Raw genomic sequence first — 72,089 nt, 5'->3', positions numbered from 1 at the left:
GAGACAAATGAAGAGAAGAATCATGACAATCCTCAAGATGAAGATTTAAATAAAATATGGCGACAACCTAGAGGATTATCTTTGGACAACATAATTGGCGATATCACACAAGGGGTAAACACAAGAAGTAATATTGTAAATTATTGTATGAATGTTGCTTTTGTGTCACAGATTGAACCAAAGAATATTAAAGAAGCCCTTCAAGATGAAAAATGGTGTATCGCAATGCAAGAAGAACTCAACCAGTTTGAAAGAAATCAAGTGTGGGAATTAATTCCCAAAAAAGACACTCATCAAGTAATTGGAACAAAGTGGGTGTTCAGAAACAAACTGGATGAAGAAGGAAACATCACCAAGAATAAAGCTAGGCTTGTGGCAAAAGGATATAGTCAAGAAGAAGGTATAGATTATGATGAGACATACGCTCCAGTTGCCAGGTTAGAGGCAATACGCCTACTTCTTGCTTATGCATCTATAATGAAATTTAAATTATTTCAAATGGATGTTAAAAGTGCTTTTCTAAACGGTTATATCAAAGAAGATGTATTTGTTGAACAACCACCTAGTTTTGAGGATTTTAAAAACCCAAATCACATCTACAAATTAAAGAAAGCACTATATGGTCTAAAACAAGCACCTAGAACTTGGTATGAACGTCTTAGCAATTTTCTTGTAGAAAATGGTTTCAACAGAGGAAAAATTGATTCAACATTATTTATTAAAAGAATTGGAAAACATTTTCTAATTGTTCAAGTATACGTAGATGATATTATTTTTGGTTCATCTAACGCAACTCTCTGCGAGAATTTTGCTAAGTCCATGCAGGGAGAATTTGAGATGTCAATGATGGGAGACCTTACTTTCTTCCTCGGACTTCAAATCAAACAAATGGAGAAAGGAACCTTTATATCTCAAACCAAGTATTGCAGGGAAATCCTTAAAAAGTTTGAGATGGACAATGCTAAAGAAGCATCAACTCCCATGGGAACATCCTGCTACTTAGACAAAGCTAAGACAGGTAAAGAGGTAAGTCAGACCAAATACAAAGGTATGATTGGCTCTCTATTATATCTTACTATGCAAAGTTGTTGTTCATTTCTTTTTCTTCTATGCATAATTTCTTTTTATTAAGGGGGAGCACCTATTTTTTTCTTATGATAAAAAAGGGGGAGAAGATAGTTTAAACTCTTTATTTCTTTATTTCTTTATTTTTTCTATTAATCTCTCCTTTCGTGAGTTGTGGTTGTTTCAGATTATTAAAAAGCTTTAAACTTAGGAGAATTTTTGATCATCATCAAAAAGGGGGAGAATGTTAGCAAAAATCAAAGATGAAGTTTTGATGATGAACAGATTTGCACAAGTCAAGATCCATAAAGACAGATTGAAGATCTCTGTATTTTATAAAGCTTTTATAATAATCAAAGTTGATGTAATAGTGCTCAAATATGTATTAGGGTTGATTCTTGTAATTTATATTTGATTTACTTGCTGTTGAGAATCATCCACAAGTCGTCTTAATCGATTAAACCCAGTTTTAATCGATTAAAACAAGGTTGGCACTGAAAACTCAATTGCCACTGTAATAATCAATTAAAGCTAATAATAATCGATTAGTTAATCGATTATTCCTGAGAATAATCGATTAACACTAGCCGTTGTGGGTTTCAGATTTGAAAAACTAGCCGTTGTACTCATTTTAATCGATTAATACTTGTGTTAATCGATTATATGCGTTAGATGGCCCGTTTTCGAAGAATGGAAGAGTATTAGGCTGAGTCTATAAAATGGCTCACTCTTTATCTCAAAAAGAACTCTTCCCTTGTGCTAAAGATCTCTGAACTCTTTGAGAACTCTGTGAGATTGTTGAAGCTAAGGAAACTCTTGTCTGCAAAGTCCTGAAGTGCTACTGCGGTGACAGAGGAATAGTTTGTTCATCCTTGGTATATCCGAGGAAGTGCCTGGAAGAGAATCATCCTTCGTGAAGCATTCAAAGGAGGTGGTCATCCTTTGTGAAGACTCAAAGGAAGTGTAAGTTCGTCTCTTGTGGTTTCAAGAGAGGTGGTATTTCTAAACTCTTACAAATTGTTTTTCTTTGTGATTAATATTTGTAACTGTTTTGTGTTAGTGAAAAAAGTTTATCTTGTTTGAGATAAGCAACTGGACGTAGGATCCGAGTGATCTGAACCAGGATAAAATCACCTGTGCAATTTTTCTCTTTCCCTTACTCTGTCATTTATATTTAATTATCTGCTCAGTAAGAAAAATTAAGAGAAAAATAATAAAAGGCAAAATAAAAGTATATAACCAATTCACCCCCCCCCCTCTTGGTTTGTTCCACGCTAATAATTCCGTTGCAGCGATTCTAACAGTTTTAGGCTTTGCTTTTGAACGTTTTTTTTTATAGAGCTTGGAACATTTTTCATATAGAATAAAGAGCATACTTTCCTTTTTTTTCTATTTTTTTTTGCAAGCGCTATTGCATTGGTTGAATGAAAAAAAGCACACTTTCTTTTCCTTTTAATTTTGTGCAAGGCTGGAACGTTTTATTTTGGAGTTTATCATTGAATGAAAACGGTGCAGACAACCATGTCTTGAAAGAAGAGCTCCTAAGGTGCAACACGTTGTAGGTTCAGAGCTTTCATTTTTTTTCTTTCTTTGTGGAGGTACCAGCTGCAACGTTACGGTTGATTGAAGGAAGAGGACTTTCCCTTTTCGGTTTTTTTGCAAGGATTGGAATGATGAGGATTGGCTTTTATGTTTTTCATTGAATGCAAAATGTACCGTGATTGAGTGCTTCGAAGCTTTTCTTTTCATTTGAAGAATGAGAAATGAATAAGTGATTAGGTGAGAGTTGGTGAGAAGTCACGTCCAGCTAGGAGTAATGGCTGATTGAGTTTTCCTTGAAGAAGATTGATTCATCCTTTATTGTAGAAGAAGGGCACAACATTACAGCCTTGATGCAGAGCAAAGTTTTCACTTTTATTTCATTTAGAAAGAAAACATTGTCCCATCACGAAAGGAGCTGCCACGTCTAGCACTTTTGGAGAGGAATGTTTTGTTTTATTTTTAATAGGAGGTTGGGAAGGAGGAGCACGTTGATTTAATGAAGAAGTAGCACGACTTACCACATGTAGATACTTTGGCTTGTGAACATTTTGAGCTTTGGGGAATTAATTTAGAAGTTCATCTCATTTTTGCTTTGAGAAATGACGTGCTGGAAGAGGATGAGTGGTGTCACGACCTCAGATGGAAAAATGGTGCAGCACGAATTTTATTTTACAGCAGCTTACTCACTTATTTAAACTAATTGTTCAAGCATTTTCTTTTTGTCATTTCTGTGATGAATTTCTTTTGATGTTTAGCTTACAACATTGTGCATTTAATGTTTTAGCTTTAAGTGTTGCATTTCTATACTTTGAATTGTGTTTGGATATTTATCCGTTGCATTGTTCACTTTAATGTTTTCATGCACTTTAATGTTTTCATGCACTTTAATGCTTTCAATTATGTTGGATTGTGTTTAATTTCCATTTTAATTTAATCATTTGCATTCACAAAACCTTTCACAAAACCTTCCCCACTACGTGTTTGACCTATTACCTGAACCACATTTGGTCATTGAGAGACGACCTAGGAGTCACTTCCTAATCTATACTACAATCTTAATGCACATCAAATTTGTATGGGGTGCGACACCCATCAAGGTTCCTTACAATTCAGGTTCTTGTTGAATTCTCACAAGGGTAATATTTCTCAGGGATGAGGGTATGAGTACCTGGTCGTCTTAAGCTCTTGATCTTCAGACTTAATTTTCTAGGAACGCTAGGAATTGCACGAACTAGGAATTAAGGCAGGCTTATTCCGCCGAGGGATCGGGTTCTACGTAATTTACTGAGTGACGTTAACATTAATGCATAAAGAGGAATTCTTATATACATGAGAGGGAACTTGGTGAAATCTAACCCCAACAACATATTCAACTCATATTAAACAACATCCGTCCATCTTTGTGTTATTCTACTATTTATCAATTTGCATTCATATTTAATTCTGTCTTTGCATTTGAAACCAACAATCTCGTTTTATTTAAGTCTTAATTAATTGAGTTATCACACAATTGTTTAGTGCCGAGAGTCTTCAGGGATACGATACTTGCTCTTACCATTTTATATTACTTGTGCGATTCGGTACACTTGCCGATCCATCAACAAGTTTTGGGTTTCGTTTCTAGAGATCAAAAATATTGTCAACAAGTTTTTGGCGCCGTTGTTGGGGACTCATGGTTTAAACTATTCTATTTGTGTGATTCTTAATTAATTTTGGATTTATTCTATTTTACCTTATTTTATTTTATTTTATTTTATTCTAATTTATTTTATTTTCGTCTCTTTTATTTTTATTTTTATTTTTTGTGCTAACAATATTTTCTAGGGTTTTGTTTGGTTTATGCAGGATGCAGTAAGAACAAGGAGCAACAAAAGTTCTGAACCTCTTCTTGAAGGACTTGAGACTGTTGGAAAAATCGGTACCGTTATAGAATTTTGCACAGCGGAATAACTTATAAAGCGGAAAGCGTGTTTAGTCAAACTCTTAATAAGATGGTCAGTTTTAGAAATTTAATTTACTTAGAGACAAATTTCCAAACAGTTGATGTGTATAAAACAGTAAAGAGTATAGAGAGCAAGAAAATTCAACACAGAATTTTTATCCTGGTTCGATTCAAAAGAATCTACGTCCAGTTGTTAATCACTATAAAAAGTGATTAACGTTTTCACTAAAAATAGTTTCACAAGTTTACAATAGAGTGAAAGAAACAGAAAACAGATAAAACCTTCCTTCGAACGAACGAACCGGAAGAACAGAAACTTTGCCAACTTGAAGAGAACCGCTCCGACCTTTGACCCACAAAGCGCGAGCTTCTCCTTTTCACAAGACCAGGCAATGTAATGAACAAACTTTTGGAACTTCCTCAGATCACACTGTATTCTCAAAAGCTTTTTGTTCAACTCTTTTTTTCTAATTTCTCCAAAACAAAATATATAGCCAAGTACACTGAATGCCAAAGGTCAACTCCCAACTGCCATGAATAATCGATTATTGTAAGTGATAATCGATTATTCAAGTCCGTTATAGGTTTTCGAAAATGTGATAATCGATTTATTTAAGTATGACTTGTGATAATCGATTATTGCTTCATCATAATCGATTATTGTAGTTAAAAATGTAAGTTTACAAGTTTTACAAGAATTTCCTACTACATTTAATTTCTACAAATTTGGTTTTAACTAATTCTAATATCTTCTGCAACTAAAACTTCTTGTAGCATCATCAAAACAAATTTCTTCAAGATTTACCAATACTCCTTATTGGTAACAATCTCCCCCTTTTTGATGATGATCAAAAAATTTAATTTTAAAAGCAAGTTTGGCTTACCTGCAAAACATACAAGCTAACAAACAACAACAAGGTTAGCAATATCTGTAATAATTTATACTTCTCCCCTTGTATTATTCTTCTCCCCCTTTTTGATCAGAAGCAAAAAAATCAGATGTTAAAGGCTCCCCCTAAATATGATCTCCCCCTCAATTAATCAAAGGATGCATATAATCAAGAGATCATTTTATTTATGAAAATAAAGATTACATTGTAAGAAGACACATAACAAACAGAATTATAACATAGATGAAATGGCAAGTAAACAACAAAACAGTCTAACAGAGAACCTATATCTAAAACTCAGGACTAGGAGATCTCGCGGGAGGTTGAATGTTGAGATGATTCTCGATGTTAGATAGGCGAACATCAAGATCAAGAAATTGATCAACCATGTGCTCATCAACAGATCGTTGCCAATCATAAATCGCCTCAAAGTGAGTCTTTTGTGCAAGACTCATATCCTCCAATTGTTTAGATAACCTTGCAAAATGTTCTTCCATAGAAATTGAGGAAGAGGAGGGTATGTTGGATGGTCCAGCATCAGACGGAGCAGCGGCACGTACTGGGTCAGCCATATGAGTGTCCATGTCATCATCTTCATCTACATCAGGAGGATCATCATCTTTGTGAATAAGGACGCTGCCTCTAGTAATGAATCCCATCTGACGAAAGGTAGTATCGCCAATTTCCGAGCCAACAACTTGAGTGGCTTGGACAAGTTCTCCGTCAACATTGACACCTTTGTACTCCAAGATTCGAGAAATAAGAAGAGCATAAGGAAGGTGATAAGAATGGGATTTCTTAGCTTTTACCATAGTATCAGCAATGAGAGCAGGCCAATCGATGTGTATGTGATTTAGGATCCCATACAGAAGAAGTAGATCCTGTTCAGAGCATTGAGCATGATTGGTTGCTCTAGGACATAAGATCCAGACAAGTAAGTAGTGAATCATCCTTTCTTCAACCTTGAAACCTCCAACAAGCAATTGCCTTCGATTAGTCTGTTGTTCAGGGTGACGTAGGAAGGACTGAAAAGTCAATAATCGATCGAAATCTTGGAGTCCGAGATGAACTTTGACAGCATCATCCCAGATGGGTAGTTGATAACAGTTGAAAAACTGTTATTTTCATGCTTAAAATTGATACTAAAAGCAACCTTTAGACTTAGAAACTAGCTTGAAATCATACTTTTATCCATATTTTCAGAAATAAGAGAGCTGGACAGGTTTATGCTTGATTTCAGTGTTTTTGTGCAGATTTTAAGGTGAATTTAGTGAAAGAAGTGAAGAATGAGAGAGAGGGAATCAGAAAAGGAATCAAAGAGTGCAAAAAGAGAAGCCGCAACTGCCGCTCAGCGGCAGTTTACCGCTGAGCGGCACTCAGAAGCTCACGGGAGGACCGCTGAGGGGCAAAATGGCCGCTGAGGGGAAGAACCGAGCTGACGCACTTACCGCTGAGCGGTAGTTTACCGCTGAGCGGCACTTTAATGGGCTTGGACCTAAAATTTTGTAATTTACGAATGATATATAAGCCTTAGGGTTTCCTAGGGTTAGGCATCTTTGGCAGAAACGAGGCAAACACTCTCTCTTCCACCCCTTTGAAGGAGGATCTTGGATGCTCGGGCTACCTCTTCACCTTTATTGGGTTTATTCTTTCATACTTTCATTGTAATTCATCTAGGTTAACCATGAATATGGTGAACTAAACTTTGTATGTTTGTTGGGGAATCAATGTAATCTCTTGAAGCTCTCATATATGGAATTTATGCTTGCATCTTAATCTAAGATTTATGCTTTCTTTCATCATTAGTTAGGGTTTTTCCTCTTTGCTTAATGCTTGCATAGTTTAACTCATTCAATGCATGATTATTGGTTTTGTCGATACGGGCACGTACGGGGAAGTCTAGATCCGGGGAATTTCTCCCAATATTATATTGGTTGTCGTTAAGCTCCTGCACTTATGAACTAATCATTAGGAATGCTAGGAATTGTATGAACTCGTGATTAGGGAGAAGCCATCTAGAATGGTACTTTAGAGAGTGGCATTAACAATGATGATTTGAATGTTGAATTCCTAAAATGTATGAGAGTGGATGAGATGAAATTGACCCCCAACAACATATTTATTCATATATTTCATTGAAAGTGTTTATCTTTTGTCTTTGCCATTGATCAAACTTCATGCATACATATTTAAATTTCGTCTTTTGCATATAAAATCCAAATATTTTGTCTTTAAGTCTTAGCTAATCAACAAATCACATAACTAAACTAGGCCGTGAGTCCTTTGGGAAGAACGATACTTGGTCTTACCAAGTTTATTACTTGAACGATTCGGTCATACTTGCCGATTGTGAAACAAGTTTGTGACATCATATTTTGGTGCTTACAAATTTGTCCATCAAGTTTTTGGCGTCGTTGCCGGGGACTCGTGGTTTAACTGGTTAATTTGTGTGATTATTGATTATCTTTGACTTTAAATTTGAATTTCTGTTTTTATTTTTTCTATTTTTATTTTATTTTATTTTATTTTATTTTTCTGTTTTTATTTTATTTTATTTTTCTGTTTTTATTTTATTTTATTTTATTTTCTGTTTCCTATCTTCTTATCTTTTCAATTATATCCTTTGATTTTTTTTCTCTATCTTTTTGTGCTAACAAATATTTTCTAGAGTTTTGTGCCTAATGTTTGCAGGATGCAATTTGGTCAAGAATTTAACTATATGGGCACTCAATTCTACTAAGGTAATTTCAACCACTGGTGGGATCTCACTCAGGCATGGATAATGATCAATTTTGGCAAGCTGTCAAACAATTTAAGAATCGACCACCACAACAATGGCAGCAAAAACCCTCTCTATCGGGAAAAAGGAGAACGTTGGAGGAAGCAGTTCAACAGTACATACAGATATCTGATTGTCATCACAAAACCACTCAAGCTGCCGAAGAATTTGATAGGCCGCCACCACAACAATGGCAGCAACAACCCTCTCTATCAGTAAATTTGGAAGACACCCTTCAACGATTTTTGAAAAATTCCGACTCTACTCAGAAAAGCATTGAAGAATCATGTAAAAGGATGGAGATGCACCTTCGTTACATTAGTCAGAGATTGAATGATGAGGTTAATACTGAAGTTAACCTTAAGGAGGAAGGGCAAACCAATGTCACTGAAAGTGACAAGATTCTTGATGAGAAAAAAATAGAGGGAGATGAGGAAAAGATAGAGAGAAAAGTGAAAGAAGAGTTGAGTGAGAAAAATAAAGATGAAGAAAAAGAGAAAGAAGTGGTTGAGAGAGAAGAGAGAAAGAAGATTTGTGTGAAAATAAAGAAGTTGAAAAGAAAAAGAAAAGGGAAGAAAAAAATGAAAGAAAGGAAGAAGAGAAAATTTGGGGAGAGGAAGCATAAGAAAAAGAAGATGAGAGGAAAGAAGAAGGAATCATATGAAAAATCCCATCCTCATCTAAAGAAGAATCATAGGAAGGAAAAGAAATTTAAGTGCTTTATGGAAATCTTCAAGAAATTGGAGATTAAAGTTCCTATGATTGAGACATTGCAACAGGTTCCTGGTTTGATCAAATTTCTGAAGAAGTTCAGTAGGAAGAAGAAAAAGAAGAAGGAACTTGAGCTTTACTGGGTCAAGCTAATGACGTTAAAAGAGCGCTTGCTGGGAGGCAACCCAGTGATTGACAAACTTTTGATTTTGATTTTAGTTTTATAATTTTTAACCTGTGGACATTATCTTGTAAATATTTTGTTGGATCCAGCATCTACTGAAGGATGCTAGGTGGTTAAGTATCTACTGAAGGATACTAGGTTTGTAACACCTACTGATGGGTGTTAGTGAGAAAATTTTGCACCTACTGATGGGTGTTGGTGGATTTTGGGTCAGGCTCGTGACGTTAAACAAGCGCTACCTGGGAGGCAACCCAGTTGATTGATTGTTTCTGTTTGTTTATTTTAGTTAGGATTTGCATAAGCATTTTTAACATTGAATTGCAGGGAACCCATGAGGGGCATGTAGGGAAGACACGTAGGTTAAGAAAAGAAGGAGAGGAGCACATCACGAAAGTGCCGCTGAGCGGTACTCTCGCAGATTAGGCTTTAGTTCCCCTTAGCGGGACCCGAGCCCATTAGGGTATTTTTAAACCCTAAGCTGCGCAAAGTCTTATACTTTCTGGCTTTTCTCTGCACAAACACTTCCACACATCTTCTCTTAGGTTTTCCACATCTTTTCACTCTTACCTCTTAAAAAAAAAATCTCTTCCATTCACTTTTTCACTAGTGTGCCATCAAAGTTTGGGGTTGGAAGAGAGCATTCTAGCTTGGAGGCATTCTCATTGCATCTAGCATCTCCACCCAAGTAAGTAAAATGCATTTTGTTCATTCTAGGGTTCTTGAATTTGAATGTGATTGTCAAAGCATGAATATTTAGGGGTTTTGATTTTTATGCATGATTTGATGATATATTTTGATGTCTGAACCGATTAAACTGCATGATCATGAACTGGAAAACTGAAAATTGCATTTGGGTGGAGTTAGGACAGCTTTAAAATAGGTTTTTCAAAAATCTGCAGAGTTACCGCTGAGGGGTAATCTGCCGCTGAGCGGCACTCTGCCAGATTTGGTTTTTCTGAAATTTTGCGTGTTGGAATGTGGCACTGGTGGCGCTGAGGGGAAATTCTGGCCCTCAGCGGTGGTTTATCATCGAAAGGAGTTGTGTTCTATGTTTTACTAATGATTAACATCATGTTCTGTGGTTTTGTTTGTGTTTTGAATGTAGGAATGGCATCTTCATCAGGAAAAAGATTGAAAACCATGGCAACCAAGAGAAAGGAAAAGGAACCAGAGCAACCCCATTCTGGCAGGTTCCTCTCTAGGAAACATGAGAAGCACTTTAGGGTGGTTCAGGACAGGAGACTTCTGATGGAGAGAAAGGTTGGAATGATACCTAACTTTGCTCCTCAATTTGGAGAGCAAGTGTTAGGGAATGATTGGGGAAAGCTAGCCACTTATCCTGCCCCTGCCAACATAGTTGTGGTGAAGGAATTCTACGCCAATGCAAAGAAGATTGGTGATTATCCAGCTGAGAATTATTTGGGCTATGTCAGAGGCCATGCTATTAGGTATGATCCTGATTCTATCAACAACTTCCTGGATACTGTGTGGGCTGGTGAGCAATGTCAGTTTGCTCTTTGCATGGAGGAAGGTGCTGATTTTGAGGATGTGGAGAGAGTGTTGTGTATACCTGGAGGACACTTCCAAAGGAATAGATCTGGCTCAGTGGTTAACATTAGGAGGACAGATTTGAATCCTCTTGCAAAATATTGGATGGCATTTTCTCATGCCAACATTCAGCCATGTTCACATGTGTCAGATATTACTCTCAGCAGGGCACTATTCATCTACTGTGCTATCAGAAATTTGAATGTTAATATTGGGCAGGTAATAGCTGATGAAATTAGTGTATGTGCTAACACCTCAAACAACAAAGCACCACTAGGACATCCTTCTTTGATTACTCACCTTTGCAAGCTAGCTGGGGTGGATACTTCTGTTCCACCATTTGAGAGGCCAAGAAAAGCTATTGATGAGGCCTATTATAGACAGTACTGTGGAGGTGAGGATGTAGCTCAGCCAGTTCCACCACGCCGTGCTCGTAGAGAGAGAGGGCCAGCACAGAGCCAGACATCTGCTGATACACATGAAGCAGAACCATTTCAGATGAGGGACATGTATATGTCTCTTATAGGTGCTCAGTTGCAGTCCATTCACAGAGGGCAGGTGGCCACTGCTGAGATGATAGTGGGGATGTATGATACACCTCTAGCCCACAGGTGGACTATGGATGAATTCCACAATGTAGTAGCTTGGCCAGAAGAACCAGTACATGGAGGAGGAGCTGGAGCAGCTGAAGCTTCAGCTAGAGATATGGAAGAAGATGAAGCTGAGGAGGAGGATGCATTTGATGATGATGAAGATGAGGAGGAAGAGGAAGATACAGAGGACAGCTCAGACTGATGAGGAGCTGAGATAGCATTTACTGATGAATGCTATCATATGATTATGCTTTTGTGGTTTAAGTTTTCTGAACTTATTTGTTTTTGTTTTTAGATTAGGGTTTGATGTACTTTATTGAAAACCTGGTTTGTTATGATGGTTTGCTATTAACTGTGATTGTGTGATAAGTACTGCTTGATGATGCTTATTGATTGATTGATGTTGAGATAGATGTGCACATTAAAATGCTTATACAGGTGGTTCACAAGCTTTGTGAACAAATGCATGATATTATGATTGTGATTGTGAGATTAAGCAGGATGTGTATGTCAAATGTGAATGAGCTTATATGTGAGGTTTTGAGCTCCAGAGTTTTTGGTATGATTGAATGTTATCACTTTGAAAGCATGAATGATTTTGCCCAGGTTTTCTATGATTGAATCAATTGCTTGTTTTGCATCATGTGATCAAGGCCATTTGTTGGAACCCTTTGTATTGGCCAAATTCAAAAAGTTAGCCTACTAAAAGAGAACACGTTGTGTTCTATCCTTTGAACCCTTAGCCTTGAACATACACTGAAAACCTTTGATTGAAAATCTTTACCTTGAGTTAAGTAGAAGATCTTGTATGGTATTGTTAAATGTTCAAGTTTGGGGTTGTTGGGAAAACATGAAAAGAAAAGCATTGAGCTAAGAGCTAAAAAGTAAGAATATGAAAGAAAAAAGAAAAAGAAGTAAAGCTCAATGCAAATGCAAAAGCAAAAAGGCAAGTTGGGAATGAATAAGATGATTGTGTTGTTATGATTCTCTTAACTCAAGGATTTTGTGATCCAGAAAAACCAATTTTCTTGTTAGCCCAGCCACATTATAAGCCATTGAAAAGTCCTTGTGATGATGCATGCTTGTGAATGTTTTTGATTGTGGTAAAATGAAAGGCAAAATTGATTCATGTGACATTGTGATAGTAGAGTGAATGAGTGATTACCTCTTATACACTTGTGTTGAGTGAAACACTTTACCTAGTGAGGAAATATTCCATAAGCACATGAACATCCATGCTTAATTGATTGATCATTCATGAAAAATAGCATTTGTTGGAATTTAAATGACTTTGTGAACACTAAAGCATGTGCACATCTTGATTGAACTCTTGGTCATAAGTTTGAGTGAAGTTGTTATTTATCTTGAAAAAGAGGACTTTTGAATGAGTGAACCATCATATGAATTGGTTGGAGATTGAGTTACATTTTGTTTGCTTGAGGACAAGCAAAGTTCTAAGTTTGGGGTTGTGATAACAGTTGAAAAACTGTTATTTTCATGCTTAAAATTAATACTAAAAGCAACCTTTAGACTTAGAAACTAGCTTGAAATCATACTTTTATCCATATTTTCAGAAATAAGAGAGCTGGACAGGTTTATGCTTGATTTCAGTGTTTTTGTGCAGGTTTTAAGGTGAATTTAGTGAAAGAAGTGAAGAAGGAGAGAGATAGAATCAGAAAAGGAATCGAAGAGTGCAAAAAGAAGAAGTCGAAGTCACCGCTCAGCGGCATTTTACCGCTGAGCGGCACTCAAGAGGTTGCGGGAGGTCCGCTGAGGGGCAAAATGGCCGCTGAGGGGAGAAAACGAGACGCGCAATCACCGCTGAGCGGTATTTTACCGCTGAGCGGCACTTTAATGGGCTTGGGCTTGACTTTTTGTAATTTACGAATGGTATTTAAGCTTTAGGGTTTCCTAGGGTTAGGTATCTTTGGCAGAAACGAGGCAAACACTCTCTCTTCCACCCCTTTGAAGGAGGATCTTGGATGCTCAGGCTACCTCTTCACCTTTATTGGGTTTATTCTTTCATACTTTCATTGTAATTCATCTAGGTTCATCATGAATATGGTGAACTAAACCTTGTATGTTTGTTGGGGAATCAATGTAATCTCTTGAAGCTCTCATATATGGAATTTATGCTTGCATCTTAATCTAAGATTTATGCTTTCTTTCATCATTAGTTAGGGTTTTTCCTCTTTGCTTAATGCTTGCATAGTTTAACTCATTCAATGCATGATCATTGGTTTTGTCGATACGGGCACGTACGGGGAAGTCTAGATCCGGGGAATTTCTCCCAATATTATATTGGTTGTCGTTAAGCTCCTGCACTTATGAACTAATCATTAGGAATGCTAGGAATTGTATGAATTCGTGATTAGGGAGAAGCCATCTAGAATGGTACTTTAGAGAGTGGCATTAACAATGATGATTTGAATGTTGAATTCCTAAAATGTATGAGAGTGGATGAGATGAAATTGACCCCCAACAACATATTTTTTCATATATTTCATTGAAAGTGTTTATCTTTTGTCTTTGCCATTGATCAAACTTCATGCATACATATTTAAATTTCGTCTTTTGCATATAAAATCCAAATATTTCGTCTTTAAGTCTTAGCTAATCAACAAATCACATAACTAAACTAGGCCGTGAGTCCTTTGGGAAGAACGATACTTGGTCTTACCAAGTTTATTACTTGAACGATTCGGTCATACTTGCCGATTGTGAAACAAGTTTGTGACATCATATTTTGGTGCTTACAAATTTGTCCATCAGTAGTTGGGCAATGTTAGTCCACACATCATCATCTAAAATTATGCGGACACCCTTGACTTTAGTGGAAATAATCCCATCTCGATATCTCATGTTGAAATAGAACACTCTGATGAGATCGGGATAAATGCAACCTTTTTGCTCCACCAGATTTGAGAGTCCTTGATCATTAAAAAGCTCTGGAAATTGAAATCCATAGAAACGGAAAAAATCAAGGCGAATATACTTTACCGCCATGATCCTTCTCTCTTGCCAGGAAGTAACATAGTCCGCATGTTTCTCTTGATCTGAAATCCATCCATCAATAGTTGCCGGACGTGGTTGAGAGGAAGAGGATGCTCCAACAGTTCTGCGGCGATGTCTCCTTGAATCTGCCATGGAGAAAGGTTGAGGGAGTGATGTTTGAGAGATTGAGTAAAATTGGAGAGATTTGAAGCTCAAGATTTTGATTTCAGCAGTTTCTGGGAGCAAAGAGATGGCCAATAATCGATTAGAGGGGCCTATTTATAAGAAGAAGGGAAAACCTAGCCGTTTATAGCCGTTTGGAGCCGTTATGGGAGGCTCCAACGGCTTTATTTTCGAAACTGTTTGCGTGATAATCGATTATCGTAAGTGACAATCGATTATCTGCTCATTGGTCACTTTCCAGAAATTGTGCGATAATCGATTATGTATGAAGATAATCGATTATTTGCTCATGATTTTCCAGGGATGAGTTTGAAGATTCATAATCGAGTATGGGGTAAGATAATCGATTATCTTAGTGTAGAGGATGTATCCCAGGTTTGTAATAATCGTTATGACCTGATGATAAGCGATTATTAACGCTGATATTTCGAAAATTTGCAAAGAACCATAAATGTGGAGTCTAAGACATGTCTAATACCCCTAACTCTCTTCTAAGCTCATAGAATCTATCTTTAGGCAGGGCTTTAGTAAAGATATCAGCTAATTGATGTATCGTGTCAATGTATTCAATTTGGCAATCTCCCTTTTGAATGTGATCTCTCAAGAAGTGATGTCTAATTTCAATGTGCTTAGTTCTTGAGTGCATTATGGGGTTCTTAGTTAGGTTGATAGCACTAGTATTATCACATTTCAAAGGAATGTGATCAAGGAAGATATCAAAATCCTCCAGTTGCTGTTTCATCCATAAGATTTGGGCACAACAATTGCCAGCAGCAATGTATTCAGCTTCAGTAGTAGATAAAGCTACACAAGCCTGTTTCTTTGAATGCCAAGACACTAAAGAACAACCCAGAAAATGACAAGTGCCACTAGTACTTTTCCTATCAATTTTACAGCCACCATAGTCTGCATCAGAATAACCTATTAAACTAAGTGAAGCATCAGATGGATACCAGAGTTCAAAAGAAGTGGTTCCTTTAAGGTATTTCAAAATCCTTTTGACAGCAATTAGATGAGATTCTTTAGGATTAGCTTGGTACCTAGCACACACACATACACTTTGCATAATGTCTGGTCTACTAGCAGTGAGATACAGTAAGGATCCTATCATTCCTCTAAACATGGTTTCATTTACCCCTTCACCAGATTCATCCTTATCTAAATAGCAAGACGTTGCCATAGGTGTGTTGGCTTCTCTACAAGTATCCATACCAAACTTCTTAAGTACTTCTCTACAATATTTAGTTTGAGAGACAAAAGTCCCCCCATCTATTTGCTTTATTTGCAGCCCTAAGAAGAAGGTAAGCTCACCCATCATAGACATCTCAAATTCACCTTGCATTATTTGTGCAAATCCTTCACATAATGAATTATTTGTAGACCCAAAAATAATATCATCTACGTATACTTGAACAATCAAGATATGTTTTCCTACTTTCTTAATAAATAGGGTGGAATCAACCTTTCCTCTAGAGAAATCATTTTCAATCAAGAAGGTACTAAGTCTTTCATACCAAGACCTAGGTGCCTGTTTAAGACCATACAAGGCCTTTTTTAACTTATAAACATGATTGGGATATTTAAAATCCTCAAAACCAGGAGGTTGACTAACATATACCTCTTCTTTAATAAAACCATTCAAAAATGCGCTTTTCACATCCATTTGGTACAATTTAAACTTCATCAAAGAGGCATAAGCAAGTAATAATCTAATTGCTTCTAACCTGGCTACTGGAGCGTAAGTTTCATCATAGTCGATACCTTCCTCTTGACAGTAGCCCTTTGCAACTAACCTGGCTTTGTTCTTTGTGATGTTTCCATCTTCATCAAGCTTGTTTCTAAACACCCACTTTGTTCCAATGATTTGAAAATCATCCTGTCTAGGAATGAGTTCCCAAACATCATTCCTTTCAAATTGATTAAGTTCTTCTTGCATAGCAACACACCATTTATCATCTTGAAGAGCTTCCTTTATGTTCTTAGGTTCTACCTGAGACACAAAAGCTACTGTTAAGCAGAAATTATTAAGATTGTGTCTAGGAGTTACCCCTTTTAATATATCTCCGATGATGTTGTCCAGAGAAAGTCCTCTTGGTTGTTGATAGCTTTTAGGATCAACTACTTGATGTTCATTTTGAGTTTCTGGTGGATAGTTTTCATTTAGATACATCTCTTCAAGAGCTTCCCTCAAATAATCCTCATCACCTGCAATTGGTTTATTTGACTCAAGAGGGTTCACCTCAAGGTCCACAATTTCATCAAAGACAACATGCATTGATTCTTCAATTGTCAAGGTTCTTCTATTAAACACCCTATATGCTTTGCTAGTTAAAGAATATCCTAAGAAGATTGCCTCATCAGATTTAGCATCAAATTTGCCTAGATTATCTTTACCATTATTCAAAACAAAACATTTACATCCAAAGATTTTCAAATGAGATACATTTGGTTTTCTACCGTTAAACAGTTCATAGGGAGTTAGCTTAAGAATAGGCCTAATTAGCATTCGGTTCAACACGTAACAAGCAGTACTAACTGCATCAGCCCAAAAGTATTTTGGCACATTTGATTCATTTAAAAGAGTCCTAGCTAGTTCTTCTAATGACTTATTTTTCCTTTCAACAACACCATTTTGTTGGGGAGTTCTTGGAGCAGAAAAATTATGAGCAATTCCATGTTTTTCACAAAACTTTTCAAAAGATTCATTTTCAAACTCACCACCGTGATCACTTCTCAAGGTTTTGATTTTCAATTCCTTTTCATTTTGAACACGTTTTGCAAACGATTTGAATGCTTTAAAAGCTTCATTTTTAAGGGTTAAGAAGAATGTCCAAGTAAATCTAGTGTAATCATCAACAATCACAAGAGCATAGTAGTTTCCACCAAAACTTTTAATTCTAGATGGACCAAACAAGTCCATATGCAGAAGTTCTAAAGGTTTTGATGTTGAAATCATGGTTTTAGATGAGAATGAGGATTTGGTTTGCTTTCCCTTTTGACATGCAGAGCAAAGTTTATTTTTCTCAAATTTTAAATTTGGCAAACCAATCACAAGATTTTTTGAAATCAATTTATTCAAATGTTGCATATGTATATGTGCAGCTCTTTTATGCCATAGCCAAGGGTTTTCCTCTTTAGCAACTAAACATGTTATATTATGACTAGATGCATTTTCAATATCAATCAAGTAAATGTTATTATGCCTAACACCTTGCAAAGCAATTTCAGTAGAATCTTTAAAATATACGGTGCATCTATCACGTTCAAAAGTTACCTTGAGACCCTTGTCACATAATTGACTTATGCTTAGGAGATTATGTTTGAGACCTTCAACACATAATACGTCCTTTATAGTCAATGTGTTTCCTCCTCCAATGTCTCCATTTCCAATGATTCTACCTTTGTTGTTATCTCCATAAGTCACAAAGCCTTGCTTCTTCTTCTCAAAAGAAATAAACTTTTTCTTGTCACTGGTCATGTGTCTTGAACAACCACTGTCAAGATACCACAGTGACTTTTTTGACTTAATAAGTTCCTACAAAACAAATTTGAGCAAGACTTTAGGTCCCCAATCTTATTATGGGTCCTTGGGGTTAGTTTATGCCAACATACATCATTTTACAGTTTTAACCCATGCATATTTACCATTTGGAACACCAAAATGTTTGATGCTGCATTTGTTTGAGGTGTGACCAAGTTTCATGCAGTAAAAACAACAAGCCTTATACACTTTACTTTTCACAAAAGTCCCTTTTTCTACCCAAACTCTACGGGTTCTTATCACTTTAGATTTTTTGTGTAGATGTGTGTTTCCACTTCTTGCATTGCTTTTCTCAAAGTTTGTTTTGGCATATGATTTAGACTTAGTTGCCTTTGCAAGTAAGTGCTCAAGAATGTCAATATCAAATAGATGACTTTTACATGATAGACATTCAATAGGATGTACAATAGTATCAGATTCAGATAATTTAGTTTCCAAATTACTAACTTTGTTTCTTAAAACAACTTCGTCATCTAGAACTTTTTCATATCTCAATTTCAATTCATTATGCTCTTTCTTTAGCTTTTTATGAGCAACATTAAGTTTTTCAGATTCATTTAACAAATCAAGAAATGCCTTTTGTAAGTCAAACTCATTACTTGACTCTAAGCTAGAATCACTTACTTGGCTTCCTGCATCTTCTAGGTCTGCCATTAAGCACAAATTTGCTTCTTCATCTGATTCGCTTGAGCTTGAAGAACTAGAAGCATTCTCTTCCCAAGCTATGTAAGCTTTCTTCTTCTTTGGAAACTTTCTTTCTTTCTTTTCTTCACTTTTCTTATTTTTAGGACAGTCAGTCTTCACATGACCTCTTTCTCCACATCCATAACATTTAATGCTTGAAGAAGATCCATGATTTTCTTTCCTTTCTTCACGGTATTTGTCTTTTCCCTTTGCTTTCATAAATTTTGCAAACTTCTTAATCATAAGACTCATGTTTTCTTCATCGTTATCGGATTCATCATCCTCAATTCTCTTATAACTTTTTCCTTTTGAGATTTCAGATTTGAAGGCAAGTGTCTTTCTTTTGCCTTGATCCTCTTCTGTAGTTAATCTTTTCAGCTCAAGCTCATGCTCACGAAGCTTTCCAAAGAGAATCGCCGTTGACATCTGAGTAAGGTTTTGAGACTCCGAGATGGCAGTCACTTTTGGTTGCCAAGACCTGTCCAATGATTTCAAAATTTTTACATTTAATTCATCAGTATCAAAAGTCTTACCCAACCCTGTCAAGTGGTTCACTATGTGAATGAATCGCTTTTGGACATCAGAAATTGTTTCTCCAGGTTGCATTCTGAACATCTCATACTCCTGAATGAGAGTGTTCTTCCTTGCACGTTTCACGTCCTCTGTTCCTTCATGTGTGACTCTGAGAACCTCCCACATTTCTTGTGCTGTCTTACAAACTGAAATTCTATAAAACTCATCAAGTACAACAGCAGATGAAATGATGTTGCGAGCCTTAATATCAAATTGAGCTCTTCTATTTTCCTCTGGAGTCCAGTTGAAGTATGGTTTTTCTACTTCTACACCATCAATAGTTCTTTTTGGAATATAGGGACCATTTAGTACAGCTTCCCAGATGCCTCTGTCAACAGACCCCATAAAAATTTCCATTCTGACTTTCCAGAATGCATAGTTATCACCAGTAAAGAGTGGTGGTCTGTTGATGGAAGCACCCTCGGCATATACTTGAGTTTGATGACCGGCCATTTTCGAAAAAAAAATTTGAAAAAATATCAAAGCAAGCTCTGATACCAATTGTTGGAAAAATCGGTACCGTTATAGAATTTTGCACAGCGGAATAACTTATAAAGCGGAAAGCGTATTTAGTCAAACTCTTAATAAGATGGTCAGTTTTAGAAATTTAATTTACTTAGAGACAAATTTCCAAACAGTTGATGTGTATAAAACAGTAAAGAGTATAGAGAGCAAGAAAATTCAACACAGAATTTTTATCCTGGTTCGATTCAAAAGAATCTACGTCCAGTTGTTAATCACTATAAAAAGTGATTAACGTTTTCACTAAAAATAGTTTCACAAGTTTACAATAGAGTGAAAGAAACAGAAAACAGATAAAACCTTCCTTCGAACGAACGAACCGGAAGAATAGAAACTTTGCCAACTTGAAGAGAACCGTTCCGACCTTTGACCCACAAAGCGCGAGCTTCTCCTTTTCACAAGACCAGGCAATGCAATGAACAAACTTTTGGAACTTCCTCAGATCACACTGTATTCTCAAAAGCTTTTTGTTCAACTCTTTTTTTCTAATTTCTCCAAAACAAAATATATAGCCAAGTACACTGAATGCCAAAGGTCAACTCCCAACTGCCATGAATAATCGATTATTGTAAGTGATAATCGATTATTCAAGTCCGTTATAGGTTTTCGAAAATGTGATAATCGATTTATTTAAGTATGACTTGTGATAATCGATTATTGCTTCATCATAATCGATTATTGTAGTTAAAAATGTAAGTTTACAAGTTTTACAAGAATTTCCTACTACATTTAATTTCTACAAATTTGCTTTTAACTAATTCTAATATCTTCTGCAACTAAAACTTCTTGTAGCATCATCAAAACAAATTTCTTCAAGATTTACCAATACTCCTTATTGGTAACAGAGACTAGTAGGAGGCCATTGAGAAAGAGACTTTCTAGAATACCTTCTCTAGAAATAATTTCACAGGTCCTACAATCTGATCAGGAAAGCATGGATAACAATGATGGCAGACGTACTTTGGCAGATTATGCAACTGTTGTTGGCCCTTACCATTTTAATAGCATTGCAAAGCCAATGGTCAATGCCACAAGCATGGAGATGAAGCCTGCGTTGATCCATCTAGTAAAAAGAAACCAATTCAATGGACTATCCAATGAAAGTCCATATGAGCGTCTGAACACTTTTAATGAGATCTGCAACACTGTGAAGCTGAATGGAGTGCCAGATGATGCTACAAGACTGAGTTTGTTTCCTTTTTCACTGGGAGGAAACGCTAAACTGTGGCTAAACTCTTTTCCTGAAAACAACTTTACTAGGTGGGAAGATGTGGTTGCCAAGTTTTTGAATAAATACTTCCCACAGTCAAAGATCAACAAAGGGAAGCAGGAAATCTCTTCTTTCAACCAAGGCATGGAGGAATCATTAGGACAAGCATGGGATAGATACAAAAGTTTTCTGAGAAAGACACCTACTCATTGTTTTTATGAAGCAACAATAGTCATTCTTTTCCTTGGAGGTCTTTGTTCACAAACCAAATTGATGTTGGATGCCTTAGCTGGAGGCAATATCAAGTGCAAGACTCTAGAGGAAGCTTATGAGTTAATTGACAACATGGATACCAAAGATAATGAGATGGACAATGAAAGAAAAACTTCCTCACAACCTAAGGGAGTTTTAAAGCTACAGTCTTATGATGCCTTGCTTGCTCAAAATAAAATTATAACTCAACAGTTGGATATTTTGACAAAAAAACTTTCTCAACCATCAAAGGAGTGCTAGAATGTTTCACAGGTTCAATAGCAACTTTGTGAGCTATGTGGTGGTGATCATATTAATGGTCAGTGTGCAGTGCTTGAGAATCTCAATGAGAATGTAAACTACATGGGCAACTAGTTTCGTCCCAACAACTACAATCAAGGGTGGAAATCCCACCCAAGCACGGGATAAAGCCAATTTGGGCAAACTAGTGGACAATTCAATAGACCACCACAGTAGCAACAACAACAGTGGCAACAACAATCTCCTCTATCTGACAGAACTACAAAGCTTGAGGAGACTCTCTAATATTTCATACAAGCAACTCTATCCACTCAGAAAAGCATTGAAGCTGCTATAAGAAACTTAGAGATGCAGATTGGTCAATTGGCCAAGAAGATGGAGGAGGCGCCTAATAGAAATTTTAGGGATAATACTGAAGTTAACCCCAAAGAAGAATGTAAGGCCATTGTGAGTATGAAAGATGAGAGAGAGAAAGAAAAAGAAAGTTTGAGTGAAAAAGAACAAGAAGAGAGTGAGATAAAAGAAAAAGAAGAGAAAAAAAATTGAGAGAAAAGAAAAAGAAAATTTGATTGAGAAAGAAAAAGAAAGAGAGGAGAATGAGAGAGAGAAAAAAGAAGAGGTTGAGAGAAAAAAGAAAAAGTAGAGAAAAATCTCAATCACCCTGAAGAGTGCTCCGAAAAAAAAAAGAAAAACAATTAGGGTGCATTGAAGAAATTTCCTGAAAATTAGGAATAAAAATTCCTGTGACTGAAGCACTGCAGCAGATTCCTGAATATGCTAAATTTTTGAAGGAACTCCTCAAAAGAAAGAGATATTTAAATGAGGAAACAATGGAGGTACAGGAAGAATGCAGTGTGATTTTACAAAAGACACTCCCTCCTAAGGTTGAAGATCCAGGATATTTCACTATTCCTTGTACTATTGGGAATCATAAAATAGGGAAAGCCCTAATTGATTTAGGGTCCAGTATTAATTTGATGCCCTTATCTGTTCTTGAAATGATTGGTGGTCTTGAAGTCAAACCTGCAAAAATGACTTTGTTTCTGGCTGATGGATCCACCAAAAAGCCCTATGGTGCAGTGGAAGATGTGATGATTCAAATTGACAATCTCAAATTCCTGGTAGATTTTGTGATAATGGAGATGGGGGAAGATTTGGAGATCCCTATTATTCTTGGAAGGCCGTTTATGAAAACGGCCAAAGTAATCATTAATGTGGATGATGGAACTATAGCACTTAAATACCAAGAAGAGGAGGTGATTTTCAATGTGTTCAATGCTGAGCAGCCAATCGAGGTGAAGAAGACTATTCTCAGGACTTCAAGGGGAGGTACACCAAAGACCAATGCTAAAGCTGCCAAGCCAGGTAAGAAAGGTAAAAAGTGTTTTTTGTCACAGGTTAAGAAGAAAAAGACAACAAAGGAGCAGGTGTTCATCTAGACTCAATGGAGGAACATGAAGGACTGAGACCAGGGATACTAGTGAGATTCAACAAAAAGCTTTGGGTTGCGAAAGAACTGATGGACTAATAGAGATTGAATCTCCAATTTCAAGGAGAACTAAAAAGGTGAACATGAAGCTGCTGAATATCAATTGGTGTGGAGAAGGAAAAGATGACACCAAAATCAAAGATGTGACATAAGCTTTATTGGGTCAAGCTAGTGACATTAAAGAAGTGCTTGTTGGGAGGCAACCTAGTGTTCCTACAAACTTTTTATTTTTTTTTTTATTTTTTCTGTTTTTGTTTGTGTGTGATTCTAGTGTGCCTAATCTGTAATAGCTGAATGTTTGAGGGGTGAGGAGAGATTAATTGATTGATCTGAGAATTATTGTGAGGACTAGGGAAAAGAAACTGAAAAATTTTAGGTTGAATTTGAGAACCCAGGGCTGGGCAAAACCCAAATCAGTTTAAATTAAGAGGGAGGATAGTACCGCCCGACGCTCGGGAGCCCCACTTAGGCCGCCCGGGCAACGGCTCTGCAGATGTTTTTTTTAGCCCGAAGCTTGAGCGGGCTTGGCCCGTTGTCACTCTTTTTAACCCCAAGGGTTTTGCCCAAGCCTCCATTCTCTGATTTCCCTTAAACCTAGCCTCTCAAAACACCTCTCCCAAGTGCTCTCTGCACTTTCCCCCTTTCTATTTCACCAAAACCCTAAGATTTCACCATTTTGCACCATCCAAGAATCCAAGTTTGGGGTTTTGAAGTGGTGGCAGTTAGGAGCACACTTTTCCTTCCATTGTTTGAGCATTTTATTTGATTCTTTGCTTCCATTCAAGTAAGTCATAAGCCTTAAGCTTTCAATTGATGAATTTTTGATGAAGATGCATGTTCTTGAAAAGGGTTTGATGAATAATGATGAAATTGAGTGATTTTGTTTTACCATTGTCTGGACCGATTAAAGTGTGCTAATTTTGGTTGGGATTGAGTAGAAACTGTTTTGGAAAGTGAAAATTGAAGGAAACCCACGCCTGGTAGCAACGCTCGCCGCCCGGGCGGCGAACGTCTGTAACAGCACGATTTTTTTTTGTTTTTTGGCTGTGGTCCTATGCAGATGGCACTATTGGTTCCGTAATTGTCTTGGGAACAGTGGTACTGGGTTGATATATTTTTGGAACTAATGTTTGATGTTTTCTGGCTTTGTTTTTGAATCTCTGTGCGTAGGAATGACATCCTCATTTGGCAGGAAAATGAAGACTACAGGAGACAAAAGAAAGGAAAAGAGCAGTACTACTCCCTCCAGTTCAGGACGACTGCCCATGAGAGATACTTCCCTTCAGTGGACGCCAAGAAGCTGCTCATGGAACGTAGGGTGGGACTGATCCCTAATTTGTCTCCCCAATTTGGAAGGGAGGTCAACAATAGAGGCTGGGGGAACCTGGCTACCTACCCTGCTCTTGCTAGCAGCCCTATTGTGAAAGAGTTCTATGTGTGCTTGGAGGGAACTTTGAGAGGAGCAGATCTGATGTACCCATCCACATTAAGAGGGCATCATTGGTACCATTGGAAAAATATTGGATGACCTTCTCCAGGTCAACATCCAGCCTTGCTTCCATATGTCTGATATCACCACTTAGAGGGTTATTCTCTTGTATTGTATTTTGAGTGGCAGGAAGGTCAACTTAGTGGCAGTTATTGTTGAGGAGATCAAGAGTTGTGCACGTACTGTGAGTAGCATGACCCCTCTGGGACACCCCTCTCTGATCACACATTTGTGTGAGATTATGGGTGTTGATGTGTCAACGCTGCCGCTAGAGCGTCCAAGGAAGGAGTTGGATGAGGCCTATTTCACCTACTACTGCAATACAGAGGAGCAGGGTCCAGCTATGCCACCACACCAGGCTCCCAGGGTGCACAGAAGGGCACCACCACCAACATAGGGACTTGCTCATGAAGCCGCCTCATTTTAGATGCGGGACATGTACATGTCCCTAATGGAGGCCAGGATGGAAGCTCTCTATAGAAGCCAAATGGCGGCTGTCGAGATGATTAGCGGATTATATGATCCACCTGAGATTCGACACTGCATGTCTATGGACGAGTTCAGGGCTCGTATGGCATGGCCAGAGGGCTCGGCTCATGCAGATGGTGGAGATGCAGCTGATGAGGATGAAGACTCTAATGACTAGATAGTATTTAGCGTCTACTGATGGACGCTTCTTTGTTTAGACAAGATTTCTCTTCCTTTCCCTTGCTTTTATTTTATTATTTTTATTTTGTTTATTGTTAAACTCTTTTTATATTCCTGTTTTTATTGTTTTTCTGTAGTATAGGAATGATGTACTTTGCTCTATTTTATTGCAGTGGTTTAGTTCTTCTAATGTTGTGTTTTGATGAGTGTTACTTTTTTATGCTTATATTTTGGATTGAGGTTGACATAATGCATGATGTGAAAATACACAGGTGGGTGCTTCTAACATATGAAACAGGTGCTTGAGGTAAAACTTGATTGAGATACTGAGCAGGATGTTTTTCTGAATTCTGGAACTTGAGAGTTTACCTGTGTGAGTTTTGGGCTTCAGAGTTGTTGTAAATAATTGCTATTACTTTGGAAGCATAAAAGATTTTGCTCAAATTTTCTGTGATTGAACTACTTGCTTGCAGGTTTCATATGATCAAGGCCATCTCTTGATTTCCCTTATTCTTTTAGCCTTTTCCACTAAAAAGAAAACCAATTGATCTACCTTTTGAACCTTGAGCCTTATGCATGTTTTGAAAACCCTGTTTTAAATTCTTTACCTTGAGTTGAGTTGAGAATATTTGTGAGGTATTGATAAAGGTTCAAGTTTGGGGTTGCTAGTAAAATAAGCAGTGAGCACAAAGGAAAATAAAAAGAGAAATCAAAAGAAAAGAAAAAAATAAAAAGAAAGAAAAGAAAGCTCACTACAAGGGAAAGAAGTTGGGAAAGATCTTCTTGAAAAGAGAACCTGTGTGTAATTGTTAATTTCATAAATATGTCTCTTAACTAAAAAATTTTGCATTCCTGAAAAACCATGTTCTTCTTAGCCCAGCCAAATTACAAGCCAAGAAAAGCCCTTGTGATGAAAACCTGCTTGTGAGTATGTTTGATTATGGTTAAATGAAAGGATAAATTAATTTGTGTGACATTGTGATAGCAGAGTGAAAGAAACACCAACACCTCACTATACACCTATGAGTTGAGTGATACACTTTTGAGTGCTTGAGTGATACACTTTTGAGTGCTTGAGTGAAACACTTTATTTGGTGAGGAGTAGTTCTCTGAATTTCTGATTGCATCTCTGCTTGGTTGATTTATCATTCATAAGGATAACATTTGTTGAATTGTTTGAGCATCACTTTTAGTTATTTGAGAGAAAGCATCTGTGCATCTTGACTGATATTCTTATGATGAGCTGATTGAAGTAATGATTTGTCTTGGGAAAAAGATTGTGAAAAATTGTTGAACCAATGTGATAATTGTTAAGAGCTGAGTTACATTCTGTTTTCCTTGAGGAAAAGCAAAGTTCTAAGTTTGGGGTTGTGATAACGCTTTAAAATACCGTCATCTGTGATGTAATTTTGATATTAAATGCACCTTTTTTGACTTAGAAACTTGCTTGGACTCATGCTTTTTCATTAAGTTGTGTGAATAAAAAGTTGAGGTTGAATTTGATGATTTTATGACTAATTCCCTTTGTTTTCATAGAAAATGAGTTAATACAGGAAGCAAAGATGAAGTGCTAAGGAGATAGAGCTCAGGAAGGCCTAGAAAAGCACCAAAAGGGGGAACCGCACGAAGCTTGGGCGCCCTGCAGGAAACTTTAGCGCAAAAAAATTGACGTCTGCCGCCCGGGCGCCCTCTTAGGCCACCCGAGCGTTGGCCTCTGAAGCCCGGGTGTCTAATTGAAGACTCAAGCCCTAATGAAATCTACGTCCACCGCCCGGGCTCCCTAAATGGGGTGCCCGAGCGTCGTGCATCGCAGATCCGACCCAATTTTTGCTCTGTTTCGACTCTTTTGGACCGGGCCCTGTTTCTACTCTTTTCAAACTTTATTTAAAGGACCCAGGCGGTCTAGGTTTTGTAACTCTAGCTGAAGCAACACAACAACACACTCTTGTACCCTCTGAAGGCAGATCTAGAGGTGAGAGCTTCCTCGTCTACTTTTAAGGTTTTACTATCTCATGCTTTTCCATTGTTCCTCTAGTTTCTCCATGTCTATGAGGAACTAAACTCTATTTGTTGTTGGGGAATGATGTAACCTTGTGAACTCTCATGTATTTGAATTGATTCTTAATTTATATGCTTTATTCATTAATTGTTAGGGAATTCATTTGTTTCAATGCTTGCTCTATTTAACTCATTTAGCAGCATGATTTATGAATTGCATGAGTGCCTGGAGGTTCCTTACAATTCAGGTTCTTGTTGAATTATCCCAAGGGTAATATTTCTCAGGGATGAGGGTATGAGTACTTGGTCGTCTTAAGCTCTTGATCTTCAGACTTAATTTTCTAGGAACGCTAGGAATTGCACGAACTAGGAATTAAAGCAGGCTTATTGCGCCGAGGGATCGGGCTCTAAGTAATTTACTGAATGACGTTAACATTAATGCATAAACAGGAATTCTTATATACATGAGAGGGAACTTGGTGAAATCTAACCCCAACAACATATTCATCTCATATTAAACAACATCCGTCCATCTTTGTGTTATTCTACTATTTATCAATTTGCATTCATATTGAATTCTATGTCTTTGCATTTGAAACCAACAATCTCGTTTTATTTAAGTCTTAATTAATTGAGTTATCACACAATTGTTTAGTGTCGAGAGTCTTCAAGGATACGATACTTGGTCTTACCATTTTATATTACTTGTGTGATTCGGTACACTTACCGATCCATCAACAAGTTTTTGGTTTCATTTCTGGAGATAAAAAATATTGTCAACACAACACCTCACTATACACCTTTGAGTTGAGTGATACACTTTTGAGTGTTTGAGTGAAACACTTTCTTTAGTGAGGAGTAGTTATTTGAATTTCTGATTACATCTTTGCTTGGTTGATTAATTATTCTTAAGGATAGCATCTGTTGAATTATATGAGCATCACATTGATTTTGATTGGATTAAGGCATCTGCACATCTTGATTGACATCCTTATGCTAAGTTGATAAAAGTGATTTCTTGTCCTAGAAGAAAAAGGTTTTGAAAAATGTTTAATCACTGTAGTAATTGTTTTGAAAAGCTGAGTTACATTTTGTTTTGCTTGAGGACAAGCAAAGTTCTAAGTTTGGGGTTGTGATAACAGTTAAAAATACTGTTATTTGTGATGTAATTTTGATACTAAATGCACCCTTTTCTGCTTAGAAACTTGCTTGAAATCATGATTTTCAGTTAAGTTGTGTGAATAAGAGAGTTGAGGTTGAACTTAATGATTTTATGACTAAATTCCCTTGTTTTAGTAGGTTAATGAAGTGATTTGGAAGAGGAGTCAAAGTATGAAGGAGTCAGAATGCAGAAAAGTCAATCATGTTTTTAAATTAATTAAAGTAAGTTATTAATTAACTTGTTGACATTCTTCCCAATAACCAAAGTAGATTCTCAAATAAAATCAAGAACTTTTTAGATTATTCATAATAAATTTAATAAAAGTATATTCTCGATTAAATTCTAGTATGTCTAATCATGTTTATTATTTTTCTTCCTTATCAAATAGAAAGCTAATTAATTAAACTACATTATTGATTAATTCTTCTTAAAGTTTTTATCTTTAATCAAAGTATATTCTCAATTATTGACAAAAGCTCATTTAATCACATGAAAACTCTTAACTTTAATCAAAGTATATTCTCAATTAAAATTAAAAATTATTAGACTCATATATTCACCATGCATATATATTAAGATTGATTTTGGATTCTAGTTGATCATTTCCAAAAGTGATGGATCATAAGACATTACATCATCTAATTGGATATGATTTGGTGAATGGTAAGACGAGTGAAAGTAGAGAAATATGGGGTGTAAGAATAGGTTTTATGTCACCCATATAAAAAAAGAGTGTATAAGTAGAGACTAAAAGTACATTTAGGTCCTCCATAATTTACTAATTTTGGCCTTATTTTATAACTTGAAAAAAATTAATTTCACACCATCAAAATTTAACTCAGTTACATCAACAAACATTATAATATTCAAAAATAATTTATACAAATAAAAATATTTTGGTTTAATCTCATCAGAAGTCCCTATTTTTTTCTGAAATCTTAAATAGGTCCCTTTTCTTTTTGGTGTATCAATTGGGTCCCTATTATTGTAAATTTGATTCAATTAGGGATCTGCCGTCAAATTCACTAAACGGCCGTTTAATATTTGGTGACGTAGCATCCTCAGTTGAATGAATAATGACATGTGGCATTAAAATTGAATTATTTTAAAAAAAAATTATGGAAAGAGGTGATATCAGATTGTAGGAAGGGCAAAGCTGGAAAAATAAAAAATTTTAAAGGCTGCCTTTTTAATTGATATGCAACTGAAACGAAAAAAAAAATTGGGGATTCTTTATGATTAGGGTTCTTAGATGGTGGGGTTCTTCTTCTATCTATAAAGCAAAGGGAGAAGAAATTACAGATTGTTCATCGTTCCAGAACCGTAATCTTCAAACCTCTCATCGAAATGCGTTTTTTTTCTTCTGGGTTTTCAATTTTCTTCTCTGGGTTTTAGGAATTATGCGTTTATGCTTGAAGGGTTGGCAATCGAAGGGCGAATCGATTTCCACGTTATCCGCCATGAGGGAGCGCCAAAACTGAACCCTGAACCTTCACTCCCCAGGTTTGATTTTTGTTCACTTTAATAATTCCGCAACAAAACGAGAAATTGAACGGTGAGGAGAACGCAGAGACAATACGCGCCGGTAAAAACCCTAATGGAATTTTCAGAAAGCCCCAAATTTTTAGAAAGCCAAGCCCGAAGAACTGAAACGGATCGTTCGGGAAGGCCACGTTGAGGTCTCCAAATTTTCCATCATGCTAATTTGTTGAAAGGCCCTTTGTTGTCTCAGTGATTGGTCAATGATTTTAAGCCTCGGTGTTTCGCCCCTTGTTGTTCCTGGTGCAACGGGGTCTTTCTCTCCCATAGCTTTTCTGGTGGTTTGAATTTGTTCCATGATTCCATCTTTCAAGCACCTAAAATGGCGACAACTCACACTTTATTGTGATGACGACGATGACATATTTTATATAGATATGAACACCGTGTAAGAAGGTTTTGATGAAGACGGTGATTGTGATTTTCTGGAGAAAATTTCATGACTCATTTCAGATATAAATATCGAAGGTTATGTTGAAGACACCACTGGAGGAGTTTCTGGGCAACACGAAAATGGTTCATGTACATCTTTTGAAACATCCATAATTTATGGATGCTGATAGATTTTTACATGTTGCAACTTCACCTGATTCTACTATTGGTCAAGGTTCTCGTGGTTTCAGTGATTTCATTGATTACCATTGACTACCATGGATTTTCAACTTATCATCTACCCCATTTTCAGAGATGGATAAAGACAGACAACCCTTAAAATTTTTAATCTTTCCAGCTTTGCCCTTCCTACAATCTGATATCACCTCTTTCCATAATTTTTTTTTAAAAATAATTCAATTTTAATGCCACATGTCATTATTCATTCAAGTGAGGATGCTACGTCACCAAATATTAAACGGCCGTTTAGTGAATTTGACGGCAGATCCCTAATTGAATCAAATTTACAATAATAGGAACCCAATTGATACGCCAAAAAGAAAAGGGACCTATTTAAGATTTCAGAAAAAAATAGGGACTTCTGATGAGATTAAACCAAATATTTTTTAAAACATTTCTATTTCACAAGTTCAATTATTACAGATACTATTTAAATCAATCTTTTAAACATAAAAATTTAATTAAAATTTAAAATTTAATTTTAAATAGGATATAAATCATCACCACTCACCATCCAATATAACTCCATCTCATATCTCACACTTAAATAATGCAAATTTCACAATTTAAGTTTCAGATTCAACTTAACCAAAATTATTAAATACATTAGTAGCAGTTATCATATAATTATTATTCAATTTATTTTATTAACTAAATATTTATTTTATGAGATATTAAATTACTTAAGTATTCAATAATGTTTTTCTAAAATGTTTTGAAAATTCAAGAAAAATATTTTTTTTCAAATTACAAATCTTAGTAAAAGAATTAAAAATTGATAATCCAATTGAGCAGCTAAACTAATCCAACTAAGAATAGGTTAAATTGAATGTAATTTAATAAAAAATTGCAAAAAAAACTCCACTCGATTTAACTATATACTCCGTGTAGATGTTATATGTATTGATTTACACACACACTATAAATTATGAAAAAATAATTTATAGACACCTACAATATTGATTAAGACTTAAAATACACCTATTAAAAGACAAACCATAGATTCATAAAATATATAATATGATAAAAAAATATAAAAAAAATAAATGCATTATATATATATATATATATATATATATATATATAATAAAAGAATACGTATATCATTATGTCTCATTTTTCTTCTCTCTTTTCTTGATACTTCCATAAAAAAACAAAACTTTCTCTCTGATTCTCTTTTTTTCATTTTTTTAACGTTCCTCATCCAAACTAATAGTTTTTTTTCCTAAAAAAAAAAATAAAATCCTCAACCAAACTTAACCGTAACAATTGTATAACTAATCGAGTCTAATTCAAGGAAGATATCTCATATATTTATCATAATGGGACTAAAATGGTGCTTGGTTAAACATGATTACTTATTGAAGTGATCTTATATTAGCACCACTTATCATAATTTATAATTTTTTTAAAGTTTACATTAGATTAATAATTTCAATGCTAAATTATTCTATATTAATAAAAAAAAACAGACAAACAGTATATAAATAATGTATTTTAGAGAAGTGTCCTACTAAACATAAACAAATAATTGCACTTATCACAGGACAATGAAAAAGATTTTTCATACTGAATTTTCACGTTATCATATTATATGAAAAACTCATGATTATCTCTCTCTTTATAAGTATACACAAATTTTAATATCATTTCACCTATTTAGTTTTTAAGAAAAAGAAGGATAAACCCAAGATTTCCACTACATCAGAAAATTGAACAAGAATCCATGTCATAGAACATTCCATTTGATGCACCTGTCATACAACACTCTAATCCGCTTGAAAAATCTATATGAAGAGTTTTGTTACCAAAAATATAAAAAAATTGCAGTAGATTAAAGAAGCCACGGAAAAACGAAATTTTAATTTTAAACAGAAAATGGCTGGACTCAGGACTAGAGTGTAGATCGCAATGTTCTATCACGTTTCATCTGCGGCTGAGAGTGTTTAAAGTAGCAACACAGCCCAGTCTAAAACCTCGAACTTCTATTGAAAAGTCTCAATTTTGAGCTCACTTGGAAGTGATGGAGTCGAACGTGGATCTGAGTTTTCTCCTACACGCTCTCATGCCATCTTGGAACTCCGTTAGTCCTTAATACTCAACCCCAATCTCTTCGATTTCACCGATTATACGAAAATAATGATCAATTTACAATCTTTTGCCCCTTTTATAAACTGGGTCAGGTTCCTTTGCTTACGGGGTTCTTCACTTACTTGGCCATTGCTGGATCCATTCTCCCTGGAAAAATTGTTCCTGGGGTTGCTCTACCTGATGCAACTCGTCTTCACTATCGCTGCAATGGTCAGTTATAATATGTGCATGTTAACGACAATGTGGTTGTTTTTTATATATAAATGTGAAAAAGTGTGTTTGGGTTTTTAACTATGTTTACATTTTCTCAGGTCTGCTCTCGCTTCTTCTGTTGGTTGCGCTTCTTGGGATCGGTGCCAATATGGGTTTTGTGTCTCCCACTGTATGTGTTTCCTGAATTTTTCTGTTTTGTCTAGTTTTATTGGAGTGAACTCATGAAATGGAAGATGGATTAGATTGTTCACCTTTTTTCTTGAAGATTGAGGTTAAGATGTTTAATGTGCTTTTGTGGTAATTCTTGCAGGCCATATCAGACAGAGGACTTGAGTTGCTGTCCACAACGTTTCTCTTTAGTTTTCTTGTATGTAAGCTTATAATTGATATTTGCAGTGTCAAATTTTGGCATCTGATCATTTGTTGGACTAAACTTACATGCTCTATAAGTGTTTTTGGTATTAATCAGAATTGAAATTTCGTATCAGTAATGTATGTTGATTTTTAATGTGAACTTTTATTACTTGTATTATCGGGTTGAAACTCTAATTTTGATTAGATTACACCCAAAAGCACCTGTAAAACTGAACTTGCTTGTAGTTTTGTGTCATTCATTACTTGTCATCTTTGTCTATTTAAATACTTTAAGTGACATGTATTCCTGCATTAATGTCTCTTCTCGAGATTAGCAATTTGTTCACAACTTACGCCTGATTTGAATGTTACGTTTTGATGCTAAACTAGTATAGGTTGAACATTAATTTGTTTGTTTTTCGTATTTAAGGTTTTCTACTTTTCTTCAATAGGTTACGTGCACCGATCTTGTTGTGGAGGTCATTGCTTCACCAATAATGGGTCTCATTTGTAAATACCAATTTGGTATAAATAAATTAGTTTTCAATTCCATCCTACAGATATACTAAATGAAAATATGAACATATCCCATTTTATAATCAATCAACAATATAGTCTTATCCTATTGGGTGGAGTTGGCCACTTACTCCATTATTAGTAAAAACGGTTAGAGTGTGGTCTTTTCAAATGGTTTGTCTGAAATTTTCTTTGACATTCCTTCACCTGTTTAATTGAACTATTCCATTTGATCCATTTTTAAACTTAATTGATGAAAAGAAATTATATGCCCAATATTTGGACATAATACCTTCTTCCTCCAGTTAGTGTTCAATCTCTTCTACCTACATTTTGGTTATCCCCTTACAATTTTGACATATGATGGTTTATTTCAATCATCATTTATGATGTTCTTACTATTCAGCATGGCATGATAATTTTATATCCTTTTGGTTGTCAGTTTTGTTGATCTTTTGCGAATAAATGGCAGGTGACTCTGGTATTGTATTTTTCTGGTTGCGAGTCACAAAGTAAAGGTTCATCTCTAAAACCTCATATCAGTGGGAACCTGATACATGATTGGTATGTTCTAAATTGAGATTACTTTAACTAATGGCTATTTTAATTGAGAAGTGGGGCCATCATTTTGATGTTGGAAGCATCATATATTACTTTTCATCTCCTTAAACAACAGGGAGTTGGCAGAAGAAATATGTACATGCTGTAGGTTACTCTATGACCCGTATTCTCTTCTATTGTATTTCCCTGACTCTCGGCACTGCTGCAAAATTTGTGGCTTCAAGAGATTATATTAAGTGGTAGAAAACATACTTAATTTAAGGCTTATTTAATATGTAAGTAGCTGTGTGTTCGCATTTAGAGGCAAAATGCTGTCTGTTTGCATTTTCTATGTTCTATATTTCTGTGTATGGTAATTACTGGCATGCAATTAGTAGCATGGTCAACTTTGCTCCCCAGAAGGAATTACTTTTCTATGGTTAATCTTGATGATATTTGCTTCCTTTTTTTTTTTAAATAGGTGGTTTGGAATACAACTAAATCCTCAATTCATGGGTATTGACGTCAAGTATGTGATTTTCCCAAATTTCTTGCTTGATCTCATTTCACTTGACTGTTTTCAATTTAGGCCATGTTAAAAATATATTTTTATTCCCCATCTCTGCCATTGAAAGATGTATTTTCTTTTTCTCATTTAACTTGACTGGTTCAAATGTGATTTATGATCTTACTATGAATGATACATCTTGCCCCAACCTACCAATGAAATTTGTATCTCATCTGGAATTCCATCATGATTATTCTGAATACCTAACGGTGGCTTTTATATGATCTGTAGATTGTTCTATTCTTTTCCTTGTGAAACTTGACTCAGTTTTCCCTGCAATGTTTATTAACAACCTACATGTCTCATGTTTTGACATCCTATTTTTTAATACTGGCCAAATAGACTAGGTCTTAAAAAAAGTAGAAAGCATAAATGTGTTTTAAAGAATAAAAATTGGAATTGTTATACTGGGCACTATACTAGTAATCATATAATAGAGCAATCATGGTTAAGAGATGTTTGTACTGTGTTGTAATTTTAACTTACAAAATTGATTACTAGTATAGAATGACAAATAGTTTTCAAATCGATCTTAAGACATGAATAATAATTCTTTATGTTACTTGCGCCCTCCTGCACCCTACTCTCATGGCCAGATTTTAATTTTTTTATCTTTCAATGTTTGCTCTATATTTCATCATTTGGCTAAATTTATGATAGTATCACTGTCTTTATTTTCTTAGGTTGCATATTTTTTAGATTTTTTTTTTCACTTTATTTGTACAACTTAAGATTAAAAACAGAGAAATATATTTTGGAGGGCTTGAGAGATCTCTCTCATAATCTTCTATTTATAATAAAAATGTTAAAAATCAGAGTTTACGAATAAACGAAATAAACGAAAATATGAAGTGTGAAAAGTGGAATGGTGAAAATTCACTATTATGATAAATCAGAAAACTCATAAGGTTCCAGGACCCTCTGCCACGAGCCAAGCTCCTGAGAAGAATCGTAATAATTCTTCTCCTCCCACTCCACCGAAAACAAAACGTGTCCCCCCTCACATCCTACACCTCAGAATATATAACAACCCATACTCTTTTTCTCTCTCTTCTAACTAACACATTTCACTCACAAAGCCACGTCATCCTTTTCTCTCCTCTTATAAACTCTGCCCCACCAATTTTTATTATTTCCTCCTCCTTGGATCAAGGGTTCATTGATTTCCCTAACACCTGGGTACGTATCAAAAAACCTGATACAAAAGTACATGAAAGATTAAGGGACTGCATTAGGTACATAATCAGGTACAACTATACGTAGAGCTAATAAATTGACTGGTACACTACACCCTACTTAGTCTTAATAATGATACATAGATGTAATTTTTCTAACAGTACATAGATTTCTCATGCATGTCAAATGATTTTTGCAAACAAGATTACATTATCAGCATATTTAACGAGGTGTGAATGATGACTGAAATCAATCTGGCATTTTGTGATGGATTTAATGGATTATCAAATTGCAGATTTTTCTTTGTTAGAGCTGGAATGATGGGGTGGCTACTTATCAATTTATCTATTCTTATGAAGAGCATTCAAGATGGTACTTTGAGCCAGTCAATGATTCTCTACCAGCTATTCTGTGCAGTAATCTCAAAAACTTGAATGTCTCTTTTAAAATTAAAATGTATTATATTGTGTGCTTGACATGTGAATTTCTGCATTTATGTTCCAGCTATACATCCTGGACTATTTTGTACATGAAGAATACATGACATCCACGTGAGTTACATATGTTACACTAGAAGACTTGCGTTCTATAAATTTCATCATGCATTACTTGTCATGCTATGTTTTAAGATGATGATACTCATTCACTTTGTTGTAAATTAAAATTCTTAAATCAATGAGAAACTTTCATACGATGAATTTTTAATAAAATCTACCTTTGCATCGATCCATAATTTCTTATAAAATTTCACATTAGTTTGAAATTGTTTTCTTATGCAATTTAAATGTGTTAAAACTAACTTATAATATATTTTTCAAATGAACAAGAACATCAATAAGTTGGCCATCGAAAGCAGGCTTGAAAATGGTAGGTTTTCGTGCTCTTTTCTTTTTTTAATATTTTTGGAAGGGGTGTGGTGACATTGGAAGTGCAAGCACCTGGATGGAGAAGTATACATGGCCTAGTGGATGGTCAAACTCAAACCATCACCATCACACCTCTAAGCCCTAAATACATTTACAATATTTTTAGAGGAGAGGGAAGGGGGTGGGGCGTCTGTGACACTAATGCTAATTTATTTAGCTGTAAAATGTCTCAGTACTTTTGCTATGATCAAGTTTGTAGCCACAATGCATGAATCACTTTATCTGTCTGCATCAAGGGAAGAAATAATAATCTTGCTACTATGGGTACTAGTACTACTACCCATTGTAGAATTTCTGAGATAATAAATTGACATAACTGAATTATATGCCATAGCTGCATTAGGTGGATGAGTAGATGTATTATCTGCTGTTCGTATTGGATAAAGCCCAGTTTTGGGTGAAACATGATTTTTAAAATTCCCTTCAAAGCATTTGATTGTAAAAGCCATAATTTTTCATCTAAAAATTGACAAAGATTTAACCGAACAACATTTCTCCTGAATTTTCCAGTGAACTATGATCATTCCCCTTTCTAACCTTATCATTGTTTTGTCTTTTGCAGCTGGGACATAATTGCAGAGAGATTGGGCTTCATGTTGGTGTTTGGAGATTTAGTGTGGATACCTTTCACTTTCAGCATACAGGTATTTGTCATACTTGTGGGTTTGGATGAGAAATAGAAAAATTTGAACTTCCAGTTTGTTTGTGTAAGCAGAGGAGATGTTACCTTTTTAAATCAGAGTCATACCTACAGTTGTAAACTGAACTTTTCTATATATGAACTTAGTTTCACCTCCCAAAGGTGTTTGAGGAGCTCTTTTGTTGACATTGAATACTCCATTCTGTTTGTCATCTTGATTGTGGATTAACTTGAAAGTCATTTTGGTAGATGGTCAATTACTACTTAGGTGAATTAGGTTTGTATTAGGCTAAATCTAAAGGACAGAAAATTCTTACTAATGTTATTCTTGTCCTTTATTACCAGTTGAGGATCCTATAAGGACTGAAACCCAACGGTTGGAGGATCTGCAACATACACAAGTATGATCCATAAAACACAAACAAGAACAATATTTAAAATAGAAAAAACCTAATTGATCAAATTTTCCAATCAAATGGACTTCTGATCTTTTGCTTGGGCATGGATGGAGGTTCCATAGTGTCCGTGTTTGACAATTGTGTTGGTCTTTTCATCTATTATCTGATTTTTTTTTCTTTGTTTATTGTATTTATGTGTGATATAACTCATTTTCTACTCTGGCCACTTTCTCAAGTTCTAACCTTTTGTGAATAAATCTTTTGGTATAAATTATATAGGACGAAGCTTGCCAATTCATGTAATCATTTTTTGTGGACACGTAAAAGAATTTAGTGAGAGGGAGTCCACGATTATTACTTGATTTGATTTCCAGAGCACACTTTTGTCTTGTCAATTTGAACTATGACATATGTTCTATTTGGGTGAATTGTGACAGTCGATGTACAAGTAATTTATTATGTACAAGTAGTAATGAATCATGATCACATCATCTATTTAGAACTTGGTATAGTAGTTTTATTAGCTGTGGTACACTCTGTATTTTAAATTGTTTCCTTAATAGGAATATTTGCTTAGGTAATTGTGAGGATTTTGGTACGTTGATTTGATCTTAGTCTTCTGACTTATTATGATTCTGAATACTAGGTCAATTATTCAAAATATGGTATCCATGATATGCCACCTGGATATTTGCACATGTATGTAAAGTGCAGTGCTTTCAAATGCTTTAAATCATGTTTCTTTTCTTTCCTCTATTTCTGTACAAAAGTAAGCACGAGAGCATCAATCATATACAGTTAATTCTGTTAGGATATTTATCCTATTTTATCATCATTATATTGTGTTAAGGGTTACCTATTTATCATGATTATATTGTGTCTAGGATTACCTTATTTATCATGATTATATTGTGTCTAGGATTACTCTATTTATCATGATTATATTGTGTCTAGGGTTACCCTATTTATCATGTCCTTTTGTATCAATTTATTCTTATAAATAGAAGATTGTGAGAGAGATCAATTAAGTCCTCTAGAATTATTTTACAGTTTAATTTTCAAGTTGGTATCAGAGCGGGTCGATCCCGCTCTGGTTTCTGTCTCGTAATATCTGTCCGACGCCACAGTCCGTCGTCGTCCGCCACTGTCCGCCGCTGCCCGTCACCGGCCACCGTCCGCCGCCGGCCACCGGCCACCGTTCGCCGCCGGCCACCGTCGCCGTCGCCGTTGCCGGCCACCGTCCGCCGTCGTCGGCCACCGTCGTCCATCGCTGTCACAGTTCCGTTTGTCTAAACCCTTAGGGAGCAACCTCCTGGGTTTGTTGCTCAGGGGGAGTCTGGAATGGTATGCAAATTGCATCGATCTCTATATGGCCTCAAGCAATCCCCACGTGCTTGGTTTGAAAAGTTTAGCTCCATTGTTCAAAAATTTGGGCAAAAACGCAGTGAAGCAGACCATTCAGTTTTTTACTGTCATTCTTCTCTCAGGAAATGTGTTTACTTAATAGTATATGTTGATGATATTGTCATTACAGGAAATGATGTTGTTGGAATATCTCAACTAAAAGAGTACTTGTGTAGACATTTTCAAACCAAGGATCTTGGAAGTCTGAAATACTTCTTAGGCATTGAAGTAGCGCAATCAAAAGATGGAGTTGTAATCTCCCAGAGGAAGTATGCTCTTGATATATTACAAGAAATAGGCATGATTGATTGTAGACTGGTAGACAGTCCCATGGACCCAAACCAAAAATTAAGGACAGAAGAAGGTGAATTATTCTCCGATCCAGAGAGGTATAGGAGGCTGGTTGGAAAACTGATTTATCTCACTATTACAAGGCCAGATTTATCCTTTGCAGTTGGAGTGGTTAGTCAGTTCATGCAGGCTCCATGTGTTGACCATTGGAATGCTCTCATTCGCATTCTAAGGTATGTAAAGAAGGCTCCCGGGCAAGGATTGTTATATGAAGATAAAGGAAGCATTCAGGTCTCTGGGTATTGTGATGCAGATTGGGCAGGTTCACCTATTGATAGACGGTCTACTACAGGATATTGTGTTTTTCTAGGAGGAAATATTATTTCATGGAAAAGTAAGAAACAAAATGTAGTAGCTAGATCAACTACGGAAGCCGAGTATAGGGCAATGGCATCACTAACATGTGAACTTATATGGGTGAAACAATTCCTTCAAGAGGTTAAATTTTGTGACATCCATACTATGAAGATGATAGGTTTCTGATAAAGAAACCTTATCTTTCACCCAACTAACACACGCAAACAGAGAAAAAGTTCTACATAACCTCTGATTTTATTGATCTCCAAGAAAGAATACAAGAATGAAGCAATAAGGGAGCCTAATCTCCCCCCAACAAGACTAAACAGTCTGTTCATACACTTGAATCGCCAAAAGTCCCTCTCCTCTCCCCATCTCAACAATTTATACAAAGGTATATTCCCGCTCTTCCTAACTGTTAACATAGTTAGGCAACTAACTCCCTCTAACTGTTAACTAACAGTTGACTAACCTCTCCTCCTCCTTACATACACTCTCAACTTCCTATCATTACCCTCCCCTCCATTTTCAACCTTGTCCTCAAGGTTGAACTCCGAAAATTGGTCCTTGATTGTTGCTAAATCTTCCCACCTAGTACGGTCTCCAGTGTTGGATGGCTAACACCAAAGCCATTAACTCCTTCTCGTAGATCGATTTACTTAAGGTGTTCTCCGACAAGGCCTTACTGTAGAAGGCGATGGGTCTCCTGTTTTGGGTCAGCACGGCACCTACTCCTCCTCATGAGGCATCACACTCAATATGGAACTCCTGGTTGAAATCGGGTAACTCCAACACGGGTCCCGACGTGATAGCTGCCTTTAATTCATCCATAGCTTGCTTCGCCTGCTCATTCCACGTGAATCTTCCCTTTTTGAGTAACTCTGTCAATGGTTTTGCTATTTTTCCATAGCCCGCTACGAACCTCCGATAGTAACCAGTGAGCCCCAGGAACCCTCTCAACGCTTTTAATTTTTTGGGTTCTTCCCATTCAACCACCGCTCTAATTTTATCACTGTCCATTTCCACCCCTTGTTCGGAAATTTGATGGCCCAAGTAACGTATCTTCCTTCTTCCAAAGTCACACTTTTTCCGGTTGGCCGCCCACCCATTTCGTTCCAGCAGCTGCATCACCATACCCAGCTGCTTTAAATGATCCACCCAGTTTGGACTATAGACGAGAATATCGTCGAAAAACACCAGCACCCATTTCCTAAGATACGGTTGTAACAGCTGGTTCACTGTACTCTGAAAAGTGGCCGGTGCATTCGTAAGTCCGAACAGCATCACGAGAAACTCGAAGTGTCCCAGGTGGGTGCGAAAGGCTGTCTTGGCTACGTCCTCTTCCTCCATCCTGATCTGGTGGTACCCCGATTTCAAATCGATCTTTGAGAAGTACCTGGCCCCTCTTAATTCGTCCAGCAGCTCCTCTACCGGAATAGGGAATTTGTTCGATACAGTGGCCTTGTTTAGGGCTCTGTAATCTACACAAAAGCGCCAACTTCCATCCTTCTTCTTCACGAGGATGACCGGGCTGGAAAACGGACTCGTGTTGTGGCGTATGATCCCGGCCTTCAACATATCATCCACCTGTTTTTCAATCTCACCTTTCAGAATGTGGGGATAGCGGTATGGCCTCACATTTATAGGGTCTACACCCACTTTCAACTTTATTCGGTGCTGTATGTGACGTGTTGGAGGCAGCCCGTGCACATCTTGGAATAAGCGATAGTGGGTTTGCAGCAGCTTTTCCAGTTCAACCTGCTACTGGCCTGTCACATCTGTTCCCCACTCACCGTCTTCAGCTGTCTCTATTGCACTTAGACCCCACACTAATGCTCCTGACTCAGCGTTATCTCCCAGCTTCCACAAAGATCTCGCTTTCACCAGTTGGCGCGATAGGGCTGGATCACCCTTGATCGTGATCTTTTTATCCCCCACATTATATTCCATTGTCATGCTACCCCAATTCGTCCGAACTTCGCCCAATTTAGCCAACCATGCAACCCCCAGAATAACGTCGACGCCCCCCAACTCAAAAACATGGAACTCTTCCTCCAAATCCACCTCCTCCAGTCGGATAATCACCCCTTCACATCGTCCTTGGGTAATCCGTCGACACCCGTCGCCCAAACTCACTGGGTATGGTACAGTATCGATCACCGGCAAGCCCAGCTGCTATGTGGTCCTCTTACTTATATAGTTGTGGCTTGCTCCGCTGTCTATGAGCACCACCACCTTCCGTTCACCAATTTTCCCCGTCAACTTCAAGGTTCCCGGGTTGGTCCAGCCTTCTGCCGAACATGCGGACAACTCCATCACTTTCTGCTCCTGGTCGCCGTTTACCTCGCCCTCTTCCCCTTCGTCTTCGTCCTCTGCCAGCAATAACACCCGTAGGCTCCTCTCGGCGCATCGATGGCTTGGTGCAAATGGGCCGCCACATCGGAAGCAACACCCCTCCTCCTTTCTCTTAAGAAACTCGGGGTAGGGTAAATTTCGAACCATTCGGCCTCGACCTTCACCCCCAATCGCAGTGCTCCCCCTCGCTACAGTGTTAGCCGCCGCTCCCTCTCTTCTCGCGGGTCCTCCACCCTCTGTTCTTCCAAACGGGTTCGTCGGTTGTTTAGTCGATTCCGATCGCGTCACGATACCCATTGATCGCGCACCGAGTGGGTTCATCTTGAATCCACTAGCCTGGCTTCCCTGTGCTTTCATCATCGCATCTTCTACGTCGCGTGCAATCCTCATCGCCTCCATCAACTCCGATGGGTTCTGGATCCGCACCTGACCCTTCACGTCCTCACGTAAACCGGCTAAGAAGTAGCCCATCACCTGTTCCTCTGGAATCCCCGTTGTCTGCCCCATCAAGACTTCAAACTGACGCACGAATTCCTCGACTGTTCCTTCCTGACGCAGAGTAGCCAGTCGCTCGAATACGGTCCCCCTGAATCCACCACCGAAGCGATTAATCATGGCTTCTTTCAACCCGTTCCATGTTCGGTTTCTCGCTTTCTCTTTCCAGAAAGTGAATCAGTACGCCGCGCTGCCCTCCATGCTTACGTAGGCGACCTCCACCTTTTCTTCATCGTTCGTCACCCTTTGTATATCGAAAAACCTTTCTGCCCGATTGAGCCAACTGAGTGGCTCGTCTACGTCAAAGGTGGGTAACTCAACCCTCTTCCTCCAAGGCTTTTGTGCTTCACTTCTTTCGCCGCTTCCACCGCCTCCGGTCTCCTCATTCCCTCTGTGTCGGTTATCATTCACGGAGCTATCCTCCAAACTGCTCTCCGCGTGATTTCCCTGTGTTTCCAGAATTTTCATAATTTGTTGTAAATCGCGACGTACCGCCGTCGACTCCGCCTTCATTCCCTCCACCGTTATCTCAATCGCTTCTAATCTTGTCTCCGTCGTCGTCTCCATCTCTTCACCGCAGCGTCCACAAAATTTGGATCTGGCAAGTCGGACCAAATTGATAGGTTTTTGATAAAGAAACCTTATCTTTCACCCAACTAACACACGCAAACAGAGCAAAAGTTCTACATAACCTCTGATTTTATTGATCTCCAAGAAAGAATACAAGAATGAAGCAATAAGGGAGCCTAATCTCCCCCCAGCAAGACTAAACAGTCTGTTCATACACTTGAATCGCCAAAAGTCCCTCTCCTCTCCCCATCTCAACAATTTATACAAAGGTATATTCCCGCTCTTCCTAACTGTTAACACAGTTAGGCAACTAACTCCCTCTAACTGTTAACTAACCGTTGACTAACCTCTCCTCCTCCTTACATACACTCTCAACTTCCTATCAGAAGATGTATTGCGATAATCAAGCTGCTCTTCACATTGCATCAAATCCAGTGTTTCACGAGAGGACTAAACATATAGAAATTGATTGTCATTTTGTTCGTGAAAAGTTTTTGACTAAAGAAATATGTACTGAGTTTATTGGGTCAAACGATCAACTCGCAGATGTATTGACCAAGTCATTAAGGGGTCCTCGGATTGAGTTTATTTGTTCCAAGCTTGGTACATACAATTTGTATGCTCCAGTTTGAGGGGGAGTGTTAGGATATTTATCCTATTTTATCATCATTATATTGTGTTAAGAGTTACCCTATTTATCATGATTATATTGTGTCTAGGATTACCCTATTTATCATGATTATATTGTGTCTAGGGTTACCCTATTTATCATGTACTTTTGTATCAATTTATTCTTATAAATAGAAGATTGTGAGAGGGATCAATTAAGTCCTCTAAAATTATTTTACAGTTTAATTCTCAAGTAATTCAGTAACCAAATACTAGGTGTATTACTCATCGGTGACAAAATCAGGTGAACAAGATAACCTACTGAACTAAAAGAAAATTAGTTGGAAAATAATGCCAAAAGGCCTAGAAAATGGGCCTATGGAGAATTTGAATTTGTATTCCTATTAGAATAATGCTTTTTTTTCAGCAGCCCCTGACTTATATTTTCTTTAATGTGTGCATAATTACCATTACAATTGATAAATATGAAATGTGTGTTATTTATGTCTTCCTTTTAGTTTGCTTTGGTTTCTGTCTGACATTTTAGATTTCTATAAATGAGGAGACTTTCCAAATCATTTTCCAAGAGACTCTCTCTCTCTTGTTCATGCATGTTTTTCATATTTAAATAAGACAAATTTCTCATGCTGAATCCATATTGATTATTTTCTTTTGTGCGTGTGAGCTATGGTCAAGACTTGATAGTGACCAACAAAGGTATGTACGTGCTTTAGATGCACGCTTCAAACATAGTTCACTTGTGTTGGAAATGAAACTTGCTACTGATTTAGTTAGCTCCATATTTAACTTGTGTCCATCTCTTCTGCATTAAAATATTGCATGTATTGACAATCTGCAATTGCTATTAGGGGTGGTGGCTATTGAAGAACAATGTGGAGTTAACAACGGCTGCCATGGTAGCTAATTGCTTTGTCTTCTTGATCGGGTAACTTGTAATATGTAAAAGTGAATTCTGTAATGCATACACTCCTGAAGTGACATAAAAGAAAATTTTATGAAGACTGAAACTGATCTAATAAACTCGCACATTTTTATCAGTAAACCTTATAAACTGTAATTTGTGTAATATAACTGTGCAGATATATGGTATTTCGAGGGGCAAACAAGCAAAAACATGTGTTCAAAAAGAATCCAAAGGCTCCTATTTGGGGTAAGCCTCCAAAAGTTGTTGGAGGCAAGCTACTAGCGTCTGGTTATTGGTAAGATTTCATTTATGTTGAAATTACAGGGTTTTAGATATAGGGGAAAGGAGAATATAAAGTAACACTCTGAAACTGATATTCAGTATGATGTTTTACAATGTGATACAATAGATAAACACTGGCCTCGTTCATTCAAACACCAGTAACGAGACTCTTAATTCTAATGAAATAAGGAAACATATCATGAAATATAAAGAAACATGGAAATTTAAGAAACAGGAAAACTGATCCTAAATTTTGTTCGATATCTCTTTTTCTTGTTCTCTAACTAATTCTGATGTTAAGAGGCAAAAAGAAAAGATGATTGTCTTGTCATATGTTTATGGGATTCATATGCATGTCTGGCTTATTTTTTGAACCCTTCATCTAGCTCAAAATTTGTGACACTTATTGCAAGAATTTATATTTGGTGCTGTCTGTGATCATTTGTCATCCTAGAGCTGGCTATTGCAAAGTTCATATCCTTATTCTTTTTCTTATTGAAGTCATCAATCTTTCTTATATTTATTCTTATTATTATGTTGAAGGGGTGTTGCTAGGCACTGTAATTACCTAGGAGATTTGCTACTTGCTCTCTCTTTTAGCTTACCTTGTGGGATAAGGTGATCTCCTTAACTAGTTGCTTTATTATGTTGACGTAAATCATGGATATTTGTTATTTTTCTAAAAGAAGTTAATGTCAAACAGTTGTATTTAACTCATTTTTGCAGTTCCCCAATTCCATACTTCTATCCAGTTTATCTTCTTATTCTGTTGATCTGGAGAGAGAGAAGGGATGAAACTCGCTGTGCAGATAAGTATAAAGAGATATGGACAGAGTATCGTAAACTTGTTCCATGGAGAATATTGCCTTATGTTTATTAGGAATATAATAATGGCTTCATCTTGCCAATGCTACTAAGCATTTTGATGTAAATTGGTTCTTGGGGTTCCTAATCTTGGATCTTTTTCCTGTTTGTGTATGGATTATCATGCTCATGGCTTTCTTTTTGATGGCCATCTCTTTTGATATTTCTCTTTTTGTTTTGAAATGAGAATGGCATGGTGCAAGATCCTTGGCTTATCTTACCATTACCATTAATGTTTGGAATGACATTCCTATTGGAATCAAGTTGAAGTCTCATTCCAAAGTAGTTGTTTTCTTAAAAAAAAAAATTAAAGAACTGTTGGATTCATGATAAGAAACAAGATGTATTGACTAGGAGGAAAGACCTTGATTAAACTGGTCTGATATTGTTCATGAAAAGACAATTTGCTTAAAAAAGAAACAAAATCCTTGTTTTTGCAGGTTCTACAGAGGGACGCACCAGAAGTGCTGAAATTCAACTACCAGCTCTCAATGCTCCAAATCCCTTTTCAATTTTCCGATTACAATGAACATTGAAAATGGTAATTATAAAACTAAGACCACAACTAAGAGCATGAAGTTAACATGTGAATACACAAAAAAATTCATAACATTTTCGTTGTTACTCTCGTCCTGAACAAAAGTTGAATATGCTTTTGTAAATTTCACGTAAGTTCACAAAAGTTGAACATTTTCGTTGTTACCCTCGTCCCTCAAATGTTTTCTTCACATGACTAATGTATGCTCCATATGTATTAAATTTCATTTGGAGGGACCAATTTATTTAAATAACATTGTCTTCTTTCCTTGACCTGCAAGGAATAACAAAAGCCTTTAGAATTTTAAAGTTAGCAATGATACCTTGTTCAAAAAGATTTACAACACTGAATATTATATTCTAAATATGTCGATAATGTATTCGAAGCACCTCGGCTTGTTTTTGCTATTCCAAATCCCTAGTACTTGTGTTACAATGAATAACATCATGGCCGGTTAGGTTCTTGGTGTTAAGAAATTTAAATATTATCTTAGAATAAATAATCACAATAGAGATATATATGAATTTTCACATTAAGGAAACAATTTTATAGAATGAAAATATATTGGAAGCCATCAATAGCAATCAAGAGAAAACATTTCCTTACACGAAACAAATCCTGTTTCTATAATAAAACATTCAACAACCACAAAAATACACATCCACCTCCTTAAAAGAAATAAAAGAACAAACTAACAAAGGAAATCATCAACTATGAAAAAAAAAAACTACCCCTAACAGCTATGAAACTCCTCTTAACTCGCCCAACCACCACTTACTAACTGTCATGTTTATTTTTTCTGACATAAACCTTCAAAGTAAGGTTGAGCACGGTTAACTAAAAAAACTTAAACTATAGTTTATCTGTACTTTTTTAAACTTAAAAAACTTAAACTAATTTTACTAAAAACTAATTTTACTAAAAACTAATTATACAGTTCAGTTTAAAAATACTAAACTATTTTTATTTTGAGTACAGTTAATTGTGGTTAACTGTGGTTTCAGTTTTCCCAATTCCTTTCTCAATCACAATTTCTCAATCAAAATTAGGTTTTTCTATTTCCTTTCTCCATCAAAATTTTCTCGGACCTCTCGTTACGTCCCATTCGTCAAAGGCTGTCGTTGAAGACTCGTTGTCGTTGAAGGTTTGCTATCGTCGAATGTTCGCTGTCGTCAAAGGTTCGCTGTCGTTGAAGACTCTCTGTCTTCAAAGACTCGCCATCGTCGAAGCCTCATCGTTGTCGAAGGCTTTGCCGCACTCTGCCGTCACCGAACTGTTGAAGGCTCTACCACCATCGTCGAAGGTTCTGAGAACACTTCTCGTTGGAAAGAGAAGCAAATCTGCAACCTAAAGGTACAAATGTTTTTCCCTTTTCCTAGTCGTATTGTTCGATGTGATTTTCAGCATTTTTTTACCTTGGCATATTTGTGTCTTATTTAGCTTTTGACAGATGGAATCCATGCTCTCCTAGTATTTTTTTTTCTTGTGTTGATTCTTACAATCTGATTATTGATATTGACTTCTAAAGTCCTTTCGTGTTGAAATGATTTGCGAAATAACTGCATTTTACAAAGAATGCAGGGTTCTTCACAAACATCTTCTTACTTGTATTTAACTTGATTGCTAGGTGTTGTTTAGGGCTAGAATTGACTGAAGAAAAGTTTCCGAGCATATGATTGTGTTAGCTTTTTATAGAAGGAATATATCTTTGGATTTCCTAAAGTAAAGACCATAATTCAGTGGCTTATATCTTTGGGTTCTTGACCTAGTAATGTTCTAGTATGGCTGCTCTTATTTCAGCAATCTTGAATGGTGGAGGAGCACTGGGATCAAAATCTTTGGGGTGCCATTTGCAGCATAGGCTAAAGGCTCTGTGTCTTTAACCATTTATGCTAGGTTTAGTGGTTCTTGGATTCAGGGATGTGTGGTGGCTGAGTGGGGTAGTGGCTTTATGCTCTGTAGTCCAGAAAAACCAAGAGGCATAAATCTTGGAAAAATTTACTTACGGGGTAGTGCATTTCTATAACCGCAGGTTGTAATAGTTGTAATAATAATATAATAACACCCAAACTTTGTACTTTTACTTCATTTGCTTCTCCACTATTTACGTTGCTTTGCCTATAACAACTCACAAACCATGTTCTAGGTTTCAAAACACAGTTACAATTACAGTTTACTATTCTACCTTTTTTTTTTAACAGTTTTTCTCTATTTAATTGTTTCTAATATAAGAGAACATTAAAGAACTTCTATATGAAGATGAGAAAAAAGGTTGCATTTTAGTAAATATTTTAATTAGCTTCAAAATATAGTATTTTTATACTTTAATATATTAAGAGCCTAAATAAAATTATTCTAAATAGTTGAAATTGGATTTAGTTCATACATTAAAAAAATTATAAATTAAATTTCCAGGTTCATAGGAAGTGAAAGTAGTGTTTAATGGGTGTTTTATGATTTGAATGTGATGTTTTGTGGCTATTTTAAGTAGGTGCAATTATGGAAAAGAGTTGATATAGTTCAACTATTTTAAATGATATAAAGGCTATGTCATGGATAATGAATCTTTTGATTATGTTCTAATGCTAAATTCTCAATTATATGAATATGATATTATTGTGTATTTAAGTTTCCATATATCTGATATGACTATGTTTGTATGGGCTGGAGTGGATTTGATTGTGCTCCTTGTTAAAGATTATGGCAGACCATTATTAATGATTTCAGTTTCCATATATCTTGATTTGAGTTTATTAAAGTAAATGAAATAATAGTTGTTTTTTATCATTCTGGCAGCTTCCAAATCTTAAGTATCATCCATTAGTGACACATTTAGGCGAATATAAGTTGAGATTCAGTGTTAACATTTCCAAAAGTTTTATGCTTTTAGTGAGTGTTGTCTTTGTTAATATTTCACATGAATGAATTATTTCGTTAAAATTGTAGCAAAGCACCTACATGTAGGAGTGTACCACACAATTAAGTGGGGTTTCCATCACAATGAACTAGAGTTTCCCATTGGAATTGGAATTACTTCTGCCATCCCATTTCTAGACACCTTCTTGGAAATTTCTGAATTTGTTTTCAGAGTTTATCACAACACTTTCATCAATGTAGTGACGTGATTTCTGAATTTGTTTTCAGACCCTATATCATCATCATTTAGATAAATTTGCCTTTTGTTTGATTGAACTCTTAATTAATGTAGTGACGTGAATGTTAGAAACGGTAGAAACCCTCACACCAAATACTTCTGAAATGGATCATTTACCTCCTTGTATCGATTCATCGTCAACTGAGAATAGTAAGGGTCGATCAGATGTGTGGGGACATTTTACTAAACAAAAACCTTATTCTGAGAAGAAGGCCAAATGCAATTATTGTGGTGATTTGATTAAATATTTGGCTGGAACAAGCGAGATAAGGAATCATTTGGCGATATGTAAAGAAAATCCTAATAGAGAAGCATTCAAAAGGCAAAAGTTGTTATCATCAACTACAGAAGTTAGTGTTAGCCCTTCACCAACTATTTCTAAATTTGACCAAAATGCATCTCGAATGAATTTGGTGAAGACGTTTGTGAAGTCCGAGCTTCCTTTTCGATTTGTGGAAAATGAGGACTTTCGTGACTTTGTATGGTCCTTGCAACCAGGATTTGAAATCCCATCCCACACTACATTGAGGCGTGAAATGTGGGAACTCTATGAAGAGGAAAAAGCAAAGTTGAAAATGTTTCTATCAAAGCAGTGCGAGAGGGTTTGTTTAACTACAGACACATGAACTTCAATCCAAAACCTAAATTACATGAGTTTAACAACTCATTTTATTGATAATGATTGGAAACTTCAAAAGAAAATTTTGAATTTTTATCAAACAACGGCACATTCAGGGGAGCTCATTGCTAAACATGTTGAGGCTTGTTTGAATAATTGGGAGTTGAAGCGAGTTCTTAGTATCACCGTAGATAATGCTACAACAAATGATGTTGGGGTCCAATACCTCAAAAGAAGGATGTTATCATGGAATTGTCTTGTCTTAAAGGGAGAATATCTTCATATGCGTTGTTGTGCTCATATATTAAGTTTGATTGTGAATGATGGCTTAAAAGAGATCAAAGATTCAATTTCAAAAATCCGGAGTGCAGTTAAATATGTGAATTCTTCTCCCGTTAGATTTGAAACGAGGTGCTGAACAAGAGGGAATTTCTTACAAAGGTATTGTTTGTCTTGATGTTGAAACGAGGTGGAATTCAACTTACTTAATGTTAGAGGCAAGCTTGAAGTACAAAGATGCCTTTGTCTTGCTAGATATGCAAGATAAGAAATTTAGTGTTGAAATGGCCAAAAGTAATGGTGGTATGCCATTAGAAGAGGATTGGGAATATGCGAGGTCTATTCTACCATTTTTAAAGATGTTTTATGACTCTACTGTACGCATTTTTGGTTCTTCTTATGTCACGAGTCATATGTATATGAAGGAGGTGTTTGGAATTGGTAAAAGGATTCGACAATATTCTAAGAGTAGTGATGTGAGCATAAAATTGATGGCAATGAGGATGAAGGGCAAGTATGAAAAATATTGGGGAAATCCTAATGGAATTAATATCTTATTATTGATTGTTGTTGTGCTTGACCCTAGGAGTAAGTTGGATTTTGTTAATTACTTCATTAACTACTTCTTTGAATCTAGTATGGCCAGTGAATTGAAATCAAAATTATTGTCATCTTTAAAAACACTTTATGAACAATATCAAGGTATTGAGTAGGGTTCTCAAAGTAGCCAACAAGAATCTCAACTAGATGATGATGATGATGATCCTCATGGCATGAGTTTCTACCTAAGAGCTACAGGACGTAGATTTGATTATATATCAGAGCTTAATAAACACTTGAGAGAGGATCCTGAACCTTATATGAAGTCAGTTGAGCTTGATATTTTACATTGGTGGAAAGTCAACTCGACTAGATTTCCTATCCTTGCGAACATGGCTCAAAAGGTGTTAGCCATTCCTATCTCTACCGTAGCATTAGAGTGTGCATTCAGTACAGGAAGAAGAGTGGTTAGTCCTTATCGTAGTTGCCTAAGCCTAAAATAGTGGAAGTGCTTGTTTGAACACAAGATTGGTTAAAAGGAACACCTTTCTCTATACTTTTTGATGAGGATCCTAAAGAACTTGATAAATTTGAGCAAGGTGAGATTATATGACAAATTTATATATTTTTTAATTTATATTTTAAGTGTTCAAAAATTATGAAATATTTTATTTTATTTTTGTAGAGATAACCTCTCAAGATGAAGTGGGACCTTCAAGTGTTGCTATTAATTTGGATGATTGAAGATTTGCCACAATTTGTTAGTTATATAAAGTACATGTGCGTAAGACTATAACCTTAATTCTTTGTTTTTCATGTTGTTTTGTTTTGGAAACGGTACACAAATGCTCAATATTGTTTTTTAAAACTACTACCTTTAATGTTAATTTCAATGTTGTGCTACAAGATGATTCATACATTGAAAGCTACATAAGCACCATCGAAGTTGATTTTGTGAGTACAATATAGCACCTTTTTAACTTGTCATTTCAGATTGTTGCTCAATTGATCATCATTTTACTTTGTGCAGAAAATTTGCACTGTTGAGTAGGATGGGAAGACAATTAAACTAAAGATTGTATGTATGTCTGATTGGCTTGATATTATTTTTCAGAATAGAATTCCCTCAAAACAACTTTTCCTCTTGTTTCCTGCTTTTTCTAAAGATTGGGATTACCAAATATGCATAACAGGTTTATTACCAAATATGCCTCCACTTTGTTCCTTTATGTTTGACCTCTTTACCAAGCTTATACTTCATTAATTTGGATGTTCTATAATTGTGTATAGTATATATACCATGTTTCTCCTTTTATGAAACCAAGTGGTTGGTATCTTCTGTCTTTAGTGTATTTTAGTTTGGTCAGTGTTTGGTGGTTCATCACATGACAAGTTCTATAATTATTAGTCAGCGTGTGACTGATAATAGGAAAAAGTTGAAATGGGAAAACTTGGTTGGATGTTTGACAAGTTGTGTCTTCCTTCTTGTTCAAACACCTGCTTCTGTGTTAATTCCATGGAATTTGAAGATGATGAGTTTGAGAGCAAGCCTTTGATTGACAGTGACAGTGATCTTAAACTAAGACTCAAGGATGTAGTTGATGGAAAGGAGACATTGGCTTTCATTCTAATTTATAGTTAGTAGATTAGTTTTAAATTTCAGCTTTGCATAGTGAATATTTGCATAGTAATTGTTTGTATTGTTTTTAAGCTTTCTAAATTAATTTGTTATTAAACAGTGGTAAAATCAAATTTTAGAACTAGTGCAGTTTTATTAATGCAATTTTACTAGTTAGGGTCGTAGTTATTAGTGTTGTATAGTTAGTGTAGTTCTTGGTTAAAATTATTATAATTCAGTTCAAAATTAGTATACTTAGTAGTTTAGTTCATTTTATATTGTAGTTTAGTACAATTTAGTATAGTTCAGTTCAGTACAGTTTGATAAAACAAAAAACAGTTCAGTTCATTTTTTCTAAACTATTTTTTAGTGCAGTTCAGTTTAGACAAACTAGTTTTTTGTTCAATACAGTTTTTAGTAGTGCAGTGCAGTTCAGTTTGATTTGCCTACCCCTACTTCCAAGACCTATCAATATTGTCAAGGGTCTGAACAACCTTGTCCGCAAGGTTAAAATTAGGAAATTGATCTCTAATCAGTGCTTCGTCTTCCCAAGTTACGTTGTCAAGACCCCCTTCCTTCCATTCAGTAGCATTGGAACATTGAGGCCTTACAAAGAGTGTAATCTACGATCTAAAACCTTAAGAGGGACACAACTTGGTTCCTTGTACTGCAGCTCCCTTGACAATTCCTTCTATACTGACAAATGGTGATTCCCCATCGTTGGCTTAAGTTGGGAAACATGAAAAACTGGATTTATCCTTGTTGATTCTGGCAACTTGGCCAACCTACCTTAGGACTAGAAAAGGCCCATAATACCTGGGTGCAAGTTTAGAATGTAATATGGTCAGCATAGACATCTGTTTATGAGGTCTAATCTTCAAAACCACTCAATCTCCCACCTAAATTATGGATGGGCCGCTTTCTCTTATTAACAAATTTCACCATCTGATCTTGGGCTCGTCCAAGGTGAAGAAGGAATGGTAAGATGTACTCATCAATAATTGAGTACTGTGAAGATGAAATAGTTCCTTCCCAAATAAACTCATAAAAATAGCATCTCGGTCACTTACAATGGAAGAAGGAATGCCATGTGTCACCACCTCTCTTACAAACACTGCAACCAATGACATGTCTAAATAAGGATGTTTTAAGGAAATCTAATGACCATACTTATTCAATTTGTCTACCACCACCAAAACTGCATCATACCCATTTGATTTGGGTAATCCCACAATGCAATCCATATTGATGTCATCCCAAATGGCCTACGGAATAGGCAAGGGTTGTTGAAAACCCTAAGGTGAAGAAGCCAATTATTTTTGTTGTTGACACATCAAACAAGAAGCAACAAATTTTGTTATATATTTCTTCATACCTATCTAATATAGAGTTTGGGCCAATTTCCTATAGGTTTTGAAAACTCCAGAATGTCCCCTAGTTTGTGTAACATGAAACTTTGCAATGAACGTATGAATCCAAGTTGATTTGGTTGAAAGAACCATCATTCCCTTGTAGTGCAGTCGGCCATGCTCCATTGTGAAATTGGGGTGAGAGTCAGAGTTTACCTCTAAATCACTAATGATCTTTTGAAGTACAAGATCCTGTTGTACTTCCCCCATTATCCCTTGAAAATCTTGTTAGAAAGGCCTAGAAATGCCCTTCAATTTTAATTCAATAGTTGTTAGTTCTTCCAATTTATGTGACAATGCATCAACAACCTTATTAGTTACACCAAATTTGTATTCAATCTCAAACTCATAGCCCAAAAGCTTGGCTAACCAATTTTGTTGATTTTAAGTGGTTATGCGTTGTTCCAACAATTACCTTAAACTCATTTCATCCGTACGCACCACAAATTTTTGCCCCAACAAATATGGTCTCCAATGTTGACTAGAAAGAACGAAAGCCATCAATTCCTTCTCATATATAGATTTGGGCATGAAGAATCATTTAAGGCTTTGCTAAAATAAGCAACAGGCCTTCTATTCTGTTATAAAACTGCCCCAATACCTCTTCTAGATGCATCACACTCCACATGAAAAATCTGTGAAAAATTTGGTAGTGCCAACAACGTTGTTGTAGTCAACGTTATTGTAGTCAGAGCAACTTTAAGAGTTTACATGGCTGTTTTTCCCTTTTGAGTCCATTCAAATTGCCCATTCCGCAACAGATCTGTCAATGGCTTAGCAATCTTCCCATAATCTTTAATAAATCGCATATAATATCTAGTTAGCCCTAAGAATCCTCTAAGAGCTTTGATATTATGTGGTTCAGGCTATTCTTTTAATACTTCAAACTTCTCTGGATCCATCATCACTCCTTTTCGTGAAATAAGATGAGCCAAAAATCTAATTTGTTGCCTACCAAAATCATACTTCTTATTGGCATACAGTTGTTGTTGCCTCAATGTTTGGAGAACTTGCTTTAGATGGTCCTTATGGTCCCCTCTTGAATTGCTGTAAATTAAAATATCATCAAAGAAATTTAATACACATCTCCTAAAAAACTGCTTTAATATCGTGTTCATCAAACATTGAAAGGTGGCAGGAGCATTAAATAATCCTTATGACATCACCAAGAATCCATAATTCCCTTGATGAGTCTGGAAAACAATCTTTGGAATATATTTCTCCTCCATTATGATTTGGCGGTATCTAACCCTCAAATCTACTTTAGAGAAATAAGTAGCCCCATTTAATTCATCCAACAACTCCTCGATAATTGGAATGGGAAATTTATGCATCAACAATATGCATTATTCATCAATCACAAAACTTATAGCGCAATTCTCAATAGTTTGCAAACATAGTCTCAGAATTATAAATTAACTCACCGATCAAGATTTATAATATAAATTGATGGGGCTATCGTGACCCATACAAATTTGATGTGCATTAAACAATGCAGTATAGTGCTAGGAAGTGACTCCTAGGTCGTCTCTCAAGGACTAAATGTGGTTCAGTCAATAGGTCGAACACTTAGTGAGGGGTTTTGTGAAAGATTTTGTGAATGCAAATGACGAAATTAAAAATGAGAATTAAACACAACCGAATACAATGGGAAACATTAAAGTAAATGAAAACATTAAACCGAACAATCATAAACCGCACACCAGCCAGTTAATTAAATTGGACTTGAAAAATGGATGAGCTAATAAAATGAAATAAAACCAAACAAACTAGTGACTAAAAACACATTATAGAGCTAGCCTATGAGACCGAATGGTCTATGTTAGCCTTGGAAGCACTAGATGCATAAACTAATTAAATACATAAACTAATTAAATGCATAAACCATAATCAGCAAAAACGAGACTTCAAACAACACATCAAGCACCTTGCAGCAAATGAATCACCGAGCTTCTAAATTAAAAGAAAGAAAACACCGCGCTGCACCAAGCATTTAATCACCGCTTATGCCTCAACGATTGTGGACGTGAGCTGTGTGCCTCTTCCTAATGTCCGTATGCTTCCTCTCCAGCCCGACCGTGACACCACTCCTCTCAACGTGCTGGCTTTGGAGCTCTCCATCAAAGACGTGGTAGCGTGACAGCGTGTGCTGTTCTTCCTCCCATCATCAGCAGCTGGACGTGTCTACAGCAGCGAGCACACCACAACGTCCGACGTGACAACAGCTTCCAAATGAATCAGCGTACGTGGTGCTCCCGGGACGCGTGCTTCTTTTCAAATGGAATTAGCATTGTGCTTCCTAAAGCTAAACGTGCTGCTGCCCCTTCCGTGACACCTCTGCTTTCTAAAGTGAATGAATTCCTCTCCACCTAGCGGCTACATTCTCCACGTCTCTACATCACTCATGTGGATCTTAAAATGAAGAAAATGAATGCTCATTCACGTGCTGGACGTCGTGCACACCGCTGCAGCATCCGGTTTATTCACCAAAGTAGGCAAAAATGCCATAAATATTACCAAAATAGGCAGATTTTGACCCAAAGTGAAGTCGTGGGGGGCGAAGACGACTTCAAATAAAGAAGTCGTGCCCCCCCTACACGACTTCATACTGTTCATGTGAATAGTGTGAAGTCGTGCACCCAAAAAACGACTTCGGGGTCCTGTAATCGATTACATGGTAGTGGTAATCGATTACATAGTGGTGAAATGGTAACCCCTGCAGGAAAGGGACTGGTAATCGATTACGACACTTCTGTAATCGATTACCAGTGTGTTTGTGATCCAAGAACCACTCTGGTAATCGATTACATTTAACGTGTAATCGATTACCAGTGTAGTTTTGGTTGGTTGTAGAAAATGTTTTTGCATTTTACATATGTTAGGTATTAGTTGTGTTATACGAGAAGAGAAAATAAATATCTGCAATAAGAAATATTAATATTAATATATGAATAATGGATTTCATTACAATTGAGTAAGATTAAGAAAAAACTAATGCCGAAAGGGACAATTTCCCCTATGATGACCTTCGTTGCGGCAGTAAGAGCATTTTTTTGGCTTATCTGGATTGGATTGATCCATTTCATTATGAAGCCTATTTGTAGATGGTCTACCAGATGCCTTGCGTCGCATTGTAGGATCTGGTATGAAGTTTGGACCTGTATACGCAGACCAATAATCTTGATTTTGGATTGGGTGAAATTGCACTTCGTATGCCTTGAAAATGTTGTTAAGACTGTACACTGGATCGATGACTTGGGTTAGTGGGATATGCGAAAATGCACAAACAGCAATGACATGATGACATGGGAGACGAGTAGCTTGGAAGTGACCACAATCACACCACCATTCATTTAATCTGACCTTGTAGGAAAGTGGAACAGGGCGGTAGTGGTGAGGTGTTGAAATTTCCTGAACATCAAATTCAGAATTTTCACGATTGTAGCGATGAACATGACAAAATGCGGATTGTTGTTGATTTTTCCTAATGATGTCGGCAATTTCTTCAGGAAATTGGTGTCCTGCTTGTAGCATACAGTTTGCCTTTAATCCGCGTTCAACAAACCATGATTGTGTCCTCTCAAATGTTGTTCTGATTAGAGCACATATTGGTAATGAACGTGCTCCCTTTAAAATGGAGTTTGTGCACTCAGCAAGATTAGTGGTCATATGTCCATATCTTCTCCCTCCATCAAAAGCTTGAGACCATTTTTGTAATGGGATTTTATCTATCCATTGAACTTGTTGTGGGTATTGGTTTCTCAATGCAGCAAGTTTTGCCGTGACTGTTGGTTGCTTGACCTCATAAGCTGTAATGATGTAATATACAAATAAATTCAATATTTGTAACATAATGTTTGATAGTAAAAGTGTTTCAAGAATGTTTGTAGTAGTACCTAAATTGATGAATTGTTTTTTGAGGTCGTGATTTTTGAATTTGTTGTTGAAGTTGGATGCCAGATGACGTATGCAATAGACAGAGTTCAAACCATCTTGTTCCCAACCAACTTCTTCTGATCTTAATGCGGATAGTATACCCTTTCCTCTGTCAGTGATGATGCAAATATTTTGTTGATGGCAAACATGTTCTCGAAGTAGTTGAAAGAACCATATCAAAGCCTCCTTTGTCTCACCTTCTACAATGGCAAAGGCCAATGGGAAAATATTTCTATTGCCATCTTGACCTATGGCGGTGAGCAAAGTTCCATGATATTTACCCGTAAGAAATGTACCATCAACTTGGAGAATGGGTTTACAGTATTTGAATCCTTGTATGCAAGGACCGAAAGACCAGAAAACTCTTTCCATAATATAGCAATTATTGTCGGTTTGTCCATCAATATGAACCGGAGAACCAGTGCATTGTAAAATTGTACCTGGGTTTGAGTCCTTCACGGCATGCAACCACCTCGGCATGTGGTTATACGAGTCCTCCCAGTCTCCAAACTCCATAACAAGAGCCTTATGTTTAGCGATCCAAGCTTTTCTGTATGACACAGAATATCCTAATCGACCCTTAATATCTGCAATCAAACTCTTGATTGGAATGGATGGATTTGTCCGGATTGAGTTTGATATGATCGTGGCAATGTGACTACTATCAAGATTTGCATGATCTTCAGATAGTATTGTTGAGAAACACGAGTGTTGTCCGTCTATATTTTTTATTTCCCAATATTTACGGACTTTGCTATAAGCTGCCCTCAGACGCCATTGACAACCATTGTGATATTCCACACAACGAATAACATAAATGTTGGGTTTGGACTCAACAACGGTGTATTTGTAACCGTTGGTTATGTGATAATGTTTGATTGCAAGAATAGTTTCCTCCTTTGACTGGAACTGCATACCTTGATTCAACTCTGGAACGACATGTGTAGATGATTGTGTGATGTGGTCGTCGTCGTTGTTGACATCTTCAAGTATGAGATCTAATTCATCATCGCTGCTGAAGTCATCAACGTTATCCAATATTAAAGGGTCTTCATCGATGAACTGCGATGATGAAGATCCTGGTAAGTTTCGTGATGCCATATTTCAATACTTGTTGGGAAGAGTTTGCAAGATTGGAGAAGTAGGAGAGGTGTTGCACGTCCACTTTGAAGACTTTGTAAGATTTGAGAAGTAGTTCAATGTGTTCGAGCTGCGCTTTGGATGGCAAAATGAAGTTCTTATACAGTTTAAATCATCACATGAGAAGGTTAGGGTCTGAAACTTTCAGTACTAAACACTAATCTAGCACTGTGACTAGCTTTGCATGTCCTCTGAACAGCTTTTCTGCCATTTTGTAACTATTGAAAAAATAAATGAAATAAAAAATGAAAAAAAAAAAGGGAAGTTGTGGGGGGAGGTCACGACTTCAATAGGTGAAGTCGTGTACCCCCTACACGACTTTAATGGTTGAAGTCGTGTAGGGGGTACACGACTTCACCTATTGAAGTCGTGACCTCCCCCCACAACTTCCCTTTTTTTTTTTTCATTTTTAATTTTTTTTAAATCCTTATTTTATTCTTTTTACAAATTAAAAATATTTTTCTTCATTGCAATAGGATGCTTAATTATTGTATAATAATTTTATAATTCATAAAAATGAATGTCCTAGTATATAATAATATTCTACACATATTTGTTAATGGCTTTTATTTGTATTTTATGGATGCATGGTACGTGACAAGAGAGACATGCATTGTCCACAATTGCTTCTGACCAACAATAAAGCTATTCAACTTTGGAATTATGAACTTTGCTATTCATGGCTCCTATTCATTTGCATGCTTACCTTTAATACATATATATGGTTGGCTGCTACTACTAATCACTGACATTGTCTTTATTTTTTTTCAGGTTTGAAGATTCTTTCAATAGCATTCATTACTTTTCTGTATGAATGGTCATTTCCATGTCCTTCTCCTTCACGTGATATTCAACATTGTTGAAAGATCAATGCATCCACTTTTGTAGTTATATATTGGTGGAGGTGGCATTTCATTTCTCCCACGGTGGTCTCAATTGCAGTAGCCAAAAGTCTTTAACCATTCTCTTTGCTTTCATATCCCACTTGTCTACCCATTTGAACTGTGAGTTGCAATACCCAAAGTACGTCTATATTGTCATTGCATTAATACCCCACGTTCTCCCACAAAATTTAATATGACTTCTGCCCGTCAACTTCCCGTTGATATGTCCCTGCTACGTCTACAAGATAAACACATTGTGAATTCTGTTTGGGAAGGCAATGAACGACTCATTTGCCCTCGAAGACATGCAATTTGGCTAGCAAAGCATGTCCATGAAATTGATGAAAGAATAAAGAATATTCTACAGGCAGCAGGGTTTATACCTATTTTGCAAGCATCAACTATGGAGATAAATCACCACCTAGTGACTGCTTTGGTTGAGAGGTGGAGAGTCGAGACGCATACTTTCCACTTGCTTGTTGGTGAAAGTACGATTACATTGGAAGACGTTGCATTACAACTGGGCCTTCCTATTGAAGGACATGTGGTGACTGGCATCAGTAGTGGTGAACTAACAGTTTTTTGTCATCCACTACTAGGAGATGTTCCTCCTGAGAATTGTGTAAGGGGCAACAGAATAAAGTTGTCATGGTTGAATAACACTTTTCGCGAATTGCCTCGTGATGCAACCGAAGAGGTCATTGAACAATACGCTAGAGCGTATATGTTAATGATGATTGGCAGTGTGATGATGCCCGATACATCTGCAAGCATGGTTCATTTGATGTATCTTCCACTATTGGCAGACTTACATAACGTTTCACACTATAGCTGGGGATCTGCCACGCTTTCATGCATGTATCGTGCCCTTGATCATGGGACTAGGGCTGACCAAGACAATATCGGAGGGTGCATGATCTTGTTACAATGTTGGGCGTGGGAAAGAATAACATGTCTTTCTCCAGAATTACTTGATGTCACAGAACACGACATATCCTCCGGTGTAGTTTTTTCGCTTGCGAAAAGATGGTGTCGCACTTCACACTCAATATTCCAGGACACTACAACTGTCAAACAATATCGTCAGAAAATAGATGACCTATCACCTAGACAGGTATTACTTACATAACGTGACCTTATTCTTTTTATATATGTTCTTATTTAGTCATACTTATACTTTCAATACTTCAATAATGCAGTTCTTATGGACACCATACAGACGTGGTGAAATATCGAAACTCATTCCAGTAGAAGTGCCCCCGACATGTCGGGCACTTGTGCCCCTTATATGTTTCTCAGTAGTAGAATACCAACAATCAGACCGTGTCATGCGACAATTTGGATTTCGACAAAATGTACCCCATCCACCAATGAATCTAGATGAGAAACATAAACAAGATATGAGAGGACGCGCTGATTGGAATTGGTATGAACACCATCACCAGTGGATTGCATTGTGGAATGACAAGCATAATCGTGTGTTCAACGGGATTCCTTTCCAGAAAAATGGTCACTTGCGAGATGAATCGGAGTATATGCAGTGGTATATAAGTCATACCATCCGCTATATTGGTATAATAGACGATTCAACCGACGAAGAGGTACTCTTATATTCCTTCCATAACAATTACCAAATATTATCAAAGTGTTAATATCTTTTGTGCTGTTCTTTACCCCGTACACATTGTGTTTGGCAGTATGACATGGACCAAGACGAACAGTTCCACCCACCATCTCAATACCGTGCATCTTCTTCGACTCATGATCCACAAAGGTCTACCTCTGACTATGACAACTATCAACATCCACCTGCAAATTCAAGGTTTCATCAAAACATCCCACCGACATCAACATATCCTGGGGTTCAGACCTCTTATTTCGCCTTTCCACCATCAACACCGTTAAGTGGAGGTCCTTACAATGTTTTTCGAACGTCGACAATGACTCCACCATCTTCATATCGTGGCATTTCATCCTCACATAACGTGTATCGACCGACAAGTGATTTTCAAAACCTTCAACAGTCCAACGAAAGTAATCCCATGGATGAAGACCAACAAACGCACAGTCCCACACTACAAATACCACCACAAAGGCGAGGCCAACGACAACGACGAAGACCACCTTGTGGGACTGGAGGACATAGATAGACTGTTTGCTTTCTTTATTTATAAATATGTGGTTATTTTTCATGTGGTTTTAATTAATCAATCCCAATTATATCATAAAAAACTGTTATCCTCTGATGTTATTATTGCATTCAATTATTTATAAAAAACAATTATAATAGATAATACATTCAAACAATGGTAAACCCTAAACAATATATCAAATAGTTGGTGTAATTCACCAGCCAGGACACTGGTAATCGATTATAGCATTTCTGTAATCGATTACCAGATAACCAGTCTACAGACTTAGAAAATAATTTCATCTGTGCATCACCAGACTTACTGGTAATCGATTACACCATTTGCGTAATCGATTACAAGAAAGTAAATGTGAAGGCTCATACAGGACTGCTTCTAATACATAACCAAATACCCTGGTAATCGATTACAGCGTTTTCGTAATCGATTACCCGTGGCTCTGGTAATCGATTACAAATAACCCGTAATCGATTACCAGTCCAAAACCCTAGTCTATAAATACTATTTTTTCTCTCTCCTCACGAACCCACCACACTCCCACACCAGCAGCAGCGCCTCCCACCGTTCTCCATCTTCTCCAAGCTCGAAAATCACCATATCTTCCCCCTTTTTCACTCTTTTTCACTCCAAAACACCATATTTTCACTCTCCTTTCCATTTCCTTCAATTTCCACCGATTAGATTTTCAAATGGCGGGATCTTCAAAAAGGCAAAGAGTAAGGGGGTCATCTTCTACAGATGGGGGACGTCGCCGCCGTCAAGATTCACCGGAAGAAAACTCACCGTCACCCTCACCACCACCATCACCCACTGCTGAACAACCAAATCTTCAATTTTCAACTCCTGCACTAGCGGAAAGGTATTTCTCCCTATTCAAAGACCGTCAAATCATAGAGCCAAAATATCTAGATGACGATTATTTTGAACCCGAAACTTTTGAATTTTATGGCATGGTCAAAAATTTAGGATTGGATGAATTTTGCTGCGATTTTGCTCCATATTATCCTGATTTGGTACGTGTCTTTTATAGTAACCTCAAATTTTCTGACAATGGCACAATTAAAACTGAGGTCAAGAATGTCAAAATTATTATCAAACCCAGCATTTTTGCTTCTATAGCTGATCTTCCCTTTGTTGGGTTGCCCTTTGAGGGGAAATTATTTGAGGATTGGACCAATGAATACAATATAGACATAGCCAGACAATTAATTTGTTTGCCACACAATCCCCCTACCAATAGAATTCTAGCAGGGAATATGACAGCTGAGGCCAGAGTATTACATTATACTATATGTCGTGTTTTGTTTCCACGTGTTTCTAACTTTGCACAGGCAACTGAGGAAGATCTTCTGTTAATGTGGATTATAATGACGGCAAAGCAGATAAACTGGACCCATCTCATCCGACATAGGATGAAGAAGGCTTTGAGGCCAGGTGCTCCTTTACCATATCCAACTTTGGTCACCCGCATACTGGAACATTTTCAAGTTCCACTGGAGGATGAAATATCAGTCCCACCTTCTAGACATTGGACAATAGCAAGAGGAGTCATACAATCATTTGGATTGACCAAAAATGCTGACAGAAGATGGGTGCACAGAAATTCTCCTCCTCCACCTCAACCTCAAAATGAACCACCTCCTCAACTACAACTACCACCAGTTCAACGAACTAGTAGATTTGATGAGGTCATGACAGGGATAAACGATCTCCGAACATTTGTTGGGGACAGCTTCAATAGCATGAATGCAAGATTTGAACAATTGGAGCTGAACATGGGTGACCGCTTCGATACTATTGATGCTCGAGTTGAGCATGTGGAGCACGACATTCAGTATCTGCGTCGTCATTTTGGTCCACATGGTGGACCATCTTCCTAGATGCCTTTCAATTTGTACTGTCCTTTTGTTTTCATTTTAGCTTGTTCCTTATGTAATGCACTTTTAATTCAATAAAATACTACAAATTTTATTTCTCAATTCATCTTATGATTTTCTCTTATAAGTTATACATTAAATTATATATACTCTTCCTATACAAAAAAATACATGACAATGTAATCAACAACAATGCGTGCTTACACAAATTCATATCAATACACTTAATAAACTTCACAATATGCACCACAATTACAATACAAAGTTTCAAAAACCAGCCAAACACACTGGTAATCGATTACAAGAAACTTGTAATCGCTTACCAGAATGAATCTTGCACCAAATACAACCTGGTAATCGATTACAGAACACTTGTAATCGATTACCAGTGCGTTTTTCTCATACTCTTTTGAAGTCGTGCAGGGTTGTCACGATTTCAGTACTATGTAATCGATTACCATTACGTTGTAATCGATTACAGTAATCAGAAGTAGTTTTTGGGGTGCACGACTTCAACACTGTTCATGTGAACAGTGTGAAGTCGTGCAGGGGGGACACGACTTCTTCATTTGAAGTCGTTTGGGCCCCCCACGACTTCCCCATTTTGGTAATTTGGTTTGAATTTGCCTAGTTTGGTAATAAGAGAGGCAAATATGCCTAGTTTGGTAAAAAAACCGCAGCATCCACTCGACTCCGTCAACGTGTTGGAATCAAAAGAAGAAAAGAACATTCAATAAAAATGTGTTGTACCAAAAATGAAAAAGGGCGAAAAGAAATGAAACCAAAATGAAAATGGCAGTGTGTAAAATCAACAATAATAACCAGCGTTCACATTTTTTCCCAAATAAAAACGTTCCCAGCCAAAGATAAAAAACATGAGGGTGGCGGTTGGCTGCTCCCTCCAATTCCCTAGGCCAGGTGCACTACTAAAAAATGAATCACCGCATGTGCTTTTCTCCTATGTGCCTTGCTGCTCGAGATTAATTCCCATGGGTCGTGACCTGCTGCTTTCTTCTTCTTTTTTCCTCTCGGTGGCTGCTCCTTTATTCTCTGCTGGACCAGCTGCTGCCTAAAGCTTAACATCAGCCCTCTCCTCCACGTGTGCACCCCCAAAATTCAATTAAAAGTTGAGCACGTCATAGCTGTTGTCCGTGTGAAGGCTTATTGGATCCGTGTGCTTCTTTCCAGCCATAAAGAAATGTGCTTTTCAAAAGGAAATTGAATGAACAATGCTCCCAAGCCGTGACCATTTGCGTGGAGTGCAGCATGAAGAGTGTGAAGATAGTTGGAAGCGTGAAGTCCGCATGGAGCATCACCAATCGCACATCCTCTCTAAGTCCAAATGAATGCACCCCTTTCTATTGTGGGCCGTAGCACCACTTCAATTTGCTTGTGCCAACAGCAGGACCGTGAAGCACCTCCGTCCATAGCCTTGTTGGACCAGCTACTGCCAGGCCGTGACACCTGCTGGACCAAGGCCGTGACACCTCCATTCAAAGACGTGGCAGCCCTCCTTTCTTCCGTGTGCACCTCCTTCACGTGTTGAGGCTCTCCGTGTGCACCTCCCATTGCTAGACGCTGGACCAGGCCGAGTGAATGCTGGATGTGAAGCCCATCATGTGTTGCTGTGATGGACGCTGTTTATTTGCTCATGGGTTGTGACACCACACTGCTGGACCATTTCTCCAAGAAATAAAAGGATTGAATTCTCCTCACTCATGTGTGTAGTGGCTGCACACTTTTTTGTGGAGAGTCTTGAATTATGTGACAACCTTTCAAATGTCCCAAAATATTATCCAACGATTTTCCTGTAATTAATAATGCAAATAATTAACCTCAAATAATTCAAATTAATTAAAATAAGAATATCTGGTCAAATTAAGTACAATTAGCAAAAATGGGAAAATACTGGACATTCAAGCACAATTCCCTGATTAAATATAGCACAATAAGCTAAGTGAAATCAAGAAAATATTGACTCATCATAAATCTTTGATGCGGCTGTTGCGGCCCATACAAATTTGATGTGCATTAAAAATGCAGTACAGTGCTAGGAAGTGACTCCTAGGTAGTCTCTCAAGGATCAAATGTGGTTCAATCAATAGGTCGAACATGTAGTGGGGTGGTGGTGAAGAGTTTGTGAATGCGGATGAACTTAAATAAAAATGGAAATTAAACACAACCGAATTAAAAGCATTGAAGTAAATGTCAAAACTGTAAGGTCGAACGACACAATCACAGAGCGAACTGTCTAAAAGCAGCAAAACCAGAAAATGCATAATTCATCAGGATTTGAAAACAAAACGCGGGAACAGTAAACACGTAGAAAACGTAACAACATCTGAAATGAAATGTACCAAATGAACTTAAACATTAAAAACAATAGTAGTAGCATCGGTAAAGCAAACCGAGATTGAAACAGCACTTAAAAACAAGATGAACAGTAAAATATAATGACAGAATGCAGCAATAAAGAAAATGATGAACAATAAAATGCAACAAACAATAAAAATAAAAACACTTAGCAAAAAAAAATGAAATGAAATTCTTCACGGATTCAACACTTAAAATAAATTGCGTGAACTATAAGCTGAAATAAATTGAACAGGCTGCTTCCAAGCTAAATGCATTTCAATATATACAATATAAAACATTCTCGGTGCAAGTGTGAATAAAGAAAAACAAAATCCCTTTTGAATTCCCAGTACGTGCGCGCCACCCAATAATCAATCAACTTGCTTTCTAGAAGAAACGAAATGAACTTCATCACCGTGAAGTTGCTCCCTAATGAAATCAGCACTTTATTTCGTTCCAGCAGCTTGCAGCGTCACTGTCTCCACTCTTTTCTCCTTAAAATTCCAATCTCCAAAAAAAAACTCCTCCCAAAGTGTGTGGCGGCTACATTCTAGATGCAATCCTCTAGCCGTATTCCCCCATCATTCACATCGTATGCTCTCCCTTCCATATAAATCACATGTGCTGCCACCTACTAAATTAAATTCAAATGCTATAAAGGAAAATTGTGCTACTACTCTAAAGAAAGAAACACTCGTTTCTTGCTGCTGTGACCGAGAGATTAAAAGGAAAACATGTGTCTCTTCCTTTGTTCCAAAATTGAAATCAGCATGAAAGCAAACATTTTTTTCCTCCTTTTATCCAAAGCCAACAACAGTGAATATGAATGTATCAGCGTGCACAAGTAAAGCAAAAATAAAATTGAATAAGAGCTTCATTCTAAGAGAAAAGAAAGTGTGGAGGCTGCTGCTCACAACGTGCTGGATGCAGCAGCTCAAGTCAAAAAAAAAAGAAAAATGAATCCCTCCGTCCAGCCCCTTGCGCGTACTACTGCTGCTCTCCTTCACACGTCTAGCTCCCCTTTCTCATAAGCCCAAAGAGATATCACCGTTGCCCTTCTTCTTGCACACTTCTTTTTGTAGAGAGTCTTGAATTATTTGCATTCTTTCCGATGTCCCAAAATGTATATTCAAAATTTTTCCTGCAATCAATGATGCAAATAATTAGCTCAGATAATTAAAATAAGAATTTCTGATCAAATTAAGCACAATTAGCAAAAATGGGAAAATATTGGACATTCAAGCACAATTCCCTGATTAAATCTAGCACAATAAGCTAAGTGAAATCGAGAAAATATTGACTCATCAAAATAGACCACACTTAGTCTTTTGCACTCCTGGGCAAAATCAAGACGCAAATCAGGGAATAGTTCAAAGGATATCAGGGAAGTGACACAAACTCAACACAAAACAAAGACTCACGAGAAAATAAACAGAATTACATAGTCCTCAAGAAATCTGGACAGAGAAAAGAAGTACACAATATCCAACACAGAATGAATCAAAGAAAGCAGATACTCATGAAATCATCCAAGAAATTTCAAGCATGGTAAAATGATCAATCAGCGCAAGAGGTAAATCAAAAGTAACAAAACCTCACATATGCACTATCAGTGTTTCTCTCAAGTGTCTAGGGTAAACAATGTCAACTCGATGCACTCAAGAAGGCAAACAACAATAGACTTGGCAAGTCTCTAATATGAACACTCAAAACATATGCATGTTCAAATCAAAAGGTCTTCTCATAGTTGTAATGGGGCCAAGGACAAGGGAGGATAAAATATGGATGAGAATCTACAAACCAAAAGAAATATAGGAGCAATGGGGAACAAGTGTAAACACAGTCAAATCACACCCAAACCTCTAATTCAATCCTCTTCTTGACTCCATTATTCACAAATTTTTATTTTTCTCTTCTTGTTTTTTTTTTCTTTTTTTCCTCATCTTGTCTTCTTTTTTTCTGTCTTTTTAGAACACAATTGTAAGAGACAAGATGCACAAATATATACAAAACAACGAAGAAGAGGAACCAACTAGCCCATTTATCAGAAACCCCCAGGAGACCACACTTGTTCCCAAAACACTTCCAAAGCTCCAAAATTCCCTAAGGTTAAGGTAATCATGGTTTTTCTCATATAGGCCTAGTGTATGAGCTTCAAAACAAGGAGAACAGAAAGCATAGGCTCAAAGGGGTTATCAAAGGATTAAAACAAGGTAAGCTTAATTGGCTAAAGAGGCTCAGGAACAAAATTGTCTTTATCACTTCCAAACATGCATATCCATCAAGAGTTATCGAAAAGAGTCAAGCTAAGGCATATGTGCAAGCAACCAAGAGTCATATCACACAAGAAAGAACATAAAGTGGCTCAATTCTCACACAGGGTAATTGTGTCACAATCAATTCAACCTCTCAAACATCATAATCATCTTCCCAAGCAAAGAAAACAATTTTTTAACAATTTTTTAATAATAGATTATGTGTCATTTTTCATTGGTCCGTATATTTAAAATGGACCGATCACAAGCTATCACATAGGTTGTTGTAAAAAAGCTGTCACAAAAAGTTGTTGAAAAGATATTTTCCTAACTCTTCCCCCACACTCACGTAGCAACACCTACGTACTCTCTGCTCATGCAAAAACCATCATCATCACATTCACCCCCACATCTCTCGGCCAACCACACACACCAACTACCACATTCTACAAGGACCATGATATGTTAACAACTTTTTTTAACAACTTTTTGACAATAGACTATGTGTCACTATTTTATTGGTCTATATATTTGAAACGGACTAATCACTAACTACCACGTAAGCAATTGTAAAAAAATTGTCAAAAAAGTTGTAAAAAAAACATTTTCCATTCTACAATGGTTCGTGTAACACCCTAATATTTTTAAGGGTATTATTGATAGTAGAGACTAAATTAATTTGATATCTTCTATAAACAATCAAACTTTATTTCAATTCTCCCAAAGTACAATACCAAACTTACAAACTTCAAACAATATAGTCTTCACCACTTAACATAAATTCGAAATTTCAACTTATAAGTTTTACACAACATAATTTTTCCAATACAAATTTATTCTTTTTACAAAATATCCCTGAAAGTTTTTCCCCGCACCTATCTCATCTCTAAGTTTTTTCAACCGCATCTGCAACATTATCTATTCACATATAACATGAGTTATATGATCACAGCACAAACAAATAAGGGTAAGCCTGTTAGCAAAATGATGAAGATGAAGTTTTGATGATATCTAAATCAAGTCAAGAACAATCAAGACTCATGAAGAATGATTTTTGAGATAAGCGACTGGACGTAGGATTGGTAAGATCCGAACCAGGATAAAATCATCTGTGCAAATTTCTCTCAACCTTACTCTCTTTATTAGGTACAAGTCTCCTATTAGGTACAACCTTACTCTCTTTATTAGGTACATCTCCTATTAGGTACAAGTCTTCAAAAATCATTCTTCATGAGTCTTGATTGTTCTTGACTTGATTTAGATATCATCAAAACTTCATCTTCATCATTTTGCTAACAATCTCCCCCTTTTTGATGATGATCAAAACCTTCTTGATGTTTAAAGCTTTTGATAATAATCTGTATTTAAAACACAACTTAAGGAAGAAACAATTGTTAGTGCACTTAGAAATAAGTTTAAGGCTTTAAATATTTTATTTCTCCCCCTTTTTGATCATTATTAAAAAGTGATGTATAATTGCTCCCCCTAAACTTATTAGAAATTATACTCCCCCTTAATAAAAGGACATATGCATAGAAATATTAAGGAAAAACAACATATTTTATTGAATTTAAAGTAGCAAGCATACAAAGAAGTAAAATATAGAGCACACACTACAAAAAGCATAGAAGCATAAAGTGCCTAAGACTCATGATCACTATCGGGAACATAGAGTTTGGCTAGCTTATCATCGATTTCCTTGAGGTGAGTATTAATTTCATCATAGCGACGATTGTGATAAGCCATCATGTCATCCATCCTAGTTTGTTGCATAAAGGCCATTGCTTCAATTTGTCTAGATATACTTTCTAGACTATATTCTTGTGGAGGATGGGATGGTCCAACAACATTGGTTGGATGTGGCATAGGAATAGCTTCATCTTCTTCATCTGATTCCTCAGCATCTTGTGCATTATCACCTTCAGCACGGACAAACATATTGCCTTGTCGAATAAAACCCATTTGATGCAGTGCGGATTCCTCAATTTGATGAGTGGGTAAGACGGAGAGAAATCTTTCTCCCGTAACATCAACTCCTTTATAGACACAGATTAAGGAAATAAGGAGAGGATAAGGAAGATGAGCTCGGTCATACCTCTTTGCACGTACGATAGTATCCGAGATGAGACTTGCCCAATTGATTTTTAAATTTTGGGTGATAGCTGACATGAGCATCAAATCTGTTTCAAGGCATTGTGCCAAGTTTGAACCTCTTGGACAAAGTAACCACACAATAAGATAATGAAGCACTCTTTCCTCCATTCTAAGATGTCCTACTAGAAGATATCTCCTATTAGAAGATATCTCCTATTAGGTAGCGCTAATCGATTAGCATGGGCTGTTAATCGATTAACAAGGTGACCGTTTGAAAAACTAGCCGTTTTTGAGCTGTTGGACTATCCGTTGTTTTGTCTTTTAGTGACTAATCGATTAGCAACTTAAGATAATCGATTAACACAGTCAGAAAGGCTAAAAACGAAAAATGGAAGAGCCTTTGGATGAGTCTATAAATAGACTCTCATTTCCTCTCAAGGTGATCAACTACTACTCTTCCCTTGTGCTCAAATACTCAGAAACTCTTGAGAATTGTGTGCTCTTGCTCAGCTAAGGAAACTCTGTCTGTAGAGTTGGTGAAATACTACTACGGTGATAGAGGAATAGCTGGTTCATCCTTGGTGTGTCTAAGGAGGTGTTCGAAAGAGAATCATCCTTCGTGAAGTATTCGGAGGAGGTGTTCATCCTTCGTGAAGTATTCGGAGGAGGTGTTCATCCTTTGTGAAGATTCAAAGGAGGTGTTGTCTCATCTCTTGTGGCATCAAGAGAGGTGTTTTCTAAACTCTTACAAATTGTATCTTTGTGATTGTAGTTTGTAATTGTTTTGTGATTAGTGAATTGTTTATCTTGTTTTGAGATAAGCGACTGGACGTAGGATTGGTAAGATCCGAACCAGGATAAAATCATCTGTGCAAATTTCTCTCAACCTTACTCTCTTTATTTGTCTATATTATTTGCTTGGTAAGTTTAATTGAGTAGAAATTAAAAGGCACACGTTCGTATTAAAAACCCTCTTGGTTTGTTATTCCACGCTAACCATTCCGCTGCAGCCGTTCTGACGAAGCCAACCATATCATATAAATCATTAAACTTGTAATAAAAATATTTCAATCATGTATTTCTGCAATTGATAAAATATCATTATCCCGATGTCATTAATTCATCATTATCAAAATCATCTTCCTCATTTTCATAAACCTTACAAGTGTACCATGCTTACTCACAAAGCCTTATGGTCAGACCGCTCTCTGCCTGCTTCCTTAAGCCTCACCTGTATACTATGTCTTACTTTCTGA

General features: G+C 36.7%; 2 protein-coding genes across 2 annotated transcripts; one reads left to right on the top strand and one right to left on the bottom strand.

The window, feature by feature from the left end:
* Positions 1-32,220: 32,220 nt before the first annotated feature.
* LOC108326294 (delta(14)-sterol reductase) lies at positions 32,221-46,148 on the top strand. Its single transcript, XM_017559703.2, has 13 exons — positions 32,221-32,494; positions 32,595-32,712; positions 32,814-32,884; positions 33,026-33,082; positions 34,058-34,149; positions 34,607-34,654; positions 36,165-36,285; positions 36,374-36,420; positions 37,358-37,439; positions 44,784-44,860; positions 45,015-45,134; positions 45,665-45,739; positions 45,848-46,148. The coding sequence occupies exons 1-13, from the start codon at positions 32,435-32,437 to the stop codon at positions 45,999-46,001; spliced, it is 1,122 nt and encodes a 373-aa protein (XP_017415192.1). The 5' UTR covers positions 32,221-32,434; the 3' UTR covers positions 46,002-46,148.
* A 10,985-nt stretch (positions 46,149-57,133) lies between these two features.
* LOC108324534 (uncharacterized) lies at positions 57,134-59,179 on the bottom strand. The gene has a single exon (XM_017557473.1). It carries the CDS (start codon positions 59,177-59,179, stop codon positions 57,134-57,136), a length of 2,046 nt encoding a protein of 681 aa, XP_017412962.1.
* Positions 59,180-72,089: the final 12,910 nt, after the last annotated feature.

The sequence above is a fragment of the Vigna angularis genome, chromosome 3, assembly GCF_016808095.1.
Source record: "Vigna angularis cultivar LongXiaoDou No.4 chromosome 3, ASM1680809v1, whole genome shotgun sequence".
NCBI classification, from domain to species: Eukaryota; Viridiplantae; Streptophyta; class Magnoliopsida; order Fabales; family Fabaceae; genus Vigna; species Vigna angularis.
The sequence above is the reverse complement of the archived record's forward strand: the minus strand, read 5'-3'. Positions and strand labels throughout refer to the sequence as shown.

Excerpts from the sequence above, each read along its gene's own strand:
- LOC108324534 (XM_017557473.1), bottom strand. The coding sequence starts at position 59,179 with ATGGCATCACGAAACTTACCAGGATCTTCATCATCGCAGTTCATCGAT.
- LOC108326294 (XM_017559703.2), top strand. The coding sequence starts at position 32,435 with ATGGAGTCGAACGTGGATCTGAGTTTTCTCCTACACGCTCTCATGCCA. Across the intron at positions 34,150-34,606 it reads GGGAACCTGATACATGATTG|GTGGTTTGGAATACAACTAA; the intron begins GTATGTTCTAAA and ends TTTTTTAAATAG. Across the intron at positions 36,286-36,373 it reads TCTACCAGCTATTCTGTGCA|CTATACATCCTGGACTATTT; the intron begins GTAATCTCAAAA and ends TTTATGTTCCAG.